A 72089-nucleotide genomic window follows, 5' to 3' on the forward strand; every position below is an offset into this window, starting at 1 on the left:
GTAAACTTAATCTCATTTTATTTTTTCACAATGGTAAGTGTAATTGTCCTCAATTTATAGTTTAAAAAATTGAGGGTTTAGAGAGTTTATGTATGTGAGTTGTCTAGGATATTATTTTTGGAAAATGACAAAGTCAGGCAGCAAGCCAGATGATATACATTTTAAATATACTGTTTATAAACAAAAAGCGTTTAATAAATCTCTGTTATAGGTGAAGCATTGTTCTTAGCAGTGTCCTTGGATGTAGAGAAGGAGATAAAAGATAAAGATCCTGCTTTCAGAGAGCTCATGTTCCTCAACTGGGTATTTCAATTCATTTTTTTTACTATAAATATAAAACCAAGATGATATTACTTACCTAACAGTTTATTATAAATGACTTAATCATGGAGCTTCTGTTTTTTAAAGACTGCTACATTAACATGAACACTAAACTATTATAAATACAAGATGCTCTTCAATTTTTCTGTACATGGAATGAGAATGGTGCTTCTAATTCTTTGCATTTGAATGATAAAGTGCGTTTCTGGAACATTGGTCGAGCTGAGGGGTTCTGTGGCATTCATTAAATGGAGTCAGGCTAAATGATCTGTACACAGTGGCCTTCCAGTCTTGGCCAAGCATTGAACCTCTTGTACAGGCCAACACAGCATGCCAGGAGACCAGCCTAGGTGTTGATGGAGACTGACTTTGCTGACATTGATAGAATTGCTCTGTGAACTTACATCAAGAAATTCTTCCTTTTTCTAACCCCAATACAGAGCAGCAATTCTAGTAATACTTATCCAGTTTTGTGCATTCCACAAAATAGCAACTCGTGTGTTCCCTAAGTTAACCGTTCCTTGTCCTATAATCACTCAGCTGGCAATTTGGTGACCCTAAATATACTAAACAAGATCTTTTGCCTCAGCTTTTATTCTAAAAACTCTTAGGAGGCAGAGTATCTCAGTAATATTATAATATTGCAATATTTAGGGCATGTATTCATTTGGAAATAGATCAGAATAAAATTGTCACGAAGATTCAGAACCTGGAGTAATATTTAGCATGCAAATAAAATAATTATTCAAAGTTTTAGTATTTTCCACATTTTAAGTCTCTTTGAAAATAAAATATCTGGGTCCCAGTGAGTCAGGAGTCGAGTCAGTTGTAGGAAGGATCCAAATATGATACTGGTTGACTGCTGCCTACAATTTGAACCAAGACAATGATCAAAACTCTACAGAAAATACAAGCCTGTAACATTTTCAGCTTTAATTGTCTCATGTAGGTGGAATATTTTGAAATATTTGCAATTGATAAATTATTTGGATATTGGAATTGTGACATAGAGGTCTCTTTAAAGCAAATATAAAAACAGAACCCCTTAGGCTTGGTACATGAAAATGAGAGTTAAAAGATGCCTTCCCTATAGATCAGATTTGGTGCCAGGGGAAAGACATGTAGTTCTTCACATTTCCAGCAGGGGTCAATATGTTTTCATCATTACATGCTGAATGCTCAGTGAGCTAGCAGCAGAAGTGTTGATCCTAATTGGAGCAGACACAAGGATCTTCTATAATCCTCTGACATCCTTTTCAAATAATAATTCTTAGGTGGGTGGTGGGCTGGTGGCTGCAATGCCGGTGTAGGCTTCTCTACAATGAAGCCTAACCATTGTCAATTATTTTTGATGTATGCTAGCTTAACTTAAGTCTCCTTCTTACTGGCTTTTCCAACCCAAGAAGGGTATTCCTCCTCCTAATTATTGAGACACAGGACCCAGCATGGTCAGAACAAGTGTGTTATTTTGGCTTAATGTGCTCTCCAAAACCCATTCCCTTGTTTTTCAGCCTCCCTGTACTCCTGCCACTCAGCACAAAGAGAAGTATATACTTTCAGGAAAAAAAAAAATAGCTTTGGAGTATTTTACTTATAACCTTAATTGCTGGGGTCTTTGACTTTAACCCATTAATTGCCAGTCCTCGGAAGCAACTGCAGATTTTATGAGTATACAGGATTATAGTTGCATGCATACAACTTTTTGTGACTGAATCTTCCCTTAACCCTGCACTTTCTAATAATTTGTTCAGGGGCTCTGCCAGCCAGCGGTATTCAGGGAACACATTGTCATCCTTCATGTGCATTTTAAAGAATGGTGGTTGCCTGAGTCTCCAACTGACATACAGAAGGAGTTCTCTGAGTCAAAGGGAAAAAAAATTATGTCCTGCCCCACATTTGTAAGCTCATTTTTTAACTCTCTTTGGCCCTGACTACAACCGTTTCTGCTGAGCAGGGGCAAGTGAATGTCTCCATGTAGAGACATTTTCAGAAATCCGATTCTGGAGAGCTGAGGAGTGTTGCAGCAGGAATGTATTACCAGGGACACTTAGAAGGCAGTTAACTGCTTGAGTGCTGCTGCAGGCACTGAAGAGAGAAGGGAGGGACAGCACATCTAACAGCAGCTCTAGCTCCCCCAAGCTTAGCCAAAGCAGGATTTGAGAGTGATGCCTTCACATATCCTAGGGGGGAAGGGAAGTGTCTTTTGGAATATGAAACCTGGGTTGTAAAGGTGAGGTCAGAGTCAGCATGGCAAAAACAGATGGTATTTGAATCTTGCACTGGAGCTATAGAGGTTGGAGTAATTTTCCACTTAGAGCTCAGTAGGTTCCTGAAAGCAAATATCCTATCACATACCAAAGCTGCAGTGTCAGATTAAAAAAGGAATATTCCTTTTGATACATGTAAGTACATTTAAAAAATCTCCTCTAAGTATGTGATTTCTTTTATTTTTAGAGACTGCAGTATCCTTTAATGAATCAATAATAAAAACAAATCTAGTCTTCTCTATTATTTTTGGCAAATCTTGCTTTAAAGTTCATATTGGACAAATCAAGCGATAAAACCCTTTAATGAGACCATTCTTTATCTCCTTTACTTTAAATTTATATTTACTTAAAAAAAACTTAAATATCATCCTCAAATTCAGGGCAAGGTATAAGATATAAATGCTATAGATTGATGAAGAGGACATCAGTGATTTCAGCTTGGGTCTGACAGGCACCTGACAGGTGACGGGTTGTGTCTAATGGGTAGTCAGGAGAGAAGTGAAGAATTTTGAGCTCATTCTTGGCCGTTGCAGCAGGCAGATTAATTTCTTCATAGTTTTAAAGGTTATGGTTAACATGAATGGAAAAAAATGGCTTAGATGCATAATAATATCTCTCTTAAAGTAAGCACCATTTATTTATTTATTAAGTGCCTACTGTGTTCTAGGTGATGATATAAGTATTGGGACTATGTTAATGAAAAGATAGGAAAGGGCTGTATTCTCCATGAAGGTTACATTCAGCTTGTTAAAACATACATGCTTTGAAAGAATATAAGTATATGCTCTAAAAAAACCCTTCAGTGTATTTTTGTTTCTTCACTTCACACATTTGCTTCTTCATATTTAAAATGTAGGCTGAAACACTCCTTGTATTCTTTGAAGGTGAAAAAAATATGTAACTGCAGGGTGAACTACAGAATTTCGGTGACTACAAAACTGCTTCAAAACCTAAATTGGGAACTGAGTGGATGTGAAATGGTTTACAAATAATTAGCAGATCAGGATGCTTTTTAGATAGTGCATTCATTCATAAAACTGAGAAAAATGCATCTGGAGTAGCTGACACCGAAGTTCAAGGTTGCCCATTTCCCCCGCAGGAGGCCGTAATAACTAAACATGACCATTTCTTGTTCTCACAGCAAGGCTTCAGGAAAACCAAATGGTCTTTGCCCTCAGAGTCCTGATCTCATGAATTAGGAGAAGTGTGAGGACATGGCTTCCAGATTATCTTTCAAGACTTCTAAGTGTTTTTTTTTTTCTATTCATAGAATTTACCATTGAACAATGAAGTTGACTTTAAACAGAATAAATAGGTGTTTCGTGTATTTATAATACTGTAGTTCTGTGCTCAAAGACCCCAGCATTTAATATTTTTTTAAAAGAAATACTTTTGAAAGCTTAATTGAAACCCATAATTTGAAACTTTGCTATATCTTTGCTTATTACTAAGATGGTTCTTTTTCATGTCATCTGAGAAGCAGAACCTTGAGCATATCTTCTAGCCTCTGTGTAATGGACATGATGTTCTTTTATAAGTTCAAATGTGAACCCTCACTATCCACTCAGAGAAGAAAAATCCAGGACCAAAGACAAGATCTAGTTCTTTCTCTTCTCTATCACTTTGTTTCTGACAACCACCTTCCTCTGTTTTTCTGCCCCCCAAAATGTGGTTTCCATCATTTTCTTGTTCACACTGACCTCTAATTAATGAGTATTCACAAACTACCAGGTCTCCGTGCTTTGTCACCTTCCTGGTTACAAGATATTCCTCCGAATTTCCTAAAGAGATGCTGAAATTTTCTTTTGGAAGGTGTCAGAAAATTCAGATACTCTCGCTTTTGAGAGTTCCAACCTCTTTTGAGAAAAGAGATTACTGTTTTCCTAAAGCAGAGTTTCTTTTTCTAGTGTACAATCCCTTGTTGAATAATATATTCTTCATAATGAATAGGAAGCACACCAAGAGGGAAAGTGTGCTTCTTCTCTTGAGAGTACCCATCCAGTGGGTACAGGTTACCTCAATGCTTGCATATTTATTATGGGTAAGTATTTCTCTCCTCTCTTACATGACTGTTGATTTTCTTGGTTATGACAAGCATATTAAAAGTTATACATAGATTTTGAAATAAAAGAAGTTAGTCATGTTTTTCAGAAACTGCCCAGGTTGGATTTTTCTACAGATGCTAAGATAAATGTTTAAAGGAACAATCATGACATAAAATTATCATAGTAGACAGCTTTTAAGATTGTTTTTGGTTTCCGACTTGGATCACAAGATGATTTTTCACTCTAAGAAAACTTGCTTTTATCATAATGGATTCTTTTCTTATCTAATATATGTAGTACAAAGGTGCCTTTTGAAATCAGGCTACCTTAGTGCCCTATAAAGCCCATGAACATGAAGCAGTGAGTACAACTCAGGAAAAAGACAAGAAAATCAGGGACAAGAGTGTCCACTCTCACCATTCCTATGCTCTACAGTATTGAGCTTACAAACTTTAATGAAAGGATTATAAGCATATTGGAAAAGGCAGAAGAAGAATTCAGTGAAGATTAGGTTATATCTTGGAAATTCTGTATTTCTAAGTTCTCATTCTTCTCTTATATTGTTTCTTGACCTCAAAGAAAAAAATTTATCTTGATTCTTCACACAAGTAGACTGTTTCCCCTTACCTTTCATCTGCTAGGAAACTCAAATAAAACTCGAGACCTTTTTATAGCAATTATATGTATTTTAAGAATGTGGCTTAACTTCAACAAGGCTCAAACCTTCAAACTTCAGACAACAGCAGAGCAGTTATCTTGTAGATTTGGAGACTGAAACTGTAAAGAAGCAAACCTTGAAAATAAGATGATGTATTAGATAAGATTTGGGTTTAGACAGCTTTTGGTCTGAGAAATCTCTCCAATCTATGACTCAGGGACATGCCAGAGCTCAAGTGTAAGCTATGATGCTGATGGCTTGAACAACAGAGTTGGAGTGAGGACTTGTAGACATTCAAAAGTGAGAAGGAAGTTTCAGAAAGGAACAGTATAAAGGGGAGTCTTTCTTAACCCTAAACTGCCTATGAGAGGGTGAAAGGGAAGCCTGGTGAAAAAGAACAGATTAAATATTATATTAACTAAGCAGAGATTTCAGTTGCTGCCCACCAAATTAGGGCATATTTTCAATTTAAATCCACCTACATTAACTTATTTCTAAAACAAAAATTAATGCTCTACAGAGGAAGATAACAATGCAGAGACCCTACAATGTAATGTTCACTATGTCCATAACATTAATAAAAATTATTAGAGGTGGGAAAATAACAAAATGTAACTCATAGCCAGAAGAAAAAGCAGTTCATATAAACCTCCAGGTGTTACAAGTGGTAAATCTAGTGAATGAATACTTTAATAAAACTCTTGATTATATTTACCATCTCACTCTGTGTGTATACACTTTTGAGTTCATTGAATGTATTCAACAAAATGTAAAGAGAAATTAGCGTCATAATTAATGAACAGGTAGAGAATCCCAGACAAGAAATCTATAAACAAGAACCAATTGGAAATTCTCACACTTAAATTCTATAACTGAAATTACAAAATTTAATAAAAGGATTATAAGTATATTGGAAAAAGCAGTTGTTCAGTACATTTAAGATTTAACCAAAACACTGGAACTTAAAGATAATGTAGAAACATACTTAAAATACTAAGAGGAAAAAAAAAATAAAGAAGAACATAGAACTCTGTTTCCAGTGGAAATATCCTCTACAAGTAAAGGTGAAATAAAAACATTTTCTGATAAAAGAAAACTGAGGGAATTCATCACCAGTAGATTGTCTTCAAATGCTAAGAAAATTCTTCAGGCTAAAGAGAAATCACATAGATGAAATGTCAAATCTTGAGGAAGAATAAAGAGCATCGACAATGGCATAAAGGTGCCAATCAGGTAATATTTTTGCTCTATCTTAATTCCAGAATTATATACATGTATATTTGCATAGTAATAGTGCCTTGGAATACATTAAACAAAGCTGAGCTATCAAAGGGGAAAAAAAGAAAAATGCACCATCATAGAAATTTTTATACTCTTTGGTATTAATTTGATATCTAATTCCAGCTTAGAGAAACAGGCTCCATGCTGGAATTAGAGATGCAAACAATTTATGGGAAACAAAGCAAAACAGGGAGGGGTGCAAAAAAAGGATGTAGGGTAACACCCTTGGAAAGAGAAGGGATCAAGATTGCGTAGAAGAGTATCAGAATACAATTCCAAACAGTTTGCTGGATAAATGGGGAGATTCTGAGCCACAGTTACCTTTGGAGCTGTTCTCTGTCTTGCCAGAAGGTCCCCTCTGAGCACTCTCAAAGTGCTCAGTTATTGACTGGAAGCAGCCTGTGGGAAGCACAGCATCAATGTAGTGGAACACACAGGCACCTACAGGGTGAGTGATATATATTCATGATGTTCAAACCTTTTCTCAGTAAATAATGGAGCAACTAGAAAATAATCCTAGGTGTAGAAGAGGACTGAAGAGCAGTCGAGCAGATGGACTAGGTGAATTTCTCTCTATACCCGACTACTACAGGATGCACGTGCTTTTCCTGTGGACATGGAATACGCTCCAAAATAAAGTACATACTGGTTCATAAAATATATTACAGTACATTTTTAAAAACTGGACTCTCAGTAGGCTTTCAAATAGGATGTAAAACATTAAATTAGAAATCAGCAATAGGATACCTAGAAACTCCAAGTTACTTGGCAATTAAACAATAGATTTCTGAGAATAAATAAACAAAAGAAGAAATGACAAAATTAGGTAACATTTGAACTAAATAAAAATGAAAATATGTCAAAATCTGTGGGATGCAGCAAAAGCAGTGCCTAGAGAAAAGTTGATAAGTTTAAATGCTTAGGAAAGATGAGAGGATAAAAATAAATCAGTGATTCCTTCAAACAAGTTAGTCAAAGGTAAATACATTACATCCAAAGTAATTATAAGGAAGGAAAAACAGAATTAAAAGTGGAAATTACTCAAATAGGAAGTGACAACAAAATGATAAACAATATTTACAAAGCTAAATGTCTGTTCTTTACAGATATTAATAGAATTGTTAATCTGAAAAAAAGAACAGCATGACAAGAGAAAGGCACAAATTCTATTACTAGGTTTGAGAGGATAGGACCGTAGCTCCTACAGATATTGAAAGATAATAAATATTGTGAACAACATTATGGCAACCCATTCGACAACCTGAATGAGATGAAAAATTCTCTGAAAGAACACAGTAGCACTAACTTAAGAAGAAATAATTTAGGTAGCTCCGTGTTTTAGTCAGCTTTTTTCACTGCTGTGACTAAGTACCTGACCAGAACAGTTTTCAAGGAAGAGAAGTTTATTCAAGGGCTCACAGTTTCAGAGATCTCAGTCCATAGACAGCTGGCTGTGTTCCTCAGAGATTGAGGTGAAGCAGAACATCATGGCAGAATAGTGTGGCAGACGGAAGTAGCTTGCATTATGATGAGGAAGCAGAGAGACACTCCACTCACCAGATGCAAAATATATACCCCAAAGCCCCCCACCCCCATGCTGGCCTCCTTCAGCCACATCCTACCCACGTTCAGCAACCACTGAGTTAATCCTCATCAGGGGATTAATTCACTGATTGGGTTAAGGCTCTCATAACTCAATCATTTCTCCTCTAAACCACCTTGCATTGCCTCATGCATGAGATTTTGGGGGACACCTCATTTCCAAACCATAACATTCTGCATCTATAAAGTGACCAAAAACCTTTCCACAAAGAAAACTTTAGTCTCAGGTAGTTTTGTTGGTGGAATTTATCAAATATTTAAGGAAAAAATAATATCAGCTTACTCTGGTTCAAAAAAAAAAATGAGAAAGGGACTCCTCCTCAACTACGTCATAAGATCAAGATAACCTTTCCTTCAAAACCTGATACATACCAAAAGATAAAAACCAATAGCTCTTATAAATGTAAATTAAAATAATATGAAAAGCATAATCAAATGCCAATCAAATGGCATTTCCTGAAGCAACTTACCATATTAACAGAATAAAGAAGAAATATCTAATGATTACATAATCAGTTACAACTACGCAAATGAATCACCTGAAAAAATTGAATATCAAATTTTGATATGAAATATCTCAGCAACCAGGTGTAGGGGAGCATCTTTATTCTGATAAAGGACAACTATATAAAATCCTCAGCCCATTATATATTTAATAGTGAAATATTGCATGATTTTTCCTTAAGATTAGGAATCACAGAAGGATATTGACTTTCCTTCCTTCCATAGAACAGTGTCCTAGGACTCCTACCTACTGAAAAAAGGCAAGAAAGAGAAATAAATTTATAAATATTGTAAATGAATTAAAACATCTTCTCAGATATGACATTGTTGGCTAAGTAGAAAATCCTAAGACATCTGCAAAGGAACTACTAAAATTCATGAATGAATCTAACGATTTTGCAGGGTACAGTTTCAATACACTCAAGCATTTTTCTCTTTACTTGCAGCAAATAATCAGAAATAACCTACAATTTACAATAACATCAAAATTATGAACTACTTAAGAATAAGCAACAAAAATATATGATGAAAAATTCAGAATATTGCTAAGAAAAAGACCTAAAGAGAGTGATATATGACGTTTATATATTAGAAGAATCAGTATGGTTAAGATGTTAAGTTTCTTCCAATTTAGCCATAGATTTAATAAAATTCCAATAATAACCCCATATGACCTTTAAAAAAGTAAATTCACAAATAGATTCTAAAATTTTATGGCTAAGCATAAGATCTAGAGCAACCAAAACAATCTGGAGCAAAGTTGGAGAATTTGCATTACCTGACTTCATGATATAGGCATAAGAATACATAAATAATGTAAAACAGGAGAATAAAAAGTTCAAAAATATACATACACTTTAACAATTGATTCTTTTTTACCAATGTATCAAAGGAGTTTCATGGTAAATGGAAAATTTATTCAACCAATGGTGCTGGAAGAAATAAATATATATTTTGACAAAACAGTAGCAATCCCTATCTTATACATGCATATCAGTTTCAGTTGTGCTTAGAACTAAATAGAAGCTCAAACTTCTGGAAGAACATGTAGGAGAATATGTTAATCTTGGGATAATAAAGGATTTCTTCAAAAGTGCACAGAAAGCATCAACCACCAAAAAAAATTTAAATTAGACTTCATTAAGTAAAAATGAATATTGTCGTCATTAAAAGACACTGTTGAAGAAATGAATAAGCTAGCCACAAAGTAAGGGAAATATTTGCAAAGCATGTATTTGGTAAAATACTTGTAGAGGGAATACATAAAAAGACCAACAATCTAATTTTAAAAATTGGTAAAAATTTGGATACATGGCCAATAAACACATGAAAGGATGCTCAACATCATTATCATGAGGGAAAGGAAATGAAAATTACATTGAGATGTCAGGATTCACCCATTTGAATCACTGAGAGTATGAAGATAATACCAAATATAGAAAGGGTGGTAGGGAAATAGAACACATGATTGCTGATGAGAATGTAAAATGGTACAAAAACTTTCAAAAAATCATGCTTAAATTTTCTATAAATAGAAATACTTCTATAAAATGGTAATTTCTAGAAAATGGAGCAAGAACTTACTCTATTACAGCAATCACATTTAACAATTTGACTAAATATTACAGATGTTATGCTGAATAAAAGAAGCAAGAGCAATAGACTGTGATTCTATGTGTTTGAAGTTCTAGAAAAGATAAAATAATTTGTGAACATATCAGATTGTGGTTGCTTCTAGAACAGATGCAAGTTTGGGGAGGGTCATGAGGGAAATTTCTGGAGTAATGAGTATGATAAGGGTGTAGATTACTTTGGTGCAAACATTTGCCAAAACATTGAATTACAAACTTAAGGTTTATTTTTGCTTTGTTATTTTGTTTTTGCATTTTACCTCAAGAAGAAAAACTACAACATATATTTTTCTCTGTACAGTGATATAAACAGTTAATAAACAGTCTGAAAGTACTTTCTAGATATTATAAGCTTAAGCAAATGTAATATATTAGAGATAATGGGAACCAGTTTTCTCTCTATTAAAGGAAGGAGTTAAAATATGCTTGATGAAAAATCTAGAAGAAATTCTATGGGCTGGGGATGTGGCTCAAGCAGTAATGCGCTCGCCTGGCACGCCTGCGGCCTGGGTTCAATCCTCAGCACCACATACAAACAAAGATCTTGTGTCCACCGAAAACTGAAAAATAAATATTAAAAAAATTTTCTCTCTCTCTCTTAAAAAAAAAAAGAAATTCTATGGTGTTAAATTAAAATTGAAAGTATCGTGTAAACTCATGGAGACAAATATGTAGGTGAAAATATATATATATATATATTTTTTAAATTTATGCATATATGTGTATATTTAATAAATGTCTATATTTCTAATTTTTTCAACCTAGGAAGTTCTAGAAGTAAAGACACTCTAAAATCAATGAATAAACCTAGCACATAGACCTTATTTCTTGATCTGTTTTTCACTAAAAGAAATTAATGCCTCTTGAAGAAATGGCTAATTTCCACAGCAGCGTCAGGGTAAGTTTAGGATGGGCTTACACATGTGTCAAAAAGTGGAGAAGTGCTCAAAGAATGATATGAACCTGTGAAGAAAATATAGGAGCAGTTTTAGTTCTGATGTGTCAGAATCTTGGGGATTGTTATCATCATCCTACCCTTATAGCAAAAAAAGCTGAATAAACTTCAAGTTAATGAGTTTTTCTTCAATCCATCAGATGATTGAGGTTGCTGAGAAACCACCACCTTGAAAGCTAGGTAGATTGGTGAATAGGAACCAGGCCTTTAAAAAAATAAAGGTAACACTGCAAATTAGAGAAGCAAGTCAATGCAGGCAAAAAAGAATTACAGCATTGCAGAGACAGACTCTTGTGGAGTCTCAGCCCAAGAGACAGGCCTACCAGAAAACTAGACTTTAAGTAGAATAGCATAACACATTTGACCTCTCAACACCTTCTGACCATACCAACATGGGTCCAACATCTTGGAACTGAAAGAGCTGCAACTTAATAGTTAAGAAACTATTATAACAAGAGACCAAAGTTGACATTACCAATATTGGCATGATCAATATCAGGTGTGTCCTGATAGATGTATAAGAAAGAACCGACCATCACATTTGTGATATTCCTGCCCAAAATGCTTCATGTAAATTTAACCACAAGGAAACACCAGGCAAACCCAAATAAGAGAGAGATTCTACAAAAAAAAAAAAAAATTGCCAATAATCTTTAAAAATATTGAGGTAAAAACAAACAAACAAACAAGAACCCGAAGAAACTGTTGTTATGTGTTAAAGAATACAAGAGATAGATGGCTAATTGCAACACATGATCCCAGATTATATCCTGGTCTCAGAAAAAAAATAACTATTAAATATATATTATTGGGGCTGGGATTGTAGCTCAGTAGTTGGGTGCGTCCCTTGCATGTGTGAGGTTCGATCATCAGCACCACATAAATTTTAAAAAATAAATAATAAATAAAATAAAGATATTGTGTCCATCCACAAGTAAAAAAATTTTAAAAAATATTTTGCTGTAAAATTAGAAAATTTTATGGGCTATAAATAAGACAATAGTATTGCTTGTTAAATGTTCTGGTTTTGATAATTATACCATAGTGATGTAAGAGAATGTTCTTGTTTGTAGGAAACATGCATTGAAATATTTAAAGAGGTATAATATCTTTATTCTCAAATGGTTCCAAAATATTATCTGTATTTCTGCCTCTCTTTCCTGATCCATCATGTATCTGCTTATTTCTGTATAATTAATCAAGAGCATGATAAAATGAATTGTGGTAAAATGATTGTAAATCTGGGTTAAAAAAACAGTGGAGTTCCTTCCTTGTGCTATTCTTGCTTTTTTTCTGTAGTTTTGAAATTATGTAAGAATAAAAAGTTACAAAATAAGTTCTGTGAAGACTCTGACACTTATGACTTTGTTACTCAAACCATGTCCCATGCAGCATTGGAATTATTATTGCCAGTATGTTTATTAGCAATGCTAAATCTCATACTCATTCCTGGTCCACTCCATCAGAATCTGCTATATAACATCTCCACGTGATCTTTATTCCCCAGATGATTTTAAGACACAGTAAAGATTAAGCAGCTGATTTGTGTGAAAGTATTCAGCAGCATCTGCAGATGCTCTAGAACTTCGTGGTGGTTGTTCATTTGCTCCTTTGCATCACCAGGTTGGTCCCATAGATGACCACTCCTATTCCCATTTCTATACATAACTCCTGTTTCTCTCTACTGTGCATGGTACAATGATACATTCAGAAACATCAGTCATGAAATTTGCTTCATGTGTCTCTTGCCTTTCTTCTACCTATTCTTATTCAAGGCTCAGTTTGATTCAGCTCATTCATGAACACTTCCCTCTACTCCTTGAACATCTTTAAACTTCTATAACTTCTATACAACTTGACCTTTTGCTTCTTACTGTATGCTACTTTATATAGCATACAATAAATAAATGCTTTACAAATCACACAATATTTGGGGGGATAGAACCTGTTCTCTGGGTTTCCTACTATAGCCCCCTCCAAGTATGCAGTCTATTTTCTAGAACATGTGGGGAAACTTTCATTAGGAAGGAGGAAAATTATTATGACTTCATCAAAATCTGAAGAAAGACAATACATATTATTAATACTTTACAAATAAGTTAAAAGAAACCATATAAACACACACACACACACACACACACACACACATACACACAACCCTACTTTTTGGTAAAACATACTTATGAGATGCAAGCTTAGAACTTTTTTGGATGTGGATATGTAATTTAAAAATTTTAGAGTATGATAGGAAATACTGGATGCACACTTTGTGTGTGTGTGTGTGTGTGTGTGTGTGTGTATGGTTCTGAGGATTGAACCCAGGGCCTTATCAGTGCAAGACAAGCACTTTACCAACTGAGCTACATCCCCAGCCCCAGCACTTTTTATTTAATTTAGTAATAAAGGAAAAACTAAAGGTAGAAATAATGACAATCATTCAGCCTAAGAAACACTGATAGGATTTCATACTCTAGAACATCCTCCTTAAAGATATTGGATTCAGAGATGAAATCATTCTTTACTGGTTATAAATGCGGTTATGGAAGATGACTTTGAGGAGATATTGCACTAGAATTACTCTGAAAAACTAGGATTCACACTTTTTACTACTTACTGGGGGTTCCTTTCTTAATAGCATCCCAGGACAACCTGACATAGACTCAAATAAACTCAGAGGTTTCATGATTTTAGAAAGATAAAGACTATTTTTCTGCAGAATCTCTAGATTAATATTCAATTTTAAAACATGCTTTTTGAAAAATAATACTGTAATAACATGTAAAATCTTATTTGATGAAGTCTTGATGAATATAGCTCATTGTTAAGACTATTAGTGAACAAAACTTATAAATTCCAAAAATTTGAAGAGCCTTTGTTAGAAGTGATAGAAGTAGCTAATCTGAATAACTATATCTTTAAAATATTTGATCTTGCATTACTCTCAAGGTACAAAGTATCAACAAATTGTGTTATTTGTACAAGAATAGGTACATTCAAAGGGTTTGAAAACTAGTTATTTTAAGTAAGCATCATAAATCTATTTTAAGCTATTGTCAGGTTTACACCTACTTCTGTTTCTTTGTACATTTTTCAAACTTTAAATTCACAGTTAAAATTAAATTGATAGATTATAAAAATTGTGTCTAAAGTTTCCAGTATCTAATAGATAATCTCTTCTTTAACAGTTTTGGCCCAAAACTGAAAGTCCTACCTTGATTTTTAGTTAGATCCCTAGAATCATTTTTCTACAGTTATCTTGTTTCTCTCAAACCTCTACCATCATTAAAAAATAACAGACACATACACCCAATCCCTTTCCCAACAAAATAGGCCCTCTGACTTTTTTTTTAATACTCGGGATTGAACCTGGGGGTGCTTTACCACTGAGTTATATCTTCCTCAGTCATTTCTTACATTATTTTTTTTTTCATTTTGAGACAGGGTCTTTCCAAGTTGCTGAGGCTGGCCTCCATCTTTCCATCATCCTACCTTCACCTCCAGAAAGTCACTGGGATTATAGGCATATAATACCACACCTGACTTCTGGCTTGCCTTTAAGAATTATGCTCATTGATGCTAACTGAGAAGTATGACTCTGCTTAATCCAATATTTAAACTTTCATTACATGTCTGATTCAATTACCTGAGGGATTTAAAACTAGGTTTAAGAGCCTACTTTTATTATTTATTCCTACTTTTATATAGCCTACTTTTATTATTTATTCCTGAAATTTCAACTCCTGTATCTCAAGAAAAAGAGAGAAAGCTCAAGATAACCATGTAATTAGCATTCTTGCAAAATGAATATTCTTATTATAATCAATAACTATATCTTTTGTGCTCTTAATTTTTAGACTGTTAATATTACTTTTTACCTATATATTTATATGTAAGAGGAATTATTATCCCTGTATTTTGTCACTGATTGAGCATATAGGGGCCGAATTAAAAATCTCTTTTGTTGTTGACCTATTAAAAAATTACTAAAATTTGAAAACTTATAGTAGTTAATTTTTTTTTGCATAAAAGAGTAAGACATAATTTTTATGGAAACTATTACCTCCTATTAGTAATTGTCAAAAATGCTCAAGAGTACTTAAAAGTTGTGTTCATTTTTTAATTACAGAAAAAATTAGGCTTTTGCTGGGCCAATATGTCTATCAAAAATAATTAGTGGTAATAATGTGACCCCAGTGGTCACAGATGCTGAGTCAGTATGATTCTGATTTCAATTGGCACTGTAGAGTCACCTACATACCAATGCTATAACATAATCATTTGAGTAATTTATTAATTCAACAAATATTTGTTAAGCAGAAATTAGGAAATTCAGAATAATTTTTGTATTTTGGGTATATTTTCATTACTTTCTTTCCTCCAGCTTTAAAACACTCTTTTAATGTTTTTTATTTAAAAAATTTAACAACACACATAAAAATTAATTAAAGCTAGAATCTTCATTAACCCTTATCTTTCATACTTGCATTTTACTTTTCTTTCTTAGGTGCTCACTCTGCTTTAGTAAAGTCCACCTATTTCCATTTCTTTTATGCATCTCTTTTCTGCTTTTATGCTGTTAATTTTTTTTCAGTGAGTGGTTATTGATCCATATGCTAAGTTCTGTACTTGTTTTTGGTGGTGGTGGTAGTATGTATGGTGTACGAATATTAATTTTGGATAGAATGGGAATACATAAACAGAAGTAGAATTACGATCCTATGGTAACCTAACTTCTGGTAGCAGAGTCAAAGATACATAATTATATTTAAAAACTCTGTGCAAGGGGTGACAGCAAATACACAACTAATACATAATAAGAGAACATAAAATAAGAAATTATTTTGATGGGTAAAGAGGAAAATTGATTTGTATAAATTATTTAAATACTTGAATATCAACTATGGCAAGATATTTTTTTTCCAGGAACAGGGGGTAGAGTATATAATAAGATAAAAAAATAATGCTTCTTGAGTTCAGGGAACTCACATTTTCATTATGGATGAAATAAGGTATTTTCGGATGGTAAGTGCTACAAAAACAATAAAATGTAATATCGGAGAAGATCTGGGAGCTACTTGAGAAGTCAAGGAAGACTTTGCTGGGAAGGGGACATTAGTGGGGAGTTGCGAATGAGGTGATATCTTTTTATCTGCCTTTCTAAATATCTCCCCTAAATGCAGAGTTTGACTTCCAGGATTATGGCAGATGCCTCGTTTTTCTTTACTCTATTCCAGGTCCATTGACATACCCTTTGTGCAGACATTTGTCATTTCTCTCACAGATTCAACCAGAACCTTTGAATCACCAGCCTCTGTAATCCCAAGTGTGCTCCCATCCTTTTTTATATCTTCACTGAGGCAGATAGAACAGCTGTTGTATTCCAAAACTCTTAAATATATATCCATTCTGCTTAAAATGTTTTACGGGCTCTCTTTCCCTCTAAGATAAAATTCCAAGTCCTTAATGTGGTCTACAAAATAATTTAATGATTTGGCCCCTATCCATCTCCCAGACTCATCTCATTATTTTTCTCCTTTCTCCATTCCTGAACTCTGTGCATTGGTGAGGTATGAGAGAGTATTCTTCCCTTAGGTTTTGACTTAATCCAAAATTGCCAGCTCACTTTTAATTTTTACTATGGAAAAAAATACACGTTCATAAACTTTCAATTTTAAATAATGTTCATTTTGACTTCTTGAAGTATTAATATGTGATAGTCACAAAGTAAAATTTAAAAAGTCTAGAGTTTACTGGAGATACTAATTTAGCATTTCATTGAAAAATCTTCTTGCCACAATACATGTGCACATGCATGTAGAAGTTTGGGAAGTAGGTTCCTTTAGTGGGTCATCACTGTTGTGAGTTAGTAGTGGTTTTCCAACTATTGCTATTCTGGCTTTGGTCATCTTCACTCCAAGTTTTAGTATTTGTGTGGATTATTTTATTTAACCAGCAGAGTATACTGGATTATAGCTCAAATTTTTTGGCCTATGACTTTTCAAAGACCAATTTCAAAGAGAGTTTGAATTGCCATTTTTGGTATAAAGCATCTATATTTTGCTAAAGCAAGTGTATACATAGTCTGTCTAGTCAAAATTTATGTGCATAATAATTCTTCATCTGGATTCACTGCATGTGAATATGTGCTATTTAAACATTTTTTGTGAGACAACATTATCTGCATGTCATATTATAGACAGAATGTTCATCTTCCTAATATATCACAAGTTCCCAAAATTAAAGAAAAGAGGCTAATTGCTATAGTAAAAAAAATGATATGAGCAAACTGTTTACAGATAATTAAGTATAAATGGTTCATAAATGTACACTAGAACATATGTAAATTAAAACTATACAAAGATATTATTATCCATATAGCCTGTAAAGTTAAAATACTCAATAACACATTGTACAGTTGAGGCCTAGAACATTGTTTTGAATGTATGCTGGAATAATCTGTATGGAGGGTAATTTGGTTATACATTTTGATCTAGCAATTTGCTCTGGGAAAATATTCTCAACATACTCTTATATGTTAGAAATAATGCATACGTAAGGCTATTAACAGAAGCATAAACACTTTCACATTATGTCTGCATTAAAAATTTATATGTTTAAACCTATAAACCTCATGAATATGATGCTGTCTATTAAAATTAAATGATAAGATCATGTTCTCCCATGCATCACACTAAGCAGCTTCCATGCCTTCTTAACAAATGTATTTACCTTGATCACATGGGCATGTTAGTGTGTGTGTCAAATTTCTTAACTGTAAAATTATTTTTCCTTTATAGTTAATGGTCTGTAGTGGTAGTTGTTTTGAGAGTAGACCAATTCTGTTTATTCTCAAACCTTTGCCCACTGATTTTACCATGTGTTGGTGGACTTGCCTGCATCAGCTGTTACTGTGGTGTTTGCCTAAGGTTGATTCTTAATTTTCATTCTATATTCCATTAAGTGGAATTTGATTGCAAGAACCATTCTTTCTCCAGTATTTATTGATTTATTTAATCCTTTATATCCGTGTATATTCATTAATATTTTGTAGATTAAAATCCAGCACCATCATGATTTTTTGTTCAGATTGATTCAGCTTTGGTCATTAAGACCATTTGGTCTTTAGGCCATAGGTCTCATTGGTTCCTGTGTACTTTCGACAAGGGCCTATAGTTTTGGAGCATTTTTCTTATCTTCCTACATCATCATCACCTATCCCAGGCTTACCTTGGATTGTTCCTATTTCAGTCCTGGACCCAACCATTTCTCATAGCATTCCTCAGGGCATCATTTTTGTCACATTCATTCCAGAAATATGTAATCTCATTGTAAACATAAAAAATATATAGATAAAGCCACATTAAGGAAAATTCTATGAAATAATTGATTAGTACTCTTTAATATCAGGGTCATAAAAAAAGGAAAAACAGGAATTGTTAGAGACTAGAAGGTTGTGTTATCCAGTTTTACATCAGTATAAAAAATACCTGAGACAATTAACTTACACAGAGAACAGATTTCTTTGCCTCAGTTTTGGTAGTTTTAGTCCATGATTGGACCAACTCATTCCTTTTAGGCTTCTAGTGGGGTGAGGGAAATAGTATCATGTCAGTAATGCTTAGAGGAACAGAATCTTTCAGAAGGCCCAGAAGCAAAAGTGAGTAAGCAAGAGACCAGTGTCCCACAGTCATTTTCAAAGGTACTCTCCCAGTAACTTGAAGAAAGTTTCCATACCTCCTACCAGAGGTTGGGGACCAAGCGTCCCATATATGGGCCTGTGGGGAACGTTTATTATTCAAAGTAAAGACCAATGCACTGTGGGATCGTGGGTAGGAATACAGAGACAAAGAACATTAGTGGAAAATTTGCTAAGATTAGAATAATGTTTGTGATTTAATATTGTAGCAATGTTTATTTCCTGTTTTTGATAATCATATTCCATATTATGAAAAGTACGTGAGAGAGATAAATTCTTGTAATAGTTTTGCAACTTTTCTGGGTCTAAAATTAATTCAAAATATTAAAAAGAGAAAAATACATTGAAGTAGTGCAAAGAGAGCTTTCCAAAATATATTTTAAGCATGGGAAATAAAGTTCTCCTATTATATTATGTGCAGAAATGTATGTATTTGTGTAAACGTATAATATCTTTGGAAGGATACACAGGAAACTGAATATTTGTAATCTCTGGGGACACTTGGAGACAGTAAAACAATTTTTATTTTTGTTCTTTTGTAATTATTTTGTACATGTATTACTTATACAAAATAGCAAAATAAAAAAGTGACATTCCATTACTAAACTAAGTGCAATGATATACAGGGTTACTTTAAAATGTGTAAATTCTGATTTAAACATGTAATTGCATATATTAATATTTTCATCTTATTGATAAAAAATTCACACATGTTAATGTAGAACATTTACTGAAATTCATTCATTTCTTGTCTCTTTAATTTTTAAATCCTTTCCCCCTGGGAATTGGAAATGGTAGTCAGGAGGGCTGTAGTTCTTGGCCTTCACCCAAAAGCCTGCTTTCTCTCAGTAACTTTTTTTTTTTTTTTTCACAGCTGTTCTCTTGCCTAGAGTGTCTCTCTGACTTTTCCCTTACCTGGCTATCTTCTCCTCTTTAAAGCTCAAGTTAGATGTTATCTTCTCCAGAAAGCATTTCTTGATCCTTAAACACCAAATATGGGCTTGAAAACAATCATATGTGCTTCCATTACACCATGGACTCTTCAATAACCTCTACTTTATTATATTTCTTTTTCTCTTTCTTAGATTATGTGTTGTTTAAGGGGAAAGATTGAGTCTTTTAATTTTTTTACCATATATTCTTCAGATAGTGCCTACATATATATATGTATATATTAAGTATCTAAATATACATAATATAATCTATGTATTTATTTTATATGTATTTACAGAATAGAATTGAAATAAGTCTAAAATACAAATATAGAAATCTTCTGCTTCCTGGAGTTAGCAGATCCATGTAGATTACATCATCTTTATGAAAACAGAATAAGTCTGAGTTCTGAAAAAATTACATGATTTTTTTTTTAACTAGGAACTTCATTTTAATGATCAAGCAAGGTTTTTTCAAGCTGGGAGATATAACCAAGTGAAACAGTTATATATCTTAAGTCCATGTGCTCATAGAATACATTTACCAATATTATCAGTTCTGGTAGATAGATTATTTCTGATTTGATGCATCAATGTGAGCAACATAAGTTTTTGCAAGCTATAGCCTCATAAGGAGGTGAAAAAAAGTATATCAAAGCATGTTCTCTGAAACTTGGTAAAAGAACAGGTAAAAAAAATCACTGGAAGTCTAAAAATAAAGATAACTCCTGGCTTTCAGCAAAAAATCGAGAATTTTTTTCATGGTGCTCTGAGCTCATGAAATTCTTTTTATGACTACCCTGAGGAAACCTTATCATCACTATTCCCTCCATCTGAAATACGGTTCCTTCCAAGGCTTACAACGGATCGGCCTCTTTCAGCATAGGTTCTGCCTTCTCTGCAGGAACTTCCCAATTCTTCTCAGCATAGTAGGCATGGTTTCTCATTGCTTTCTTGCAAGTGACCTCCCCTTTGTCATAGCACTTAACATCAAATTTGTTTTCACACTCTGACATTTAATTAGTTGAAAGCAGAATTCATCCCTCCTATGGTTTGGATAAAGCTTAGGTATGCCCCCAGAGGTTCTTGTGCTGGCACCTTGGACCCCAGTGTGGCAGTGCTGAGGTGGTAGAAACTTAAGCTAAAGCCTAGTGAAAGAAAATTGGATGATAGGGACTCTACCATCATTAATGCATTAATGCTGACTTACAGGAAAAGGTCAAGGTTTGTGGGACTGGATTAATTCCCAAGAGAATGGGCTCTTATAACTGGACCTGGCACCTCTCCTGAAGCCCTCTTTAACTTATGCTGCATACCACTTTTACCTGTTCTTGTGCTTTTGTGATGCTATCTGCCATGAGGCTCTTAACCAGAACCAAGCATATGCTAGCACTATGCTTTTCAAGTTCCAGAACAATGAGCTAAATTTTATTTCTTTATAAAGTACCCAGTTTAGATATTTTCTTATAGCAAGCACAAAACAAACTAAGGCTATGCCATTTCACATTTTGCATCCCTGAAAATAAAAAGAGTGTTAAAGATCTTAGTAGATACTTCATAAATGATTAGTAATAGCATAAAAGAATGAATGAAAGAACTATTCAGGGGTCACCATAATTTAAATAGAATTTGGAGAAATATATGGAAGGTACTAATTTCAAAAATAGATCTCAACTACACATCTGAAGTCCCAATTTTGTGTTTTGCCCAAGCAATTATTTTTATTTTCTTTATTTCATTTAAAATAACATAAATATTTCAAGTTAAACATGGTTTTAAAGTTATTTCTATAGTTTCAAAATCACACTTACTTTCTTTATTAAATAAAACTGTTATTTGAAAGTTGAAAACAAATCCTTCAATATTTTCATATCTGCCTCTTCATTCTTTGAAATTTGCTGTTTCTTCTAGCAACCTGGGATACACTAGTAAAATAATTAAATTCTGGTAAAGGATCTTACTGGGAAAATTAGATGAAATAAATAGATAATAGCTCTTGCAATAATCTTAGAGATGAACTAGCATAGCTCATTTTTTATACACATGAGGGAAAAGTAGAATAAATTCCCTTTAAATTGGTTTCTTTTGACTTCAAGAGACAGATCAAATCAGCAAAGGGAGAGTGGATATAAGGATGGAGCCAAATCTCACAAAGGTGCTCCTTTCTCCAGGCCACCATGACACCAGCTAATAAGTAGGATGGGTGTCACTGATGTCTTCCAACCTGATCCTGTTAAAGCACAAAACATTCACTGTGGTCCTAGATAGAGAAATTGAAATGCACAGATATTCCAGAACCATTGCACAACTAAGGTTCGTTCCTGATCCACTGTGATACTGAGAACCTAGTAGGAGGAGTCCCACGTGTCCTTGCTATAGCTTTGCTATTAACATGACTCAGTAGTTCTGCCTATGCCATCTTTCTTACTGTGTCTGTTTATTTCTACTCACTATTACCAACTTTTTCCTTCTACTCTGTCTATATTCAAAGCAAAAACAAAAAAATAGAAGAAAAAATCTGAGAGAAAAAAGATACATTGTCTCATAGCATCTTCTAAATGAACTTTGTGACTTATCATATCTTTGACTCTTAGGAACCATTACTGTCCCTAGTCAGGGTTTCTCCTTATGCATCTTTTTCCCTAGCTTAGCTTCCCTATGCCTCCTTTTCTATTTATTTTCCAGTGCAGTTTCTAGAGACAGTGTGACTGTCCCAGCTTATTTATTTGTGAGAGAGAGTGTCTGGGTTACAGATATCTGGCGTATCTTATAAAATAGCTGCTTTGGGGGTAGGGGTGATGGTCCTAGCTGTCACTAGTAAAGAGGGTTGGCAGGTGGGATGGGGCTCCTATATTTTAAAGCATGACCTCTTTTAAGTGCTTATTCAGTATTCTGAAAAAATATATATAATGGGCTTCAGTCTTTAGTTATTGATCAGTCAAGCTATAATGAATTGGAAATAAAACCAAAATACAAGATGAGATTTAAAAAGTAAACTTACATAGACATTGCACTTGTTTCTTTACATACAATAAAACAAAAATTCTGGGGCTCCAAAACTGCTATGGATGTGTTAAGTTTAACACCTTATACACTATGGACACTTCATCAATATTGAACAAGTGATAACAGCTGGAGATATTTCACAAGATGTATTTTTTCATTTTTTCTGTTGGTGTTTTCAAACTTTCTTTAGAATACAAAACTGAATGTTTTACATTACTTTCAAGAGAAATGAGAATATTTTGATATTTAAACATCCAGACATTATATTTCAAATATTTTGGATAGTTATCCATTAAATTTTTCTTTGCCATGAAGTAATGAATCACATCTAAACCATATATGAAAATCAAAATATTGGTGTTTTTTTTCTCTTAATGAACTTAAGATTTCTTTCTATACTTGTTTAGAGAATATTCAAAATAATTTTTACTTTTTGTTTTTCCAGTATCTGGGAGAGAATTCTTTTGTGGCAGAGCTCAGTAGTTTTATAGTGATCTCTTTTTCTCTTTCATTTTCATTTGGCATGAAAAGTATAAATACTGTTTAGTTGGGTTTAAAGCTATAATACAGTATACAAAAATAACATAGAAAATATCTATATAGATTTTTTAATATATGACTTAAAGGAATGTGATTCCTTATATAAATGAAAGTTATTAAAAGTTTAGCCTGGCATGGGGGTGCACACCTGTAATCACAGAGGTTGGGAGGCTAAGACAGAAGGATCTTAAGTTCAAGACCCTGTCTCAGCAACTTAGTGAGGCCCTAAGCAACTCATTCTCAAAATGTAAAACAAAAACAGCTGGGGACTTAGCTCAGTGGGAAAGCATACAAGGTTAAATCTCCAGAACTAGGGGAAAAAAAAAAAAGCCCACCACCAACAAACACAGTCAGAGCTCCTAGCACAGATATTGGATGTTGTAAACAATAAATTATTTAGTATTTAATAGCAATACTGTTTGTTGAAATGTACACTACTAAATTAATCCACTTAAACAATTATAACTTAAGGTACCACTTACATGCCATTGATTGCCAATCTCTATTTCCAATCCTGCTCATTTTCATAAACTTGAGACCTGTATACTGAAGTGGTTACTGGACATTTCCATTTGGATATTTTTCAGAGAAACTGTATAAAAAATATGTACCAATATTTGTCATTTTGCCTTCACTTCAATTATTTTCACTTAAATACTGCAAGTAGTAGCCCTAAAGTCACTTTGCAATTCTTTCTTTTTTGAAGCCACGATAATTTTTATAAAATACAAACCTGAACATTGCTCTTTCTTGTTTATTTCTTTAACAGAGTCACTCTTTTCTCTCATCTTCACACTACTTCTAGCCTTCCTGAACTTCTTTTCTTTTGCTAACTACATGACTCTCTTTTTGCTCCCTTGCAATGCATTTACTACTTGTTTGCCTAAGAAAAACTTTCTTCAGTTTCTTTAGCTAAGTCTTACTTATAGTTTGACTTTCTGCTTCAATGTTGAGTCTTTTGGTTAGAATTCTTCAGTTTTCCCAAGGCTAAATATTTTACCTGGAATCTTCTAGGGTATTTTTTTTTTGACGTCGAATATTTTTCTGGATTAGAATTTTTTATTCAATTGATGTTTTCCTTGTGAATTATAAGCCACAAGGAAAACATCGATTGAATTAAAAAAGCCATAAGTATAGAAACCTTCTTCATTCTTATACTCCCAACATCTATAAGAATTTCTGGATCTAGTACATATCAAGAATATGAATGAATAAATTTTGAAAGAATAAGTGGAATATTCCAGCTTAGTCATTTCTCTTTCTCTTTGGATCCATTTCTGTTTACAGAGATTGTGTATGCTGTTATGCTTCTCCACATGTTCAAGTTTAGAAATGCAGATCCCATATGAGAAGGTTCCTGGTAGCCTCGTTCTGCTTGTGCCCAGGTTGGTGTCTGTTGAAATCTGGGTTCTCCAGTAGGAAACCAGCTTTGCTACGGTTGGTTATAAGTTCCGTTCTCCCTTCTGAAGTTGTTCAGTGTTAAAGCCAACAGTTATATTATTTCTTATTTGCTTTACCCTTTTTTTATTTTTTAACTGGTTTAGAAACAAAAGATAGAATATTATTTGTTGGATCTCATCGTCACTACAGCATTGCTGCACTCTAGGCTATTTCTTCCATTTGGGTAATAAATATTTGTTAGTGTCTGCTATACCAGAAAATCTGTACAAAGACTAATTCTTTCACTTGAGCTTTAAAAACTAAAAATAGGCATTAGAGGGTTTATGTTTCTATTTCAACTAGTTGGAGTTGGATTGACTGAAATTTTGGAGTTCATATTGTTCTCAATGGATTTCAAAGCATGTACAATTTAGTTGGAAAATATTCATTGTGTGTTCATTTTAGCAGCCTGGTTTATATATTCTTCTCTTTCTTACCCCTCTTCCTAATTCTTCTAAGTAAGTAGAAATTTTTTCTTTAGGTTTGACAGCCCTGCATTTGATTAATTTAAGCTGTACTTCAATATTATCTATGACTACAATTAAGCCAAATACTTTCTATAGTAACATCATAGACTTTCTAAATTCAGACTATGATGTAATCAACCAAACTGACCGTCATACTTGAATTCTTGTTTATTTTATTTGTAACATTCCTTATTTAAGTCTATTGTACTACACCATAGATTTTCCGCATCTGAATTTATCTTGGGGAATTAAGAAATCTTATAGTTGCTTCTATTTTAGAAAATTTATTTTGATTTTTTGGTATTTTGGATTTCATATTTCAACTAGAGTTAAGATATTGGCCAAATGGGCTGAATTATGTATACTGTATCTATATGATATTGACCTAATTTTCATAAATTTGCAGTAATTTTCTATCTATGCTGTAGAATATTACAATATTATTGACTACCAAGATATGTGGAAGAGTGGATCTTACACATTAAATTGATTGTTACTGTCTGATCTATTAACATATTAAATTATGAACTAGTTGAGAATTTTGACCTGGATTTTCTAAAGTATCCAATTTAACAAAATTTTTTTTTAAATAAACACACAAGTTTTTTATTTCAGTGCTTTTCCTTTAAGTAGTAGTTGTGAGTGACTATTTTATACACATGTATACAAATTGACTACTCTCTAGATTTCCATAATAGTGGAAAATGTGAAGATCTTTCTTTGCCTTTGGGTTTAGGTAAGATATTTATTTGAATAAAACTAGAACTTTGAGACTGAAAACTCTGGAATTTACTGATGTAAAATAATTTTTTACTCATTTTTCCCCTTTGTTTCTTACTTATGAACTCATTCAGGAACATAAATACATGGAGAAGAGAGAATCAAGAGCATCATTTTGTGGACATGAATTTGGAGACTATTGGTGCTAGTTGCTAGAACAGATTGACGGGGATGTTGAGTGTATTCCCTCAGCATTCATTCAGGGAAAATACACCATTCTCTGTATTCTGTACATTATAGTTTTAACATGCAACTAAGGGCTTTCAAAACTTGTTGAAAAGTTGAAGAAGCAGAGCTTAGGACAACTGACAATGATAAAGGGAGCTGTTACTCATAGGGCAGAGAAATGAACCCTGAAGATCTCTGTTTAAAACCTTAAGGCAAATCTGTCCTGTGAACTGTTAAATGTCTGGAAGTTGTTACATGGTGCAATACTTTAGTGGGAAACTCCCAGAAACTGTCTCAGACTGTGGGGAGTAGGAGATAGGTCTTAAGAGCGTCCCTGAAAGCTATGGTGACTCTCATCTCTCGACATCTCTCTCATATGTCTTTGGCTTCTAGGGAATGCAGCATCAGCTTCACTTCAGTCTAATTCTCACTTGAGTTTCTGTCATTGAAAAATTCTAACCTAGACCACATAAAGAAAGGGGTTCCTGAAAATGATTTCACAGGCTTAGATGGGAGTGGGAGTGGTGCTGAGTTGTGAACAAATAGACTGGGACCATGACGTGAGCAGGACTAGAGCACATGGCTAATGACAAGAAGTGAGAGGAAGCTTTCAACCTTTGACTTTCTGGGTCTGGCTTATTTCACTTGGGATGATGTTCTCGAGTTCCATCTATTTACCGGCAAATGCCATAAAACTCCATTGTGTATATATACCGCATGGTCTTTACCCATTCATCTGTTGGTGGGCACCTACGCTGATTCCATAGCTCTGCTATTGTGAATTAATTGGAACATTAATGTAACTGCATCCCTATAGAATGCTGATTTTAGATCTTTTGGATATATACTGAGGAGAGGAATAGCTAGGTCATATGGTGATTCCATTCCTAGTTTTTTGAGGAATCTCCATACTGCTTTCCAGAGTGGTTAAGCTAATATGAAGTTTATTACTACTTCATATTATTCTATTAACAATATACTACTAACAATGTATGTACCTTTCCTCCCACATCCTTGCTGACATTTATTATTATTTGTATTTTTGATAATTACCACCTAACTGAAGGAGATTCATTTCCCTGATTGCTAGAGATGTTGAACAGTTTTTCATATATTTATTGACTATTTATATTTCTTTTTTTTTTTTTTGAGAAAGTGTCTCTTTAATTCTTATTCCCTGTTTATTAATTGGGTTATTGACTGTGTGTGTGTGTGTGTGTGTGTGTGTGTGTGTGTATGTATGTGTTAAGGTTTTTGAGTTCTTTATTCTGGATATTAATTCCCTGCGAAGCAGGTGCCAAAGATCTCCCATTCTGTAGGCTGTCTCTTCACACCCTTAATTGTTCCCTTTGCTGTGCAGAAGCTTTTTAATTAGATGGTATCCCATTTATTGATTCTTGGTATTATTTCTTGTGTTTTAAAAGACTTATCAAGGAAGTAGATGCCTGTGACAATACGTTGGAATGTCGACCTACATTTTCTTTCAGCAGATGTAGAGTTTGTGATCTAATTCCTAGGCCTTTGACCTGCCTTGATTCGACTTTTGCGCAGGGTGAGTAATAGCGATCAAGTTTTGTTCCTCTACATATGATTTTCCAGTTTTCTCAGCACCATTTGTTAAAAAGGCTGTCTTTTCTCCCACATGTGCTTTGGGTCCCTTTATTTAGTATCAGAAGACTGTATGTATGTGGGTTTGTCTCTGTGTCTTTGATTCCCCTGGTTTTCAAGTCTGCTTTGGTGCCAGTACTATGCTGTTTTCGTTATGATAGCTCTGTAGCTGAGGTCTTGTATTCTGATTCCTGTAGCACCACCCTTCTTATTCATGATTTCTTTAGCTTTTCTGGATCTCTTATTTTTCCAAATGAATTCCAGAACTTTTTTGCTGTTGTTTTGTGAAGAATATCATTGGTATTTCAATGGGGTTACATTGAATCTGCTTTGGGTAGTATGGCTATTTTGGTAGTATTGAATCTGTCATATGTTTTCTATCATATGTGGGAGCTAGACCAAAATAAAGGAGAAAAAAGAAAGAAATGAAAAGGGCGGGGGAATTCCATGAAAACAGAAGAGAATCAGTGGAGTAGAGAAAGGGGGAGAAAGGAGGGATAGGAAAAGGGAAGAATGGTGCAATTAATGTGACCAAACTTTCCTATGTGCATTTATGAATATACCACAGTGAGTCTCACATTTATGTATATCCACAAGGCACTAATTAAAAAAAAAACATAAATAGAAGAAATATCAGCATAGTGAGGAAAGGGAATAGGGAAAGGGAGGAAGAGATAAAAATGGAAAATACTGGGGACTGAATTAGAGAAAATTATATTTCATGCTTATATAATCATGTCAAAATAAACTTTAGTATTATGCATAATTATAATGAACTAATAGAAAGAGAAAGGGCTGGGTGCAGTGGCACATGCCTGAAATTTCAGTGACTTGGAAGGCTGAGGCAGGAGCAGACTCTTTTTTTAAACAAAAGGTTGAAAAAGGATGAAAGGTGGATAGGATATATTAGAGCCAGACAAAAGATTTCGTATTTTTTTTCTTTTAAAGAGTAGTATCATTTGGTTAGAATTTTATTCAGAAAGAAAGAAGCTAATAGAGAAAGATTGTAGTGTAACGAAATGGGATGACTGTTAATGAAGCAAAGTTTCTAAAGGACATAGGAGATGTTGAGAACAAAGTATGAGTGGAGAGTTTACTCTTAAATATGAGAAGCAACAAGGCTTTATATGAAAACAAATTAAAGCATTATGGTGCAAAAGTAGTTTAGTTTATAGGGTTTAGAGTGATGAATTGAGGGATTTTCTCTGTGAACTAGGAAGTAATGATGTCTAGTAAGGGGAACCTGGCAGGGGTTAATTTGGAGAAGGGTGAATGGGGTTACAGTTATTCTGTAGGAAATAAGGAAAGGGCTTCTCCATGAATGAGCAAAAGATTTCTGAATTCACCAAGAGCTCAGAGGAGGCAAGAGTCCATACATATGCAGTTCACCTAACTTCTGGATTTTCCTTAACTGAGATTATCATCTTTAATGAATTGATAGCTCACTTGAGTTCCTCTTTTTGGTGATATTAATGAATGTCCTGTGATTATTTTCCTTGTGGGCATTCACTTGGACACAGCAGAAGTCACTGATTTGTGTCTGGTTTTTATTAGGCATTCAGTAGAATGCATGTAGAAAGGGATTGGACCAAAATGAAGAGTCACACAGGAGAAACTTGATCCATGTTTAGTGATCTATGAAAGTCTTTGATATAAAAACAGAGTGAAAGAGTTGGTGGGGTGCAGCTGTGACAATGTTTCGGAGGTGATAGAATAAGGACTTTAGACTGAGGCCAGGAAGTGGATAGTGGAAGTAGAAATGAGGAGGACAAGAGGATAAAAGTCTTAAGAGACTTAAGAACATACTTAATAAGAATAAAGGAATGAAAACACTAGAAAAACAGAACAGGAGTTATAGTCAAAGAGTAGATTAATAGAAATATTTTAAGGAGTATAATATTTCAAGTTGGCAGAAAATTAAAAAAAAAAAAGATTCCAATTATATTTATGGAGTGATTGAAAACACAGAAACTCAGAATGACAAAGAAGTAAAGATTATGGTACTGGGCCCCAGACAGCTACATGGAATCATGTACTTCCTACCCATCTACATTATAACCCATGTGTATGGTGCCCCCTCGAGGCTAATACTGGCACAGCCTACGGTGGTCCTCACCTGGATGTTACTCATGTAGACCTGTGTTCACACATATCTTATCAGGTATTTCCCTAAAGTTCTTAAAGTTACCTTAGCAGGAAGACAGGCCAAGAAGTGATTGGAAGCTCTCCAGACAGCACAGAAAGAGAAGTGAAATCCAACTGACGACTGGTTTTAGAGAGCAAAGGAGTGCTCCATGTGATATGAGGAACCTATTGATTCACAGAAAGGACTAAATGCTTTAAAAATGGAGGGACCCCAGGAACAGAGGCCTAAAAGCAGCAAAGTGCTTTGGTTGTATAAACAATACCTCCTGTGCTCTTTTTAGCTGTTTGGAAGATAGACTTTATCATGATACATGTCTCGTGATGACGGCTATTGCATCACAATGAAAATGGAAATCCTGAACATGAAAATCCATTGGCCCTTGGAAAGTATATTCTTATAAAGGAAAACTTTTTCTTTTCTTTTTTTTTTTTTTACCTAGGAGACAAGGTCAGAACAGGAAATTATCTACTTTTAGTGGAGAGAAGCTAAATGAGAGCCAAAAGTTTCTGCTGCTTTTATAAGTAAAACTGGCTGGATTAAAAAAGAAGATAAGATTTATTTGTTACCATAGATAATCATTATTGTTTTCTATGCATTTTAGCTTCATAACTATGAGAATAAAAGAGAAAAAGATGGATCAATTGTACCAAGTGCTATCTTACTTTGTTCTGTGAAATTATTGTGACACATTCACTGTGTTTACTTCACAGAAACAATTGTTTCTAGAGACTGCTGTATGCATTCATACTTTGCAGTTTTATTTATTAAAATTATAGTATATAATAAAATTACTATTATTATTTTGCTTTAGATGAAGCTATTGTCCCAAGGATCCTTGAAAGATTTATAGAAACATTGCATTAATCCCTTTACCATCTCATGTAAGAGGTAAGTTTTATTGAAAATTCTGTTAGTGTAACTCAGAAACAATGAATTTGTCATCCACATAACAACAGTGTAAGTAGAGAAGACACAGATGACAATCAATAAAAATGGTTCTTTAAATTTCTGACATTGTAGTAACTAACATTCGTTGCTATAGTATATAAGTCCTGATATCTCAGTGGTTGAAAAGCACATCATTTATTTTTAACTTCTCTGAAATCCTATTGATGGGGAGGGATAAAGAGAGATGTAGAAGGCAGTTATACAGGAAATGTATGGAGAAATTTCAGGAAATTTTTATCATTTTTAATGTATAGCTTCCAAGATTATCCTAAGCATTTGCATATAGACTATGATGGTAGAATTGAGGGGCAGAAAATTATGCAGGAGATTTTTTGGTCATTCAATTTTCATGGCCAGAGTAGGGTCACATGACCACACCTAACTGCAAAGGAGACTGGGAAATATATTTGGATATCAGGAAGGAAGGGAAATGGACTTAATGAACAATCTGTCATCTTCTGCTATAATCACCATTCAATGGCTCAAAAAACAATTATGATTTCTGATATGTAATTATAAAATGTGGCATGGGTTACTCTAACAACTATTTGACATCTTAATACAAGTTACAGTACATCAAAGTTTTCTAGGAAATAGATTTTCACAATAATACTTCTACAGTAGCTCAATAATATGATACTTTCTTAAGCAGAAATTCCTAGAGTGACACAAGTACTTGGGCCGCACATATGTGAATGGATGTTGCAACTTTAAATGAATCCATAGTAGTTTAAAAAGTGAAGAAAGGCTGGGCATGGCGGTGTCTTCCTGTAATCCCAGCAACTCTGGAGGCTGAAGTAGGAGGATTGCAGGTTGGAAGATAGTCTCAACAACTTAGTGAGGCTATAAGCAACCTGTGAGACCCTGTCTCAAAATAAGTAATAAAGAAGGCTGTTGATGTGGCTCAGTGGTTAAGTGCCCTGGGTTCAATCCCTGGTACAAAAAACAAAAACAAAAATGAAACAAAACCAAAAAACCTCTCTGTACAACAGGACTTATCCAGCTAGACTCCCACAGAATGATCATGCTGGACACAGACTCATGGTTCTGGGTGCAGAGTTAGTGACCTCCCCATCCTGGACTTGTAGAAACTTGTTCATCAGTACAGATTCTGGGAGATCATCCCACTCATTCAAGGGTGTCCCTTGGGAACCTGAAGGTTCCATGCTGCTAGGTGACCTCAATCTGGTGGGGCCTGGGCCCCATCTGTGTCATGGCCAACAAGTTTTCCACTGTTGCCTTTGCCATCAAAACTCTTCTGATTCAGAAGAGGAATGAAGCCAAAAAGGAACTAGGAACCAGGTCTCAACACTGAAGTCTGGGCATCCAGAATTGACAGTCAGTAACACACAGTGACAATGAATCATCTCTCTTTGTATGGAAGGAGGAGAGAGAACAGGGACATGAGGTAGATGCATACCACAGGCTCATGCTAGGTTCCTCTTTTGAAGCTAAAAGAGTTAATGCTGTCTTCTGAATAAACAACAACATGTTAAAGTGAAATCAAAGAAAATGATTAAAAAAAAAAAAGGTTTTGAGGCGAAATGATTGGTTTAGGGGAATCTTCACCTAACCAGTGCGTTCGTTAATCACTGGGTAGGGATTTACTGGGTGGTAACCATAGGCAAGCTGAGTGTGGCTGGAGGAAGTGGGTCTCTGGGGGTGTGCCTTTGTTGTTTATATTTTGGGGGTGGTTTATATATGAATACATTACCACTGAAACTCCCTCTCTGCTTCCTGGTGTGATGGGCTGAACCACACTCTGCATCACACACTTATACCATAATGTTCTGGCTCACCTTAGGCCCCAAAGAATGGAGCCAGCTGTCTGTGGACTGAGACCTGTGAAACTGTGAGCTCTAAAATCAACTTTTCCTCCTCTGATTACTTTTTTTTAGGTCTTTTGATCACAGCAGCAAAAAAAAAATCTGACTAAAACAAAGGTATGCTGGTACATTTCTCTTGTTTGATTAAGACCTCTGAATTTTAATTCTGTAGTCCTACACACTTGTGATGTTTCTTTGACTTCCATTAATTAATTAAAGTCTACAGAGAGTCTGCGCCTGCTAGAAGAAAATGTAGGTCCAACTCCCCATCATATCAGCTTAGGAAGTGACTTCCTCAACAAGACTCCTAAGGTGCAAGAAGCAAAAGAAAGAATCCATAAATGGGATGGTATCACAGTAAAGCTTCTTCACAGCAAAGGAAACAACCAAGAGCATGAAGAGAGAGCCTACAGAATGGGAGGAAATCTCTGCCACCTGCACCTCGGATGGAGCATTAATCTTCAGGATATAGAAAGAACTCAAAACACTTACCCCACAAAACAAATAGTCCAATCAATAAATGGGTAAAGGAACTAAACAGGCAATTCAAGGGAGAAGAAATATGACCAGTCAACAAATATATGAAAAAAGATTCAACATGTCCAGCAATGAAAGAAATGCAAATTAAAACTACACTGAAATTCCATCTCACTCCAATCAGAACGGCAATTTTCAAGAATATAAGTAACAATAAATGTTGGTGAGGGTGTGGGGGAAAAGTCTCACTGATACATTCCTGGTGGGACTGCAAATTGGTGCAACCACTCTGGAAAGCAGTATGGATTAAACTTTGGAATGGAACTATCATTTGACCTAGTTATTCCACTCCACAGTATGTACCCAATGGACTTAAAAATCAGTATATTACAGTGACATGATCACATTAATGTTTATAGCAGCTCAGTTTACAACCTAGGTGCCCTTCAACAGATCAATGGATAGGCAAATTTATAATATACGATTGAATATTACTCAGCCATTAAGAAAAATGAAATTATGACATTTGCCAGTAAATGGATGGAACTGGAGACTCTCATGCTAAGTGAAATAATACAATCCCCAAAAACCAAAATCTAAATGTTCTCTCTGATAGGCTAATGATGATAACACATGAAAGGGGAGGGAGTAGGAAAGAATGGAAGTTTATTAGATTAGATAAAAGAGAATGAAGGGAAAGGAGGAAGGATGTGAATAGGAAAGACAGTGGAATGAATCTGACATAACTTTCCTATGTTTATATATGAATGTACAACCACTGAAACTCCACATCATGCACAACAAGAATAGGATCCTAATTTGAATAAGTTGTACTCCAGTATGTACAATATGTAAAAATACACTCTACTGTTATGTACACCTAAAAAGAACAAATAAAAAATACAATAATTAAAATATAATGGTAGACTTTCACATTCTGTATTAATTGGTCCTTCGCTATATTCTCTTTTTGTAATTACTTATTTTTTTCCTCAAATTGACTACAATTATACTAAAAAAAAGCTAACTTTAAGACAAGTGAAAACTAATGAAAAGTATTTTTTTGTACTAACTTCTGCATATACTGCTCAGGTACTTTGGATGTTTGGCTTTGAATGTCAAGTTTCATATTCATTTACTTTTTAGTAAAACTTTCTTTTATTTTCACTAACACAGACTACAGTCATATCTAAATACCCTTATCCACCTTTCTCCCTGGAACCCTTCCTAGCTTTCCCAACCCTTAGCAACCACTATTTTATTTTCAGGTAAATTTTTTTTCTCTTAGTTTTCATTTAAGAGAGAGAGGGGGGGGGAGGGAGGGAGGGGGAGAGGGAGAGGGAATGAGTATCTTATTTTCTGTGTCTAGATTATTTCACTTATGTCCTTCTGTTCCATTCATATTTTTGACTAAATAATACTCCCTTGTGTGTGTGTGTGTGTGTGTGTGTGTGTGTTTTCTCCTTTCCCTTCCAATCTTACGTATTGTGAGTAGTGTCCCAGTAAATATGTGTATGAAGATATCCTTTTGTATGCTTATTTTCTTTCCTTCAGATCTATATGCAGAAGTAGGATAGCTGTACCCTATGGTAGTTCTACAGTTCTATATTTAGATTCTAAGAACTTTCATACATCTCTCCATAATTTCTGCATTAATTCACGGACCACCAACAGTGTATAAGAGTTCCTTTTCCTTCTCATACTTGCCAGCCCTTTTTTTTTTTCTTCATAGCAGTCTTATACTTTCTAGGCTACAACTTGAAGGAAAAAACCATAACAAATATGTATCAACAGAATAAGTAAAATGACTCAACAGAATAATCTTGCCAGCATTTGCTATTTTTTTGATAATAGTCATTCTGACTAGGGTGAGATGGCATTTTATCATGGTTATGACTTGCATTTCCTAATGTCTAATGATACTGAATTTTTTCTCAAACATTTGTTAGCTATTTGCATTCCTTTGAGAAGTGTCTATTCAGATCATTTGCCCATTTAAAATTTGGATTACTTGTTTTTTTTATTGTTAAGTTTTTTTGAGTTTCTTATGTATTCTGAATACCAACCCTCTGTCAGATGAACAGATGGCAAAGATTGTCTCTTGACTATGTTGATTGTTTCTTTTGCAGTGGAGAGACTTTTTAATATGGCATAATCCCATTTTCTGTTTTTGTTACTTGTGTTTTTGGAGTTCTATCCAGAAAATCATCACCTGTACCAGTATCTTTTTAATTTTTATTCTTCTTATTATTTATTCTAATTAGTTATACATGACAGTAAAATTCATTTTGACACATTATACACAAATGGAGCACAACTTCTAATTCTTCTGGCTATACACAATGCAGAGTCACACCTGTTGTGCTATCATATATATATATAGGATAATAATGTCTGTCTCATTCCTCCATCCTTGCCCTCACTACACCCCTTCCCCTCACCACACCCCTTCCCCTCACCACACCCCTTCCCATCACCACACCCCTTCTCTTCCCCTCATCTCTTCTGCCCAATCCAAAGTTCCTCCATTCTTCCCTACTCCTCCTCCAGCCATTATGGATGATCATCACTTATCAGATAAAATATTTGTTCTTGGTTTTTTGGGTTTGTCTTATTTCACTTAGAATGATATTCTCCAGTTCTATACATTTACCTGAAAATACCATAATTTCATTCTTCTTTATGGCTGAGTAATATTCCATTGTGTATATATACCGCATTTTCTTTATCCAGTCATCTGTTGAAGGACACCTAGGTTGGTTCTATAGTTTAGCTATTGTGTATTGAGCTACTATAAACATTGAAGTGTCTGTGTCATTGTAGTATACTGATTTTAAATCCTTTGGGTATATACCAAAGAGCAGGATGGCTGGGTCAAATGGTGGTTCCATTATACTATTTCTGAGGAATCTCCATGCTGCTTTCCAGATTGGCTGCACCAATTTGCAGTCCTACCAGAATGTATGTGTGTGCCTTCCCCCCACATCTTTGCCAACACTTATTGTTGCTTGTATTCTTGATAATTGCCATTTGGACTAGAGTGAGTTGAAATCTTAGAGCAGATTTTTTTTTTTAAAGAGAGAGAGAATTTTAATATCTATTTTTTAGTTTTTGGTGGACACAACATCTTTGTATGTATGTGATGCTGAGGATCGAACCCGGGCCGCACGCATGCCAGGCGAGCGCGCTACCGCTTGAGCCACATCCCCAGCCCCTTAGAGCAGTTTTGAGTTACAGTTCTCTAATTGCAAGAGATGTTGAACATTTTTTCATATATTTGTTGATGGATTGTATTTCTTCTTCTGTGAAGTGTCTGTTGAGTTCCTTAGAAATGGTGCTGGGAAAACTGGAAATCCATATGTAGCGAAATGAAATTAAACCCTATTTCTCACCCTGTGCCAATATCTTGATGTGTTTCCCTTGCTTTCCTCTTGTGATGTTAAGAGTTTGAGATCTAACATTAAAGTCTGTGATCCATTCTGAGTTGATTTGTGTTCAGAGTAAGAGATGGAAGGTAAGTTTTAATTTTATGTACATGGATATCCAGGGTTCCCAGTATGAGTTTTTGAAGAGTCTATCCTTTCTACAATGTTTATTTTTGGCAAATTTATTGAGAATCAGTTTTCTGTAAATGTAGGTGTTTGTTTCTGGGTTGATTTGTGTCTATATTTATGACTATACAACAGATAAATGGATAAAGAAAATGTGGTATATATACACGATGAAACATTACTCAGCCTTAAAGAAGAATGAAATTATGGCATTTGCAGGTAAATGGATGGAGCTGGAGAATATGATGCTAACTGAAATAAGCCAATCCTAAAAATCAAAGGCCAAATATTTTCTCTGATATGTTTTACTTACTATGTCTTTGTAGCATGTATTGAAATCTGGTACTGTGATACCTCAGCTTTGTTAATTTTTGATCAAGATGGTTTTCATTATTCAAAATCTTTTGTGCTTCCATTTGAATTTTGGATTTTTTTTTAAATTCTGTGAAGAATGTCATTGGTATTTTTATCAGGATTGTATTGACTCTGAAGATCATTTTGAGTACTATGGATCTTAGAACAATATTAATTCTGCCTGTCTATGAACATGGGAAGGCTTCCTATTTTTAGTGTATTTATTAATTTATTTATTCAGCATTTTGTAATTTTTTATTGTAGAGGTATCACTACCCTACATAAATTATTCCTAGGTATTTTGTTTTATTTATTTATTTTTTGTGTTATTGTGAATGGGGTTACTTTCATTGCTTCTATATTAACAAATTCATTATTGGAGTATAGCAAAGCTACTGGTTTTTGACTTTGTATCCTGCTACTTTGCTGAATTTTAAAATCAGTCTACTAGTTTTTTGGTGGAGTCTTCAGGTTTTCCTATATATAGAATCACATCATCTCCAAATAGAAATAATTCGGCTTTCTTTGTTCCTGTTCATATGCCATTTCTTTTCTTTCTATTTATTTGGCTAAAATTTCTTCTGTTGAATGAAAATAGTAAGAATGGGCATTCTCATCTTGCTCGACATCTTAGAAGAAATGCTTTCAGTTTTTCCCTATTCGGTAGGATTCTGGCTGTGCAGTCTTCACATATAGCCTATATTATACTGAGCTCTGAAATTAGATGTCATATATACTACTATCTTCATGATAGATTGATATTTTGGTTATCAAAAACCTTTCTTGTTACTTCTTACAATTTTTATCTCAAAATATATTTTAATAGGTATAAGTATAGCTACTCCTGATCACTTTCAGGTTGATTTTCTTGAAGTATAAATCATTTTATTCTCTCTGTGTGTGTGTGTGTGTGTGTGTGTGTGTGTGTACTGGATTTACCCTTAAAAGCAGCAGCAGGAATTGTCAAGTTTCTCTGCTGCTACTGGGGGTGTGCCTGCCCAGAAGTGGACCTCGGACTCCCTGTAGCTCTGAGTGCTTGAGTCGTGCTATTCTTTACCTGGCTCAGCCATATTGCCCACCAGGGGATAAAGTGAATTTCTTTTAGGCAACATATTGTTGAATCGTGTTATCCATTTATTCAGTCTGTATGTTTGAACTGGAGAATGTAATTCATTGATATTTAAGATTATCATTGAAAGATATGGACTTATGCCTGTTATTTTGTTGAATTTTAGTTGTTTAAAAATATTCTCTTTTTTCTTCTTTCATTCATCTTTATGTCTTTATGATTAATGACATTGGTAATATTTGATTCTTTTCTATTTCTGCTTTATGTACCTACTTTTCTAGTGGGCCTTATATATTCAAATGCTTTCATGATTTTATCTTTCATCCCTAGATATAGGACTCTGTTAAGCATCTTTTGTAAGGCTGGTATGCTGTCATGAATTCCCTCAGTTTTTACTTACGTTACAAGGTCCTTATTTCTTATTTATTTCTAAAGGATAATGTTTCTGGGTGTAGCGATTGTAGTTGTCAGTGACTTTCTCCAGGACTTGAAATATATTATTGTATTTCCTACTGCTCTGCAGGGTTTCTGCTGAGTAATTTTCTGCTAGTCTAATAGGGTCATCCTTAAATGGGACTTTGATTTTTCTCTCATAGATTTAAAAATTCTTTCTTTGTCCTGTAGTTTTGATAGCTTGACTACAGTAAGCTGTAGTGAAGAACTTTTCTAGTCATTTGTCTACTTGGGTTTCATTAACCTTTTTATAAGGACACTCATGTCTTTTCCAAGATTAGGAAATTTTTCTGCTATTATTTTATTGAATCAGTTTTCTGTGTTCTTAACCTTTATCTCCTCCTCTTCAGAAAATTTAAAAATGCAGACATTTAGTCTTTACCAAAGATATTATATGTTCTGTCCTTTCCTCCCTCTTTCTTTCTTTAAATGGGATATTTCAACAAACCATCTTCAAGTTCAGATATTCTTTCTTCTACTTGATCCAGTCTGAAGCTTTCAGCTGAATTTTTCTTTGACTCTCTGAGCTCATTCCCATGACTTTTATTTAGCTTTTTCAAAATCTGTTTGCTCAATTTTTTAGTCTTGTATCATCTTTCTTATTTCATTTTACTAATTATATTCTTTTGGATCTTACTGAACTTTGAAGAAATCATTCTATTAAGTTGTTTATCAGATATTTTATCCATTTATTTTCTTTGGAATCTGGTACTAGAGTTACAATCTTTGGGAGATGTTTTATTACCTTATTTTTCATCTTCTTTTTGTGTTCCTACTTGATATTTGCACATCTGGTGGATTGAGTATCACTACCACCTTTTGTTGGTGTGGCTTTATTAGTAAGTGACTTTCTCCTGTGTTTGAGATATTGCTTTATCCTAGGCAATGTTGGCTTTATTTCTAGCTGTGCACATAGTGTAGTCCACTGTAGCTTCTTTGGTCGTGATTAGTGAGTTTGGTCCATGAGTATGTACTATGAGAGACACTAATCGATTCTCTGGATCACTCAAGAGTGAGGACATTCTAATCAGTTCAGGCAATTAGATCGTAGATAGTAGAGAGTGTCTAGGTGCATACTTTGTGGCTACTCCTATAATAAGAGTGGTGTCCTCTGTCAGGTGATGGTAGTTTCTTTGGTCACTCTTGATTTTGGCTCTGCGACTTGTAAGGTCTATAGCATATTCTGCACCAGTGCTGATAAAGGGCTTCAAGTATTTTCCTCTGACGATATGGTGGTGCAGGCTTCTGTGCTTCATGGGGGAGGCATTGGCAAGAACCATGGCACCTCTCTGAGGCGACCACATCTAAACCTATCAACAGTACATGATTAAACAAGGTGTGGCAGCCAGAAGTGGGAACCAAGTAGGTGCAGCCGCAGCAGGAATTGTCACTTCTCTCTGTTGCTACCGCAGGTGTGCCTGCCCGGGAGGGGACCTCAGACTCCCTGTAGCTCTGAGTGCTTGGGTTGTGCTTTCCTTTGTCTGGCTTAGCCATTGCCCTCTAGGGGAAAGCAGAAATTGAAAATGGCTGGAGCTGGGAAACATTCCTTTTGATGCCTACCTTGGTTGTGCCTACCAAAGGACAGAGTGATGATGGGACTCGTCTCCCTGCCACATCTTCAGCTAAAGTGCTTGTGGGAGAAAGGAAGAGTGAAACTCTGCAAGTACCTGTCAGTGTTTTATTTTTCTTTTGGGGGCTCATTAGGCTGTGCAGTCTGGGGGTGTGATGACAACTGGAACCTCGATATTGCTCAGAACCACCTCATCACAGCCCTGTGTTGGGGTGCATCAGTGAAACAACAGTTATTTCCCTGCCCTATGAGTTACAGGTGCCAGTGTGCCCATTGCGAGAAAGAGTGGCGGGAACCATGTCAGGAAGTCCTAGCACCTGCGTGAGTCCACATATGATTTGTCACACCTTTGGTCTCAGAAAGCAGGCTCCTCCATCTCCCAGTCATCAAGGGAAGAGCCTTATCACAGCACCCACCCCTGACAGAGCAAGCCACTCAGTAGGTCTGAGTCAGTCATCCTTCTGAGCCCAGTTTCTTTGGCGAGGTAGCTTTCTTCTGAGCCCATGCAGTGGAATGTCTGTGGAGTCTTAGGAATGGAAATATGCAGGGGTTTCTGAGCCCTAGACCAGCCCAAATTCAGACAGTATTCTCCTGCTCAAGATGGATCCTGGATGCCCAACCTTGGAGTTTCACAAGGGGATGATGTGAAATCCTTTTCCAGAACAAAGCTACTGTGAAGATTTCAGGTTACTTATTTAGTAAGTCTATGACATTGTAAAACTTTGCAATAGGATTGCCAGAATCTCTGCTGATAGAGTTTTCTGGGACTTTCTTTCCCTGCAGCAGTGGAGATAGGGTGGCAGGTGCTTGGACAACATGTTTTTCTTACTATGTTGTTACACCAGGTCTCTGAATCTTAAAAGGTTTCTGTTTTCTCCTCTTGATTTCTCCTGTTCTTCTACAATCACTCACCTCAAAATGCAGGTATACCTCCATTGTTCATATTCTTTATGAAGGAGCAGGTGGGTGCTAGATGCCTCTATTCAGACATCATGAAAATATTCATTTCCAACATAGATCATTTAGACTAGCTTCATTTAGTTTTAGTCATTCAAATTAAAGTCATAGACTTTATTTTTCTTTTTTAGAAGTCATATCCATTAATTGGTGGGTATATATGTTTATACAAATATATAATGCTTAGAAAAAGATTCAGCAGACAAACTTACATAGGTCAGGGGAAATTGCCATTAAATCATTTTATTTAGGTTCTATTATTGTTTCCATTGGAACATAAAATTATTGTTAAGGAAAATAGTTATCTTGATAATAACTATATTTTTAAATAAAATATTAATGAGAAAAATATTTGTTCCTGAGTAATTCAATAATAGTAAAAACAAGATTTCAAAGATACTAATTTATTCACAAGTGGTAATAATGTCAATAAACCAAAAAAACCTCAGCAAATTAATGTCATTATAGAATTATTAATTGTGACTAACAAATACATTTTATTACAGTTTTCCCCATTTTATTAGCACAGATTTTAGAGGAATGTTGTATAAGCCCTTTGGAGAAAGAGACAGAGATAGGGAGAAATGTTCATTGTGGGGATAGTGTCCCTCAGTGGACAAATGTCGAATGGGCTATTCATTTCTCTCCAACCTAATCCATGAATAAAACTCCTAATGGTTTTGTCTTCTTCAGTGTCCTTTTCCCAATTTAATATTTGATGCTTCTTAAAAATGACAAATATTTAAGAGGCAAAATGGCAAAACTCAAGTGTTAACTTATTTTTTGACATGCTGATATTTTCTAGTTTGATATTTTGCAAAATTTCCCCCTTAGACGAAACATTCTGTTCATCAGTTATATTATTCAGATTTTCCAACACAGTTTGCAGTAGAGAAAGAAACCATTTTACTTATATTTTAAATTCTAGAAAAACAATATTTTCTTAATGAAATTTCATGGCAATTTCTTCTATCTACTGGGGGTGGGGGTAGGTGGACACCAGTCACTGTGATAAGCTAATACTGGGTATTGTTTCTGATTTATTTCTTTCCTGTGGATGGAAATTTAAAGTCTATCACTTAACTTCTATCAATTTTTCATATACTCTATCTAAATATGAAACTTTGCTTAATTCAAAAAATTTCCAAATTGTTAGTGAAATTTATCAGTATTTCTTTGGTTTCTAATCTGTGTATAACATTTAAAACATGAACCAGTGAATAAGGCATTTCTTAACCCTAAAGAATTTAGTCTCAATGGAGTTATTTCTGTTTTTACTTGCTTTTACACATACTACCCTTCTAGTTGTTAATGGTTTTACTCTCTTAGAATTCTGCAAGTATGCCTACTGTATAAACTTGTAAATGACTTCTCTGTGTTATTACAGTGATAGAGATTTTAAAAGCCCACAGCTTTTGCTAGGAAACAACATACCTCTAACACAGATACTATCAGGAATCTTTCCCTGCATTTTTCAAAGATCTTTACATGGTGTTTACTTCCTGTGTGATGTTATCAATTTCTGCACTGCTTTCAGTAGTTAAGGTTAAATACTATACATTTTCTGTTTCACTGTGGTTTGTCAGTTTAACTCTTTCATGTTTCTTTATGCATGTATTACAATTTTATGAGCTGAGGAATACTGAAAATGTTTAGAAAATCTAGAGATATGCTTCAATGAACAGATTTTTAATTTAACTATGATTTTACTTTGTTCTATATTTTATCCAACTTCACTTTTGAGACTTTCTGTCCTCAGATGAACATTCCTATAAATCTGTGCCCTGAAATCCCAATCTATGAGAGACAAAAAAAAAAAAAAAAAAAAAACCAAAAAAAACACACACACACACACACAGAAAGTGAGAGGACAGGCAAGGGTCAGAGGAGGAGGAGGTTCTTTTCTTTTTCTTGTGGAATGAACCCCAGGGCCCTTTAACATTGAACTATTTCTGTGGTTCTTTTCTTAATTTGAGACATGGTCTTGTTATGTTGCTGAGGTTGGTCTTGAACTTGTGATCCTCCTACCTCAGTCTCCTGAGTAGCAGGATTCCAAGCAAGTGTCACCATGCCTAAGTGGTTTCTGTATTAGGAAAAACACCAGAAAAAATAATTTAAATTATAAAATTGATCATATAAAGTATAATGCTAGTTTTGTTTTTTAAATTATAAGAAACTCAGACATCTGATACTGGCATTGAGGGAGTAAGATGGTAGAGAATTAATCTTCTGCTATTAGCAATTAAAGACTACATAAACAAATGGTAAATGAAGGAAGGAAGGGGAAGGAGGAATAGGAAAGACAGTGGAAAAAATCTGACATAACTTTTCTATGTACACATATGTACACCACATTGAATTTCACCATTGTGTGCATCCATAAGACTAGGGCCCTATTAGAATAAGGTATATTCCATGCATGTATAATTTTACCAAAATGGATTCTACTGTCACATATAACTATAAAGAACAAATAAAAAACTAGACAAAATATTAGAAGCATTGGCCAACAGGATGCACAGGACTAAGAAAAGGCAAATAAATGAAATGAACCCTACCACTGCCTGGGTTTTATAATTTGAAGTAATTCCTAGAATGTTGCAAGAAGGGAGAACCCAACAATGGTCTAATAATCTCCTAAACTGAGAAGATAGAGTGGAATTTTGGAAAATTGAGTTAGCTAGATTTTGTGGGACAAAGAATTTCAGCTTATGGGCTACATAGAAAAATAAATCAAAATACTTGTCACAGGAATCCAATACTCTTTATAGGAATAAAATAAAATATAGTACTCAAATATGTAAAATTCATGGCTGGGCACAGAGATACATTCCTGTAATCTCAGTAATATAGATGACTGCAGCGAGAGTTGTCAGCCTGGGGAATTTAGTAATCCTGTCTCAAAATAAAAAAGTAAAAACAGCTAGATGTATAGCTCAGTAGTAAATCACCCCTGTATTGAATCCCTATTTCTGAAAAAAAAAGAAGAAAAAGGAAAAAATTATAATGCTCAATGTCCAATAGAATTTACTGGACATACAAATAAAGAGAAAATGGAAACCATATTTAGGAGGAAAAATAATTATGAAGAACATGAAAATGCATTGCTGGTATACCTTGCTTGGTATCACATTGTGGTTGTGATTTGAATTTCCCTGATGATTAGTGATGGTGAACATTTTTTCCATGTACTTCTTAGCCATTTTTTGTCTTCTGTTTTTTCCGTGCCTTATAGTTATACCTAACATACATATAAAGTGATACCTAACATATAATAGCATACCTAACAGTGGGGTTCATTTTACATATTAATACATTCAAGTTACATAATTTGCTCCATTTTAATCCCCAGCGCTTCCCCTTTCCCTCTTCTTCCTCTTGCCCCAGCTCCCTTTCCTTTGTTCTATCAGTTTTCCTTCTATTGATTTATTAACTTTTTTACATTAGTGCTTTATAGATACACATAAAGGTGGAATTCACTGTGGTATTAAAAAAAGTGTAGAATGAAGTTGACCAAACTGATGTCTTCTTTGGGGAAGGTCTATTCAGTTCTTTTGCCAATTTTTAAGTTAGATTATTTGTTTATTTTTTTGCTATTGAGTTGTTTGAGTTTCTTATGTATTCAGGATATTAATATTAATCCCTTGTCAAATTCATAGTTTGCAAATATTCCCATCATTTGTAAATTTTCTCCTTACTCTGTTGTTACCTCTGCTATGCAGAAGATTTTTAGTTTAATATATTATCATTTAGATTAATGTATTATCATTTTTGTTTTTGTTGTCTGTGTTTTTAGGTTATTTAGAAAAAAAAAAAAAAGATTTTGCCCAAAACAATGTCTTAGAGAATTTCCCTTACTTTTTACTCTAGTTGTTGTATCATTTGAGGGTCTTTGTTTAAGTCTTTAATCCATTTGAATTTAATTTTTATGTGATGAGAGAAGGTTCTAGCTTTGTCCTTCTGCATATCAGTATCACGTTTTCTCATATCATTTATTGAAAAGGCTGTTCTTTTTCTATGGTATGTTCTTGACACCCTTGACAAAAAATAGTTAGCTGTAAGAGCATGAGTTTATTTCTGTTTTATCTATTCTGTTCCACTGATATATTGATATATTTATTTTTATGCTAGTACCGTAATGCGAAGCCATTACTTTACAGTCTATTTTGAGGTCAGGTAAGGTGATGCCTCCAGTTTTGTTCTTTTTGTTCAAGATTACTTTGACCACTCAAGTTCTTTTGAAATTTCATATGGATTTTAGAATTGATTTTTCTACTTCTGTGAAGAATGTCATTTGGATTTTGATAGGAATTTCATTGAATCTGTAGATCACCTTGGGTAATATGGTCTCTTTTGGAATACTCTTCCAAACCATTAACATGGGAGACCAGTCTTCCTAACTTTTTTGTGGCTTCTTCAAATCCCTTCTTTTTATCTGAGAGCTAGTACTTTTGTGATACACAATGCTACAGAAGACTTTCCCCCATAAGCAGTTGCCCTTATGTACTTCTTGCCTACTGTGTAGGTACTTGACCAAGAAGACTGAAATGCAGATTGAATAAATTAAAAAATATATAATTGGAATCACTCTTACATCTATCACCCTGACAAGAGCCCTAGGGGAAGGGGAAAAATTCACTGGTAAGGTTGCCCTTAAGAAAAGTTATGGTCAACACCAAGTAAAGTGAAAATATTAAGATGCTGTGGAAATGAGCTGCTGGATTAGTTATATGAGAAAAGAAGACCTGCAATGATTAGTCCCACAGGATGGTTCAGAGGACAGCCTATCCCTGTGGCCATTAGGAACACTGATGAGAGAGGTTCCAATATCACTAAGAAGTTCAGGAGTCATTTTCCTTTGTAAGACTGAAAACAGGAAGTATGGTTACAGACATTGGCTTGTTAACTTCCGTAGGTTTGTTGGTGTCCTGCAGTAAAGGAAGGCAGAAAGGAGCATCAGAAACTAGGAGGCTGCAGTTACCTTAATTATCAGAAGATCAGAGGAACAGCCATGGGGACTTGTCCCTCCATAAATTACAGACACGTTTAATAATGCATGGTGTCTTTTGGAGAAAAATAGTTTGGTAACCGAAAAACATGCTACTTAACACTAATAATCCAAAAGCTGCAAAAATAAAGAGAAGTAGGGTAAGGATGGTCAGCTCAATAAAAATCTACAACCCCTGCCTCAGTTTCTGAATTGCTCATTTTTCAGATCCACAACCAAGGGACTCAAATGGAGACTCAGTCCATAGGAGCAAATATCCTGTAATTCCATAGAATGATATAATATTCTCATGTTCCTTCCACCAAAGTCACATCTGCTCATTTACTTGGACGACCTGTAGGGAAAAGGATGTATTAGTTTACTTTTTCTGTGACAGCATGGTACATCAGACTTAGCAGCTTAAAATAATACTAATTTATTTTATCATATTTCTATATGTCAGAAGTCTACCACACTGGCTCAGATCATTCTGATTAAGTCTTACAAAGTCAAAATCAAGAGGTTGGCAGTATTGTACTTCTTTGTGGAGAGTCCTTACTGAGATAATCAATTCATTATTGTTTTTACATTGGTTTTCCATTTCCTTGATGGCGGTCAGACAGAAAACTCTCAGTCTTTAAGGCCATTTTTTTAAATCTCATTGTCATTCCCTTTATTATTTTTTTAAAAATGTTTATGGGTTCACAATAATTATACAGAATAATGGGTTTCAGTGTGGCATATTTGTACATGTCTAACATGCTTTGATCAATTCCATTTCCCAGTACCTGGCCTTCATCCTTCTTGCCCCTAATCCATGGTTCTCCCTTCTATATTCATGAGGTCCTTTTTTTTTTCTTTCTAACTTCCACATTATCAGAGAAAACATGTGACCCTTTATTTTCTGAGTCTGGCTTATTTTGCTTAACACGACATTCTCTAGTTCCATCCCTTTTTCAGCAAATGACAAAATACAATTATTTTATGATTGACTAAAACTCCCTTGTGTATGTATACCACATATTCTTTACTCATTCATCTGTTGGTGAACATCTAGGCTGTTTCTATAACTTGGATATTGTGAATTGCATTGCTGTAAAAAATGGGTAAGTATCTATCTCTACAGAATGTTGACTTTAGTTATTTAGGGTAGATCATGAGGTGTAGCTAGATCATAGAGTGGCTCTGTTTTTAGTCTTTTGAGCAACCTTCATGTCAATTTCCATGGTGGCTGAACTAACTTGCCTACCACCACAGTGTTCCTTTTCCCTTCTTCCTCACTAATGTTTATCGTTATTTGCATTCTTGATAATTGCCTTTCTAATTGAAGTGAGATGAAATCTCAGTGTGGTTTTGAACTACATTTCCTGGAAGGCTGAAGACATTCAATATTTTTTTTCCATATGTTTAATGACCACTTGTACTTATTTTGAGAAGTATGTGTTCAGTTCATTTATTCATTTATGAAGTGGTTTTTTTCCCAGTTTCTTTTTAAGTTTGTTATGTATTTTGAATATTAATCCTCTCTTTCTGTTGTTATTGCTGGGTTTTTGATCCATTTTGAGTTTACTTTCAGGCAAGGTAAGAGATAAGGACCTAGTTTGATTTTTCTACATATGGATATAACAATTTCCCTAGCAACATTTCTTAAAAAGGCTATCTTTGCTTCAGTGTATGTTTTTGGAAACTTTGTCAAATCCAATATCTGTATCTGTGTGGTTTTGTCTCTGTGTCTTCTATTTTATTTCATTGATCTATATGTCTGTTTTTATGGCAATACCATGTTGTTTTTGTTACTATATCTCTGTAGTATAATTTGAAATCAGGTATTGTGATACTTACGGCATTACTCTTTTTACTTATAATAGCTTTGACTATATTGGGTCTTTTGTTCTTCCATGTGAATTTCAGGATTTTTTTCTAGTTCTGTGAAAAATATCATTGGTATTTTAATGGTTATTGTATTGAATCTGTATGGCCATTTGAACATTATTAGTTCTGCTTATCCATGAACATCTTTGCATCTTCTAGTGTTATCTTCTGTTTCTATTTTGAAAATAGAAGATTTCTATTTCTATTATGAAATCTCTGTAGTTTTCATAATAGAGGTCTTTTGTAGCTATATTCATCATGGAAATTGATCTGTAGTTTTTTTTTTTCTTTGCTGTGCCATTATCTGGGTTAGGTATCAGGGTGATACTGACTTCATGGAATGAGTTTTGGAGTGTTCTCTCCCTTTCTATTGTATGGAATAATTTGAGAATTGGCATTAGTCTTTAAAATTCTGGTAGGACTCAACTGAGAATCCATCTGGTCCTGGGTTTTTCTTTGCTGAAAGACCTTTTATTACTACAATCGTTGCTTGCTATTAATTTTTTTCAATTTGGGTATGTCATAAGTATCTAGAAATTTGTCCATGTCTTCTAGATTTCTTAATTTATTGGAATATAATTTTCAAAATAGTCCCTTATGATTTTATGGATTTTAATAATGCTTGTGGTGATATCTCTTTTTTCATCTCTAATTTTGTCTATTTGTGTGTTCTTTCTCTTTCCTTTGGTCTGTTTGGGTAAGGTTTTATCACTCTTGTTTATCTTTTCAAAGAAACCACTCTTTGTTTCATTGGTCCTTTGTATTTTTTAAATTCTCAATTTCACTATTTTTTCTCTAATATTAGTTATTTCCTGCCTTCTACTGGTTTTCAAATTAGTTTGTTCCTGCTTTTGGGGGACCTTGAGAAGCAGCATTAGACTGTTTATTGGTATCTTTCTGTTTTTTAAAGATACAGAACCTAATGCTATAAATTTTCCTCTTAGAACTACCTTCATATTCTCCCAGATTTGGGTAAATTGTACTACTATTATTATTCAATTAATTGTAGGAATTTCAAAATTTCTCCTCTCTCTCTTCTATGATCCATTCTCCATTTAAAACAATATTGTTCAATAGACATGTGCTTTATATATTTTTTCTTGCTGTTGATTTCTACTTTTATTCTATTATGATCTGATAAGATACATGGGAGTATAATTTTTTTTTGCTAAGACTTACCTTGTGACCTAGAATATAATTTGTTCTGGAAAATGTTCTATGATGCTGAGAGGAAAGTGAATTTAACTGTTTTTTGTATGAAATATTCTATAAATGTCTTTTGGGTCCATTTGATTTATACTGTTATCTAGGTCAGAAGCATCTTTATTGATTTTATGTCCATATGACTTGTCTATTGGTGTGAGAGGTGTGTTGAAATCAGCCAGGATTATTGTATTGGAGTCTACCAAGAATGTAAAATAAAGAAGTATCTGTTTTATGTAATTAGGCACACCAACATCTGGCACATAAATATTTACCATTGTTATATCTTCTTGTTGGATTGTTCCCGTTACCTGTTTATAGTGAATTTCTTTGTGTCTTCTGATTGAGTTTTGCTTGAAATCTCCTTTGTCAGATATAAGAGTATCTATTTCTGCTTATTTTTGTGCTCCATTTGCATGAAACATCTTTTTTCATCTTTTACCCTCAGCCTGTGGATGTCTTTGCCTATGAATCTCTTGCAAAGAGCATATAGTTAGATCTTTTTTTTGTAATCCATTCTGCCAATCTGCATCTTTTAATTGGAGAGTTGACACCATTTACATCCAGTGTTATTGTGGATATAATGCCTTAACACTGTCTACCACTCCAGAACTGTATTCAGTTTTTCCCTATCAAATAAGTTGTTGATTTTGTGTTTGTCATAGATAGCCTTTATGATATTGAGGTAAATTTCCTCTATCCATAGTTTTTTCAAAAAAAAATTTTTATCATGAAGGGGCATTGAATTTTTTAATTAGTTAATTTTAACTAGGTATATATGACAGCAGAATGCATTTTGATTCATTGTACACAATTGCAGCAAAACTTTCATTTCTCTGATTGTACGTGATATAGCGTCTCACCGTATGTGCAGTCATACATGTACCTAGGGTAATAATGTCCATCTCATTCTACTGTCTTTCCTGTCCCCATGTGCCCTCCCCAACCCTCCCTCCCCTTTGCTCAAGCAAAGTTCCTCCATTTTTCCATGCCTGTCCTCCACTTATGGATCACCATCCACTTATCAGAAAGGACATTCGGCCTTTGGTTTTTTGAGATTGGCTTACTTGCTTAGCATGATATTCTCAAACTTCATCCATTTACCTGCAAATACCATAGCATTGAGTTTTGTCCAAGGGTTTTCCTTTATCTGTTGAAATTATCTTGGGCATATTGTTTTTGATTCTATTTATGTTGTATATCATGTGTATTAATTTGCAAATATTTTACCATCCTTTTATTCAAAGGATGAAACTAACTTGGTGTGTAATCGTTCTTACATACTTTTGAATTTTATTTGCAAGTATTTTGTTAAGGAGTTTTTTGAACTTTATTCATCAAGTTTGGTTTGTAATTTTCTTACGGTGTCTATATTTATTTTGGGTATCAGGGTGATACTAGCTTTATAGAATGAGTTTGGGTGTATTCCCTTTCTATTTCATATAATAATTTGAGAAGTACTAGTGTTAATTCTTTCTTAAATATCTGGCAGAATTCAGCTGTAAAGTCATCCGGTCCTGGGCTCCTCTTTGTTGGGAGGTTTTTTATTACTATTTCAATCACAGTGCTTACTCTTTGTTTAAGTTGTCTACATCCTCTTAGTTCAATGTTGGTAGATTTTGTGTGTCTAGAAATTATCCATTTCTTCTAAATTTTTCAATTTATTGGGAACTAGATTTTCAAGATAGTCCCTAATGATTCTCTGTACTTCAGTGGTATCTGTTGTAATACTCCACTCTTCAAATCTAATTTTATTAATTTGGGTCTTCTCTTTCTTTTGGATGGCTTGGTTAAGGATTTATCAATATTGTTTATCTTTTCACAGAATCAACTCTTTGTTTCATTGATCCTATGTATTTTCTATTTCAATAATTTCAGCTCTAATTTTGTTCTCTCCCATTGGTTTTTGGATTGATTTGTTCTTGTGGTTCTAAGAACTTGAGATATATCATTAGGTTATTTATTCGAGATACTTCTGATTTTTCAAAAAAATTTTTGCACTCATAACCTTTCCTCTTAAAAATTCCTTGATTATATATCATAGATTTTTGAAAGTTATATTTCTGTTCTTGTTTGATTGTAATAATTTTTATATTTCTCCCCTGGTTTCTTTAATGACTCATTCATCATTCAAAAGTATGTTATTCAGTCTCCATGTGTTTTGTAGTTTTTCTTGTTTATTTCTAATTTATTATCTATTTAAAAATATTTTTAGTTTTATATAGACTCACTGACTTCATTTATTTTTATGTAGTGCTAAGATCGAACATAGTGCCTCACACTTGTGAGGCAAGTGCTCTACCACTGAGCTACAACTCCAGCCCTAATTTCATTATATTTTAATCTAATAAGGCATTTGGAAGTATTTCAGCCTTTTCATATATGCTAAGATTGATTTGTGGCCTAAAATATGTCCTATTTTGGAGAAAGTTTCATGGGCAGCTGAACAGCTTTTGATGAATGAAACGTTCTGTAAATATTTATTCTGTCTACAAAGACCATTTGGTCCATAGTAAATTTTAACTCTGTAGTGACTTTGCTATCATGTCTGGATTATCTACCTGTTAGTTGAAGAAGTCTATTAAAATCACCCACTATTATTATATTGAGATCTGAGTCTTTATGTTGAGTATTGCTTTTTTTATATAATTAGATGTGGCAAAGTTGGGGCAATGAATATTCATAATTATTATATCTTCTTGTTGGCTAGTTTCCTTTACAAATATTAATGACCTTTTTTTTGTCTCTTTTAACCTAATTTTGGCTTGAAGTCTGCATGCCTTTGGGTTCAATTAGCATGAAATGTCTTTTTTTAAAGAGAGAGAGAGAGAGAATTTTTTTTTATTTTTTATTTTTTTTTTAGTCTTTGGTAGACACAACATCTTTATTTCTATGTGGTACTGAGGATCGAACCCAGCGCTGTGCACATGCCGGGCGGGCACACTACCGATACTGCTTGAGCTACAGTCCCAGCCCTGAAATGTCATTTTTAATCCTTTCTCTTTAGTCTGTGGATGTCCTTGCTAATAAGGTTTTTTTTTTTTTTTTTGTAAGCAACATCTAGTTGAGTCTTGTTTTTTGAATTCTGTCTCCTAATCTATACATTTTAATTGGAGACCATTTACATTCAGTGTTATTATAGAGTGAAAGGTATTACTCTCTGTCATTTTATTTCAGTTCTAATGTTTGATTTAATCCTACTTCTCACTTGCTTATTCACTTTTCTAATGAGATTTATTCTTTCCTGTGTCCTCTTTGTTGTTTTTATGTTCTTTTTCTGAGAATAAGATTTAAGTGTCTTTTGCCATCCTGATTTAATTCCTTTAGTTAATGTTTATCTTGAGATATTTTTACTTATTTGTTTTTTAATTCTGAAAGGTATCTTTGCTGAATATAGGAATATGATTTGGAAGTTATATGTTTTCAGGGTTTGAAATACATTGTTCCAAACTCTCCTGGACTTTAAAGTTTTTGCTAAGAAATATGCTATTATCTCAATTAGTCTGCTTTTATACATGATCTGACATTTCCTTCTTTCAGGATTTGAAATTATTTATCTAGAGTAGATTTTTGATATTTTAACTATGATATGTCATAGGGAGGTGTTTTTTTTTTGGTCATGTCTATTTGGGTTTTTAAATGCATCTGATATTTGAATGCCAGTCTCATTTTCCACATTTGAGAAATTTTATGATATTATTTCACTGAATGGGTTATTAGTGCCATTAGCTTTATTTGTTCTCTGTGTTCAATATGAACAGGCCTTAGGTCTCCTGAATGTTATCCTGAGTTCTTAAATATTCAGGTTCTGATTATTTCTTCTGCTTTTTGTTGTTGTCTGAGAATTCAAGTACATGCACCTTGTCTTCAAGGCCTGATATCCTATATACTATGTGATCTAATGTAATAGTGAGACTTTTTTTTGGTTTTTATTTTATTTTTAATTATTTTTAATTTTTTTATTATTAGTTGTTCAAAACATTACAAAGCTCTTGACATATCATATTTCATACATTTGATTCAAGCGAATTATGAACTCCCGTTTTTACCCCGTATACAGATTGCAGAATCACATCGGTTACACATTGGTATATTTATCTCTTTACTGAAATACTCTTATCTTGCATTTTCTACCTTAGTTTATTTCTTAGATCTTTTGGTTCATTGATAATTTTAATAATCAACTCTTTGAATTCTTTATCCAGAGTTTCCTCCATGTCAATATCTATGGGATCAGTTTTGGGAGTGTTATGAACTTTAGGGAGTATCTTATTACCTTGCTTTCTCATAATTCCTGCATTTCTATGTTGAGTGTTGCACATCTGCTGTTGTGATTATCTCTGACATTGTCATAAGAGGGACTATTTAGTGAACTATTTTCTCTTTCCTATGTATCCCAAGCTGAGAGTATATCTATGTGTCAAAACTTTCACTCAACATGATCACACTTTAATTGTCAGTCCCTAATCTTGCTTTGAGAGGAGATAATAATCACCAGTCACTGCAACCATTTCAAAACAAAGCCATACATTAATAAACCTTAAACTGCATATTGGAAATGTCCTCTACAACTCCACCAATCTAAAAGTGATAATGGGGAATAATGCTCTAGAATAGCCTGAAAAGTTGGACATTAAAACAAATAAAAATTACACTTAAACTTTATACGACCTAAAAGGGAAAGATAGGGGAAAAAAGGGGGAAAGAAAAGCAAAAAATGAGGAGGGGAACAGGAGAAGATAATGGAAAATACAAAAGAGAAGAAGAGTACAGGCATAAACAAGGAGCAAAAGAGTAAATCCAACTAATGCATTAAAACAGCGAAAGAAAATAAAGTTGGATTAAGAATTGTGACATCAAATAATAAGTGGAAACCTATCAAATCAATACATAAGATATTTGTGAATCAAAAAACTGAACTAAGAGAGATTTATATTTTCCATTCATAGCTATTTGACATGGAGAGATTTCTTATTAGGCCTTCTAGATTTGGATTTTATCAGATTTGGGGGGACTTAGTAAATGCACACACCTCTTTGGCTTGACCTCTAAATTTCTCTTTGGACATGAGGTAGCAAGGACAGCAGCCCACCTCTGATGTAAATCTAGCAGCTTCTTCCATTCTTTAATGTGTCTGAGTACCAAATCGCTTTCTGGACAGTCAGAGCAAATGAGGCTACTTGTAGCCTCCAGGACAGGTGTGCTTCTGTTTGAGACTGCAGTCTTGTGTGTCTGTTTGCGGAAATACTTCATGTGCTCAGAACTGTCCAAACAGGTGTGGGCTTACCTCTGTATATTTCAGTGTGCATGGAGCATGGCCGTGGCAGATGCCCAGTGACCTAGCGATAGTGGTGCTGGATGGCCCCAGGGAAGTGTGGGATGGTTATGCCCAACTGGGGTTCATGTGTTAGTGGGCCTACATCTGGGCAAATTTGACAGTGGCCAGCATCTGTGGTGAACGTGTCTGCAGGACACCTCTGGGGTACACTCAGTGCTGCTGCTTCTTGGCAGCTTCAATCAGCTGCTGGGTTTTGAACAGCTTCACACGGAAGGCTAGGGTCCATGTCTTTGGGCTGCCTCTATGGCAAAAGCAGCACTGCTCTGATGCAGGAAGGTTCCCTCAGATCTGGGGCCTGTTGTTGGCATGCAGTCAGCAGTGGCTGGCATCTGTGAGGCATGTGGTGTTGCTGGGACGCCAGCAGCTTCTGCTGTCTATGGTAGCTTGGGCAGCTGCATCCTGCAGCTGTGGCACGTGCTGCTCCCCAGACACTGCAATCCCTGAGCATGACTTGCTCTCTCTTCTGCAGCAACTTGCTCCTCAGTGGTGGAGTTAGGGAGTTTAGCAACCTTTAGCTTGCAGCAATCCCAGTATACAGACAACCATCATTCCATCAAAGGCATTTCCTAGGCTAGTGTGTTTTGCTATCTGTATGTTGAATGAAGCAATATAGATTTATCCTTTCAACAAAGCAGGCTTAGGTGTAGTCTCTACGAAATGGCTGCCTTCCATAGTTTTCTATCAGCAATTTGAGATAAGCTGTACTGTTATCACTAAGTGGCTTTGCAGCTCTTGCCCCAGGTTAACTCAGTTGGTCTAACTTTGTTTACTACCATTCTTTCCAAAGTAAGCTTGTCAGCTTTGCCTCTTCCTCTTTTACCCCTCCCCCACTGACCCACTCAGAGTTCAAGGTTATTGAATTATTTTCGGTTTCCTGTTTCAGTAACCCAAACTTTTGCTCCCCCATTCAAGGTTCTGACTGTCTAATATTATATCTCTGTTACTGCAGCCCCCATCAGCTGGTCTCTCACTGCTTTGGTTCTAGAAAGTAGAGTTGAAATTTGCTTCCATTCCATCACCTTGCCTCCCCAGCTCCTCCATCCTTAAACCAGCAACAGTGTGCTGGATTCTTCTCACACTCAAAATATCTCTTGTGTCTCTCTGATTCCATCAGACAGTTCTCCCCTTTTAAGGGATTATATGACAATCTAGGGTTTGCCTATAGAAAGTAGGTCAGTGTTCCTATCTTAAAAATCTATCATCTTAATTATATCTACAAAGTCTCATTTGCCATGTAATGAAACATACTCACAAGTTGTAGGGATTAGGGTACATGTATCTCTGGGTATCTCTACTGCCCACCATTCAGTACGTTGGAACAACCCTGACATTGCCTGTGCAGTATGAGCTATCATAGTGGGGAATACCAAGTAGGAACTTCTGAAAGTTCTTTGCTGCTCTCCTCCAAATTGCCCCAACTAAGGGTAAATTAACACATTGTGTAACATCAGGAGGCAAGGATTAGTGAAGCTATTAAATACACAAAGGCAGGAGTAGGGCTCTGTATCACATCTGCATTTACTTTCTGGTCTTGCCCCAGCAGATACTGGATAATCCTGGAAAATGACTTTAAATTGCCTACATAACATCTGTTCTTCCATGCTGAAGTGTGACTGTGCTTTGCTAGAGATTAATAAGGTTGTAGATACATGGCATATAACAATTTATTTGGAAAATTTAATATTTTTAATTCCAAGTTAATAAGTAAATCTTCAGTTGTTGTAGGATCCACAACAGTAAACAGTATTTATGAAGAGTTCTGATTCAAGACTGTTCTTTAACCTTCTCTTTTAAAGAGATCTAAACAATTTAGACACCTGAGGTTTTCATACTGATCATTTAAATTTATGATATATGCTGATGAGATGATTAAGAACAAGTTAGGGGCTGGGATGTAGCTCAGCGGTAGAGCACTCACCTTGCACGTGGGAGGACCTGGGTTCGATCCTCTGCACAGCATAAAAATAAATAAATAAAATAAAGGTATTGTGTCCAACTACAACTAAAAAAGTATATACTAAAAGAAAGAAGCAAGTGAGGAAACTGGAGACCTTAGAAAGCTACATGTGTACCAAAAATAAGGAAATTAATCCTTTGCAGTTTCAGGACCATCTATGTCAGTGAATAAATTTTAAGGATCCAATAATCAGGTACAATGATCCTCCACCAAAAGCAAACAAAGATTTTGGTAATACTCTTTGTGTTTTACAAGCATCCCAAATGTCCTTCAGATGTTAAAAATATAATTAGTGTCCATCTTGGAGAGCTGAAGTAACCACCGCCACTCTCGGACAGATTGCAACAATAAAACAGGTGTGTGTTACTCAGCTCATCTCCCATACAGCGGGGAATTCGCATAAAATCTCTCCTAGGCTCTCCGGGGGAGGGATTATCAGAGCAAGCCTGCATAAAGACGCGGGGAAAACTAGAGACACCCGACCTTCAACTCCCCCTCCCATCAGCGGGGAAAACGAAACCTGTATTGCCAGCGCGGGGGGAGGGGCAAGCGGAAAAAATCAAAACAATAGAGTGCCGGGGCTCTCAATAGCCACCCTCCATGCCCAAAAAACAGCAGGCCCAGAGTACAGTTTGAGCTGCCGAGAGGCATCACTCAGGGGAAATCTGGTCTAGCAGGAGAAACCAGGACTAGCAGGAGAAACCAGGGGACTAGAGGCCAGGCCCTCGCGACTGGGCGGCTGGAGAACGCACGCCCACCTGCGACTGACCGTGCAACTGGGCGGCAAAGATTGCCTGCCCACCAGCGACAGCCGGACCATTGCCCCTGCGGCTGGGTGGCTGGCGACCACACGCCCGCAGGCAATAGCCGGCCCATTGCCCCTGCGACTTGGCGGCTAGAGATCGCTCACCCACCAGCGACAGCCGGCCCGTTGCCCCTGCGACTGGGCAGCTGGAGACTGCACACCTGCCGGTGACCAACCACGGGACTGGGAGGCTAGAGATCGCCCGCCCGCTGGCGACAGCCGGCCCGCTGCCCATGCGACTAGGGGGCTGGAGACCGCACGCCCACCGGCGACCCATCATCCGCCTGCCGCCTGCGCGACTGGGCGGCTGGAGACTGCCCGCCCGCGGGCGACCGACCCCGCAACTGGGCGGCTAGAGATCACCCGCCTGCCGGCGACAGCCCACCCGCTGTCCGCATGACTGGGCGGCTGGAGACCGCCCGGCCGCCAGCGTTCGGGTGCTGAAACCAACCAGAGACAGTCCAGTCCCACCCCCCCATTCGGACACCCCGGCAAGGAGCCTGGGACCCGCCATAGCAGAGAGGTGACGTCACTGGAGCTCGGCCGTCGGTATTTCTTCCCAGCGGAATCCACTTTAGCAGGCATAGTCTACCAACACAAAGGAGAGACAACAGAGATATAAAAAACCAAAACAAATTTATAGAAGAGAGCAGAAACACAGCAATCAAATAGAGCTGGAAAGTAGCGTGAATATCATGAAAAAATAAGGGAAAAACGGAGTACAAACAATGCAGGACAACTTAAATCTACAGGAGGACTTAGAAGCATCAGAAACATGGATAGGGAAAGAACTCAAGGCATACCTAATTCAGATGGAAAGGAATATTAGAGAAGACATGAGACAGCAAGTCCAAGCAATAAAACTATATTTTGAAAATGAATTAAACAAACAAATTCAAATGGCAAAGAACGAGCTTTACCAGAAGATAGAGATCTTAAAAAAAATCAAACAGTAATCCTAGAAATGCAGGAAACTATAAACCAAATTAAAAATTCAAACGAGAATATTACAAATAGACTAGATTAGGTAGAAGTCAGAACATCAGATAATGAAGACAAAGTTTATCAACTTGAAAAGAATATAGTCAACACAGAAAAGATGCTTAAATCCCACGAGCAATCTATTCAAGAGATATGGGATGTCATAAAAAAAACAAATTTGAGAGTCATCGGGATAGAAGAAGGCATAGAGAATCAAACCAAAGGAATGGACAACCTATTAAATGAAATAATTCTAGAAAACTTCCCAGAGATGAAAGATGAAATGGATTGCCAAATCCTGGAAGCCTACAGGACACCAAACATTCAAAACCGTAATAGACCAACTCCAAGACATATAATTATGAAGATAGCCAACATACAGAACAAGGAGAGAATATTAAAAGCTACGAGAGAAAGAAGGCAGATTACATTCAGGGGTAAACCAATTAGGTTAACGACTGATTTTTCATCACAGACTTTGAAAGCAAGAAGATCCTGGAACAATGTATTTCAAACGCTGAAAAATAATGGCTTCCAACCAAAAAAACTGTATCCAGCAAAATTAAGCTTCAGATTTGACAATGAAATTGAAATCTTTCACGATAAACAAAAGCTAAAAGAATTCACAGCCAGAAAACCAGCACTGCAAAGCATTTTGAGCAAAATACTACAAGAAGAGGAATTGAAAAATAGTGCCAAAAACTAACAGCATTTAGTTTTTCTAAATGTTGATCAATTTCTACTTGATCTAGTTAGTTTTGGGCACTATTTTTCAATTCCTCTTCTTGTAGTATTTTATCTCAGTAAAGGGGGAGGAAAATAACCAAAAAGTAAAAACTAGCCAAACTAAAATAAATAAATAAATAAACATGACTGGAAGTACAAACCATATTTCAATTGTAACCTTAAATGTTAATGGCCTAAACTCATCAATCAAGAGACATAGGCTAGTAACCTGGATGAAAAAAACAAATCCAACAATATGCTGCCTTCAGGAGACTCAAATGATAGGAAAAGACATACACAGGCTGAAGGTAAAAGGTTGGGAAAAATCATACCACTCACATGGCCTTCGGAAGCAAGCAGGAGTGGCCATACTCATATCAAATAAAATCAACTTCAAACCTAAGTTAATCAAAAGGGATAAAGAAGGACACTATATGCTGTTAAAAGGAACCATCCACCAACAAGACATAACAATTATCAATTTGTATGCACCAAACAATGGAGCTGTAACGTTCATAAAACAAACTCTCCTCAAGTTCAAGAGTCAAATAGACTACAACACAATAATTGTGGATAACTTCAACACACCGCTCTCACCATTAGACAGATCCTCTAGACAAAAGCTGAATAAAGAAACTATAGAACTCAATAGCACAATCACTAACCTGCACTTAACCGACATATATAGAATATATCAACCATCATCAAGTGGATACACGTTCTTCTCAGTAGCACATGGATCCTACTCAAAGATAGACCATATATTATGCCATAGGGCAACTCTTAGAAAATATAAAGGCGTGGAGATAATACCATGCACCATATCTGATCATAATGGAATGAAACTGGAAATCAATGATAAAAGAAGGAAGGAAAAATCCTACATACACTGCGTATGAACAATATGGAAAATGAACAATATGTTACTGAATGATCAATGGGTTACAGAAGACATAAAGGAGGAGATAAAAAAATTCTTAGGGACAAATGACAATACAGACACAACATACCGGAATCTATGGGACACAATGAAAGCAGTTTTAAGAGGGAAATTCATTTCTTGGAGTTCTTTCCTCAAAAACAGAAAAACAGAAAAAATCAACAAATAAATGAACTCACACTACACCTCAAAAACCTAGAAAAGGAAGAGCAAAACAACAGCAAATGTAGTAGAAGACAAGAAATAATTAAAATTACAGCAGAAATCAACGAAATTGAAACAAAAAAACATTGAAAAAAATGAAAAAACTAAAAGTTGGTTCTTTGAAAAAATAAATAAGATTGACAGGCCCTTAGCCATGCTAAGGAAGAGAAGAAGAGAGAGAACTCAAATTACTAACATATGGGATGAAAAAGGCAATATCACAACAGACACTACAGAAATACAGAAGATAATTAGAAATTATTTTGAAACCCTATATTCTAATAAAATAGAAGATAGTGAAGATATCGATAAATTTCTTAAGTCATACGATCTGCCCAGATTGAGTCAGGAAGACACACACAATTTAAACAGACCAATAACAAAGAAAGAAATTGAAGAAACCATCAAAAGACTACCAACCAAAAAAAAGCCTGGACCGGATGGGTATACAGCGGAGTGTTACAAAACCTTCAAAGAAGAATTAATACCAATAGTTTTCAAGCTATTTCAAGAAATAGAAAAAGAAGGAGATCTTCCAAATTGATTCTATGAGGCCAACATCACACTGATCCTGAAACCAGACAAAGACTCTTCAAAGAAAGAAAACTACAGACCAATATCTCTAATGAACTTGGATGCAAAAATTCTCAATAAAATTTTGGCGAATCGAATACAAAAGCATATCAAAAAAATTGTGCACCATGATCAAGTAGGATTCATCCCTGGGATGCAAGGATGGTTCAATATACGGAAATCAATAAATACTATTCACCACATCAATAGACTTAAAGACAAGAACCATATGATCATCTCGATAGATGCAGAAAAAGCATTTGACAAAGTACAGCATCCCTTTATGTTCAAAACACTAGAAAAACTAGGGATAACAGGAACTTACCTCAACATTGTAAAAGCTATATATGCTAAACCTCAGGCTAGCATCATCCTAAATGGAGAAAAACTGAAGGCATTCCCTCTAAAATCTGGAACAAGACAGGGATGCCCTCTATCTCCACTTCTATTCAATTTAGTTCTTGAAATCCTAGCCAGAGCAATTAGACAGACAAAAGAAATTAAAGGCATGAAAATAGGAAAAGAAGAACTTAAATTATCGCTATTTGCAGATAACATGATAATATATTTAACAGACCCAAAAAGGTCTACAAAGAAACTGTTAGAGTTAATAAATGAATTCAGCAAAGTAGCAGGATATAAAATCAACATGCATAAATCAAAGGCATTCCTGTATATCAGCAACAAAACTTCTGAAATGGAAATGAGGAAAACCACTCCAATCACAATATTCTCAAAGAAAATAAAATACTTGGGAATCAACCTAACAAAAGAGGTGAAAGATTTATACAATGAAAACTACAGAACCCTAAAGAGAGAAATAGAAGAAGATCTTAGAAGATGGAAAAATGTACCCTGTTCATGGATAGGCAGAACTAACATCATCAAAATGGCGAAATTACCCAAAGTTCTCTACAGGTTTAATGCGATGCCAATTAAAATCCCAACGGCATTTCTTGTAGAAACAGATAAAACAATCATGAAATTCATATGGAAAAGACAAAAGACCCAGAATAGCACAAGCAATTCTAAGCAGGAAGTGTGAATCTGGAGGTATAGCGATACCAGAGTTCAAACTGTACTACAGAGCAATAGTAACAAAAACAGCATGGTACTGGTACCAAAACAGGCAGGTGGACCAATGGTACAGAATAGAGGACACAGAAACCAATCCACAAAATTACAACTTTCTTATATTTGATAAAGGGGCTAAAAGCATGCAATGGAGGAAGGATAGCATCTCCAACAAATGGTGCTGGGAAAATTGGAAATCCATATGCAACAAAATGAAACCGAATCCCTTTCTCTCGCCATCCACAAAAGTTAACTCAAAATGGATCAAGGAGCTAGATATCAAATCAGAGACACTGCGTATGATAGAAGAAAAAGTTGGCTACGATCTACATACTGTGGGGTCGGGCTCCAAATTCCTTAATAGGACGCCCATAGCCCAAGAGTTAATAACAAGAATAAATAAATGGGACTTACTTAAACTAAAAAGTTTTTTTCTCAGCAAGAGAAACAATAAGAGAGGTAAATAGAGAGCCTACATCCTGGGAACAAATTTTTACCCCTCACACTTCAGATAGAGCCCTAATATCCAGAATATACAAAGAACTCAAAAAATTAAACAATAAGATAACAAATAACCCAATCAACAAATGGGCCAAGGACCTGAACAGACACTTCACAGAGGAGGACATACAATCAATCAATAAGTACATGAAAAAATGCTCACCATCTCTAGCAGTCAGAGAAATGCAAATCAAAACCACCCTAAGATACCATCTCACTCCAGTAAGATTGGCAGCCATTATGAATTCAAACAACAATAAGTGTTGGCGAGGGTGTGGGGAAAAGGGTACACTTGTACACTGCTGGTGGGACTCCAAATTGGTAAGGCCAATTTGGAAAGCAGTATGGAGATACCTGGGAAAGCTGGGAATGGATCCGCCATTTGACCCAGCCATCGCCCTCCTCGGACTATTCCCTGAGGATCTTAAAAGAGCTATAGGGATACTGCCACATCAATGATCATAGCAGCACAATTCACAATAGCTAGACTGTGGAACCAACCTAGATGCCCTTCAATAGATGAATGGATAAAAAAAAAATGTGGCATCTATACACAATGGAGTACTATGCAGCACTAAAAATGACAAAATCATAGCATTTGCATGGAAATGGATGGCATTAGAGCAGATTATGCTAAACTAATCCAATCCAATCCTAAGCTAGCCAATCCTTAAAAAACAAATGCCAAATGTCTTCTTTGATATAAAGAGAGCAACTAAGAACAGAACAGGGAGGAAGAGCATGAGGAAAAGATTAACATTAAACAAAGACGAGTGGGGGGAGAGAAAGGGAGAGAGAAGGGAAAGCATATGGAAGTGGTTGGAGACCCTCAATGTTACACAAAATTACATAGAAGAGGTTGTGAGGGGAAAGGGTGGGGGGAAACAAGGGAGAGAATTGAACAACAGCAGATGAGGTAGAAAGGGAAGATAGGAGGGGAGGGGAGGGGGGATAGTAGGGGATAGGAAAGGTAGCAGAATACAACAGTCACTAATATGGCATTATGTAAAAATGTGAGTGTGTAACCGATGTAATTCTGCAATATGTATTTGGGGTAAAAATGGGAGTTCATAACCCATTTGAGTCAAATGTATGAAAGATGATATATCATGAGCTTTGTAATGTTTGGAACAACCAATAAAATATATATATATAATTAGCGAATATTAAAATCTTACAATAATACATTTGAAAAGGTAGATTAAATGTACAAGTTCCACAAGAAACACAAATGAGCAAAATTGACTCAAAAAGAAATTGAAATTCCAAAGAGTCCTTTATGAATTAAAAAGTAATTTATAATTATTTTCCTACATAAAAACTGCCCAACCCAGTTGGATTTATTAGCAATTATAATGTCTAGAAGACATTCATGAAGAATTAATGCTATTCTTGCACAGAATACGCTTCCCTAATGATTTTATGAGGCAAGCATTACCGTGGCTCTAAAATCAAACAAGGAGGTAGTTTTAATTTCATAATGCTGCCATTAAAGATTACCATAAATTTAGCGATTTTAAAAAACAGAAATTTATTTTTTTATTGTTGTGGAGGATATGTCTAAAATAAAAATATTGGTATAGTCATGGCCCCTTGAGGTCTGTGGGGGAGGGACTCTTCCTCTACTCTTCTAGCTTCTGGTAACACTAGGCATTCTTTGGCAGCAATAATACTTAACTACTGCCTCTATCCTCTGTTGTCACTGTTATGAATGTTATCACATTCACTGTTATGGGAGCTTAGGACTTCAACATCTTTTGGGGGGAGCATAAATCAACTACATCATATATCACTAGATATGAATAATTCTTATCAGAGAAATCATAATAATTTATAAAATTCTAGTAAAGTTAAAAATTACATAAAATGTAATTTCACAATTAATGTTCATTCAATAAAGCAAATTTAGTGTAATGTAAAAGGCAATCAAGCCGAGTGCGGTGACACATGCCTGTAATCTCAGCAATTTTGGAGGCTGAGGCAGGAGGATTAGGAGCTCAAAGCCAGCCTCAGGAACTTATTGAGGCCCTAAGCAATTTAGAGAGACCCTATCTCTAATAAAATATAAAAAAGGACTAGGGATGTGGCTCAGTGGTAAAAGCGTCCCTGGATTCACTCTCTGGTATCAAAAAAAAAAAAAAAAACAAACCTAAAAAAACGCAATCAGGGTAGTTCACCGCACTAATTAAATAAAAGAACATGATCTGATGATCTCAAAAGATACATAGAAAGAATTTGATAAATTCATCATCTATTTATAATTAAAAACTCTCAGCAAAACTAGGAAAAGAAGGAGACATAGTGAATATAATGATTAGTGGCAAAAAACTAAATATTATATCCCAAATTTCTGGAGTAACGAAATAATACCCATTCCTACCACTTCTCTTCAATATTAATTTATATTAACCTTTGCAATAAGACAAGAAAAGATTTATTGCCTACAGACCAAGAAGTAGACCTAAAATGTCATTATTTTCAGAAGACATGATTGTATACATACAAAATGTTCGTTATACAAAAAAACCTAAAACTAAATTTATGAAGGTTGTTGTATAAAATGTCAATATACAAAATCAATTGTTCTATACATTAATAATGAATACATTGAAATGTGCATAGGCATCTGCAAACACCCTTCCACATAAAGTAATTCTAAAAAATCTACATTACAATAAAATATAAATGAGTTAGAATGGCCAAGACAATTTTGAAGGAAAAATTATGAGTATTCTATTTGGTTTTCAATATGTACAAAAAACTACATCAATTAAAACAGTATGATAGCAGCATAAGATTAGATATATAAATCAATGAAATAAAATAGAGTTCAAAGATTGATACACATAATGTCAACTGACTTCTAACAAAGGCAGCAAGGTAATTCAGTTGGGAAAAAATAGTCTTTCAGACAATTGATGCTTAAATAATTGGGTATTCATGTAGGAAATATGGGAAGTAATGGTTGTTACTTTAAACCCTGTGAAAAATGAACTAAAAATAGATTATGTCTCTAAATATTAAGGCTAAAAAATATAAAATTTTAGGAGAAATTATAAGAGTAATTTGTCATGACCTTAGGGAATGCAAAGATTTCCCTTGTTTGCAGGTAGGTCTATGTAATTTTTATTACTAATTCTTGTTTTTCATTAACATTGCACTCAATGCATTTTTTTCATATTATTGTACACTTTCATAACCATTCTTTTTCATGACTATAAATATTCCATCATATAAATGAGCCATAATTTGCTCAAACAATATTAAATAAACATTTGACTTGTGTTCAACAATCTACAGAACATTAAAAGAGGATGCAAGATTTGGAGTTGGAGGCACATGTCTGTAATCCCAGCAACCTGAGAAGCTGAGGTAGAAGGATGGCAAGTTGAAGGCCAGCCTGGGCAACTTAGCCAAACCAGCTTCAGAGGTTTCAGTCTATGTTCGATCAGCTCCACTGCTCTTGATCTTAGGTGAGGCAAACCATCATGATGGAAGGGAATGGCAGAGAAAAGTTGCTCAGCTCATGGTAGCCAGGAGGCAGAGAGAGAACACCATAAAGATTTCTTAGGGATAAAACAGAATGAAACATAAAGAATAATTAATAAGTTGGACTTCATTCAAAACTTCTGAAAAGACAAGTCACTGATGAGGAGAAAATGTTCATTGAAAAAAGCCTACAAAGTATTTGTATCCACGATATATAAAGAGGTGTTACAATCCAGAAACAAGAAAAAAAAATATTCAACAATGATGGACAAAATATTTCTGTAGCGACTTTAAAATATAGGACATGAAAATGTCTAGAAAGTTCATGAAAAGGTGTTTAGTATCACCAATATGAAGGAAATACACCTTAAAAATAGTAAGTTACTATAATGTATTTGGTAGAAGGGATCAAACTGACAAAACTGACCGCATTAAGTTTGTCAAGGATGTGATGCAACTGAAACTTTCACACATTGCTTGAGAACTTTGGCAAAAAAGTAGAAATCCATTCAAGAGAAATGAAATCACAGAATTTGTGTTCTAATGTTCATAGTGGATATGAACTACTGTTATACTTAACAGCATGCATGAAACAAAAACATGCTTAGTCACAGAAACAATCCAAAAGAGCACATACTTAATTATTTCATTTCATAGAACAGAATGACAAATATAGTTTGTTGGGATAAAAAACAAAACAAAACAGGTGGTTGTTTGTGGCACAGGGTTGATGGTGGAGTGGGGACAGGAACCTGACTGCAAAGAACAGCAGGGGAAATTTTGAGGCAGCAGTTATATTTTGTATCACTTATTTTGGAGGTTATTTCAGTAAGATCCTCAACATGTGTACTGTAATTGGGTTTATTTTATTTTATTTAAACTATATCTCAATTAAGTTTTTAAAAGTAAAACTCTCATAAACCCCAAATAAGAAAGTCAAGTGGCAGTGTTAGTGAAAGTGGTCAGAGCTGCTTTTTTTCTGATTTTATCCTAGTAATGCATAATGGCATCTTCCGATTATGATTAAGCATGGATTCCGACAATACTAGCTATGACAATTTTAAAAATTGCCTTTATACATACACACAAAATATGTATGATTGTGTATATTTTTAAAGCTTATATATATTAAAGCATAGAAGTATGTGCTTTAAATATGTGTGAACAGGTTAAGCTTGTCCATGTTCATATATTAAAAGTTCAATTTCAATAAACTGAGCAAATATGTGTGAAAGCAATTGTCCCCCTTTGAAATCAGGAGCAATAAGAGAAATACAGGGGACTTTTCATAGGTTGTGGTGAGCACAGTAGGTGCTGTGATCAGGAATTACTCTAAGGGCAATAAACAAGTTTCTATGGTTTTAGAGCTTGCATCTCTGTCACAGTGTTCCAAGTCCCACCCCTGAGCTGATCCGAATGGTTCACATTCTTTGATGCTGCAGAGGAATTTTACCTTACCAGGAATCACTATCCCTCTTATCTTTGCCATTCCTTTCCTTTCTCTAATTCAGCCTAAATGGCTACCCTATTGAGGTGCTATCTCAGTCAAGGAAGTAGCACCTCTTTCCTATTTTTACTAATAACTCTCTCTTATTTATTTTGAAAATACGTTTTTAATGTTTGAAAGGTAACTCATATGGAACAGGATCTCCCAGGATCACAAAAAGGATTTTCAAAGACCCACCTCTGGGTCTTTTTCATAAGTTCCATTATTTTCTAACATCAATTTTTATTTATCTAATATGCATGGCTTCTCTCCCTATATTAAGCAACTGGGGAATGGAGAATGAAAAAAATAGTTGAATATCACTTCAGGCATCTGTTTTTCTCTCCTCTTTCCTTCTTCTTTTTTATGTGCCCCAGTTCCCAGGCACCTTTTCTTACCTTCAATTCTTTTTAAGTTCCAAAGTAGACCTCATCAATCTTATTGATTCTTTAACGCTCCCTGATCTGGACCTCACCTCCCTTCTCTTGCAATCTGACAACCACCCATGTAATCTGGTTTCCTGAGAAACAACCTTGTTTACTCCTTGAAAACTTCCCTTACCCATATTTATACAGCAAATACCATTTTTACCTCTTATAGACTGTACACATTCACTGGCTCTAAACAAAGCAATATTTGATGAGTCAAAGTCATTTCTTCTTGCTACAGTCAGGCCATTAATACCTGTATCTTAAGGCATTTGGAAACAACTATAACCTTGTCTTAACATTTTTCTACTAGTACTCTAAGGAGATCAGAAATAAAAGAGTTAGTCACCATAAGTTTTTATAAATTTCTTTGTAAAGACAACTGATTTTCCTTCTTTCTCTCTGAGAAACTTTAATTTTACATGGTTTGCCGATTATCTTAGTTCATCTGTGCAAAACACCTAAGGGTAATTTATAAAGAACAGGAATTTGTTTCTTATAGCTTTGGAGTATGGGAAGTCTAGGATCAAGGTGCTGGCAGGTGTTAAGTGAGGGCTGCTTTAGCCTCAAGAGAAATCCTTACTTGAGTTCTCAAGTTGTGGAAGATGGGAGGGATAAGGGGGAAGTTCTTTAAAAGAAGGGCAAAGCTTCTTTTAAAAAGCACTAATCCCATTAGGGAGGCAAAGCTCTCAGAATTTAATCATATCCCAAAGGCCACACCTTCTGATACCATCATCTTGGTGATTAAGTTTCACTATATGAATTTTAGGGAAGACAAAAACATTCTTCACATCACAGCATCTATTTTCATAGATTTGTTCTCATTAGAATTTCTCCTTGTTTGCATTAATTCTAATTTTATTGTCATATGAGGTCTGAAGGCTTTCCAAGGGAACTACATCCTTAAAAAGATGACTGAGTTTCAGAGTTGATGTTCCTTTACATTTTACTCCTCACGGTACTGTTATATCAGATCATAAAGCTCATGGGAATAGAAAGGTCATGGCAATGGAAACTGGGAGGGGAAGTTTTAAAATTAGTTAATAACAGTTAGTTTTTTAATACATGTATTTCTCAATCCTCAATTTATAACAAAAATCCAGATACATCAGAGTATTCTAAGGGCTCTGTAATATTTATTGTTTCATCATTAGATATTTTCACCATGTTAAATATGTCACTTTTACTGGTCAGGATAGGAGATGCCTTATCTCTAATTTGAGGTTTGTACTGAATAACTATTATTATATTATATGGGGGTAAGAACAACAAACATTTGATCTTTTCTATAATGTATCTCTGGTCAAATGAGCCAAGAGATCTCTTAGCCTGATTTTTTCAGAAAGCAAAATCAAAACAAAGACTAATGTGCTGCTGTTATTATATGGGTCAGAGGTGACTCTAGGGTGTGGGAGTGAGAAATGAGGAGAGTAGAACTATATTGGGAGGGTATTGAACCAAGTGTAGTGCTGAATTCTGGAAAAGCCTGTAACTCCAGGTTATTCCTAGGTAGGGAAGGAATAAACCAAAAATAATTTAGCCACTGGTTCTCATAAGCCCCTAGTAAGTTAGACCTCTTCACATACAAACTCTTCCATACATACAAGTTGTGTGTGCCAGGTAGCAGAACTAAATAGAATCCTGTGGCATCAATAGCAGCCCTGGGGTAGGAAGCTAGAGACACACAGAAGGAGAAGAAGATAAGGCAATATCCAGTTACATCAGGGGGAATTTGGTCAAAAGACATGGAGAGCTGTAACAGGGATGCTAAAAGGGTCTGAAGAGAAGAAAAGCCAATGTTAGATATGAAACATTCTCATTTATTTTGGCAAACATATATGATTTAAATATATCATAATATCTTGTGGATATTTCTGTGTCTTCCCTGCAGATATCTTCTTTCTCATTGAAATTATTTCCCTATTAGATGTGGCTGATGGGATTTCTGCTGCCAAAGGATGATGTATAGGGGACATTCTAAGATAGAACAGAGAACCTTGTGGTCTATTATCTATAGAGGGAAGGATGTAAAAGCATGCTGATAAGTATAGTCTCTTCCATCCTTTGACTGCTTTCTTATGAGTCATCTTTATGGAGAAATTTTTCCTTGTTACCAGGAGATCTCACATATGTGAAGGCTGTATATTGCACACCTGAGAGTGGCCAGGAACAGCTGGCCAAGTAACTGCCAACAATATTACTGACAGAAAGAGGATGCTCTAAATCAGCCCCCAGTGAGGATGTGCAGGATCCTGTAAGGGGAGTAAAAACACATTGAAAATAATAGTAAAAAACATGTCTCTGCTCATGAGCCTGGACTGATTTCAAATTTCTGCAAAAACCCTTTGATTTCACTCACAGATAGCGTTTTACTTAAAATACACGGTTTTGTGAATTATCTCATTTTCAGAAAGGAAAATGGAGTAAGGTAAACAGATATATTAGTCTCCCACTCTCTTTAATTTTACGCCATGACTAGAATCCAGTCATCGTTTTCCTTTTTAGAGGATGCAAGCTCAGTCATGAAAGCAATGAATGTTTTGTTCCAGAAAAATACATACTGCACCTGCCCTCTTATGCATATGGATGCACATACACAAGTTTGCACAAAATTTCATACCTCGAAGTCTCTTTCTCTAATAAAGGTAGGAAAAAATGGCTAATCTCACATGGTCTTTTAGGAATCAGGGAATAAGGATTAACTTTAAGCAGACCTATTTCCCAAGAAGAGTTTCATGCTTGTATTTTAACAAATTAGGTAAATTACATACAGCACTGTTTTTCTTTTCCTCTTCTCATTTTCAGGCCATTACTGAATTTTAAATACAGTTTTTATCTTTATGGACTAATGGAAGTTCAGAAGAAAACAATACAATATGAGGAATTCATGAAGGATAGAATATATGATGGAAGGTTAGTAGGGCTGGGAACTTCGGAATATGGAGAAAGGAAGGCGAAGGGGAGGCATGATGGCTTCTGATGACACATTAAAGGAAATTACCAGGAGGACAGGGACCAATTCTCATTAGTCCATGTGAGCAGAACAGGAAGCAATGAGCTAAACTGCAGCAGCAAAATTAGAGTGAAAAATAAGAAAAAAAATTTGATCATGAGAACAATTAGGTAAAAGTACTAATTATTAAGAAAAATAATGAGTTCCCCTTTACTAATCATATTCAGAGTAGCACTTGACACCCTGCATTAGGGACAAGTTAGGAATAACAACTTTTCCAACATTCTGGGAGTAGATCAAATGATCCAAGTGGGAATACTTCTCAAAATCCCCATCATGTACTAAAAATTGACTCAAAGGAAAATAATAGCTTTTAAAATGTGTAAAAGTAACAAATATTAATTCTACAAATAATTGCTATTTTTATAATAGTCTCTTTGGAGGGAATAAAGATTAATTTTAAATGGCAAGACCTCAGGTCACTTACTTGCTAGGAAATTGGTACTCCTATTTTTATTATTACATTTCCCTATTAGGAAAATATTTTGAACATTCAGCTTTATTAAAAGTACATTAATTCATTTGTGGAACATAAATATATTATGTATATGATAAAATAAATGCAGTACAAATTGAAAAGGGTAAAATGAAATAAATCTTATTTTAAAAATATTTTGCTAATTGTAATACTTTCATTTATCATTAGCTTATTATTTAGAACCACAAAAATTGATTAGGCTAATTTCACATTTAACAATAAGTAATTGTTATTCTTTATAGAAAATCATCTTCTTGATAATTTTAAGGTTCTTGGTTAACTTATTGTCAGCTCTTATTAAACTGTCATTATTTTCACCTTGTGTGGTGGCCAGAAAAGACCTTTTCCTTGTCAGCTCTGTTACTTTGGTTTTCTGTGCCTATATTGTTAGTGTTAGAAATCTACACTTTCTCTAAAGCAGTAGTTTTAAAGCTTGGGTCTCATTTATAAGATTTATTTCATTGGAACTATATGATATATTCCATAGAACTAATTAGCTCACATTTATAGGCTATTAATATGCTAAACAGATGTATGCGCAAAGGTTTTCTTCTCAACACTTCTCTAGGTTGGGCAGATCTCTCCCTTTCCTTGACCTTGTGCTGACTTTAGAATTTATGAAATGAGTGATGGTGTAAATCAAATATTGATAAGTTTAATTATGTTTATAGGTAAAATAATAGAAATAGACTGCCATTTCCAGAATTATAGCAGACTGGATTAATCTAAAAACCTTTCACTAAAAATCAATTTAGACTTTACATTAACATGAGTTTAAATGT

The sequence above is a fragment of the Callospermophilus lateralis genome, chromosome 8, assembly GCF_048772815.1.
Source record: "Callospermophilus lateralis isolate mCalLat2 chromosome 8, mCalLat2.hap1, whole genome shotgun sequence".
Classification (NCBI taxonomy): Eukaryota; Metazoa; Chordata; class Mammalia; order Rodentia; family Sciuridae; genus Callospermophilus; species Callospermophilus lateralis.